This window comes from Pimephales promelas, chromosome 8 (assembly GCF_988280905.1).
Source record: "Pimephales promelas chromosome 8, fPimPro1.hap1.1, whole genome shotgun sequence".
In the NCBI taxonomy this organism is placed as follows: Eukaryota; Metazoa; Chordata; class Actinopteri; order Cypriniformes; family Leuciscidae; genus Pimephales; species Pimephales promelas.
Window position 1 is genome coordinate 34,596,247 of NC_142776.1, and position 71,062 is coordinate 34,667,308.

Consider the following 71,062-nt stretch of genomic DNA (forward strand, 5'->3'; position numbering starts at 1 on the left):
TTCAATGTTTTATTTATTTTAAGGACAATCAATTAAATAAATACAGGTATAGATAGACCTTGGCTGACCCTTTCAAACAAACAGCTCAGTGTTTTGAAAGCACCTCAGGAAGTCATTGAAAAAAAATTATATTGGGAGAAATTAGGGCCATTTTTATGTAAAGCCTGTCGAGATTGTTGCCTCCTTGAAGCTGAAAATAAAATGAGTATGAACTGGATGGAAACCAGGGGAATGAGCAAGTGAATGTTCATGTAAGCGATGAATCACATCGAGTCTGAACTACACCCACCACAGACTGATCCTCTTCAGCCAAGAGCTGCATAAAATACTTCATTTAACCTCAAATATATGTTTATAAGTCACAGGGTATATTTACACAGATTACATGTGTAGATTAGATGCTCAAAGATGGTACTTAAGACATTTGATGTGTGTGCCTGAATATTTATTGTGAAAATCTCATCTCGAACTCTCCTTTTTTGTTTTATTTATTCCTCAACAAGGTTTGAGTGGACAGCTCTCCATCAAAATGCTGTATTTGTTGTTTTTTTTCTTTTGATTGCTCCATTTGCACTTTGCCGAACTCTACAAACCTTGTTTCTCGCACAGATACTTGAACAGGGAGGGAGAGTTTGTCTGACACATACTGAGCGGAGTAAAATAAAAGCTCTCTGTTGGAAAGTATTATTCATTTTATACATTGTAAACATGCACAAACAGAGGAATCTTCTAGACATTACATACTGAGAACCATTGATTCCACTATTGATTGCCTACAAAATCCATAATGCTTTGTAAGTAGATGTTATCTTCCCAGAGTAGTTCACCCAATCTGAGATATCCCTCTTTTTTTCATCCAAGGAACGCAGAAGTTTGATTATAAATCAAGTTAACCTTGTAGTAAAATGAATGCTCTATTTTGTAAGAATTCTAAGGACACAAATCATTCCAAATGATTTACTGATTCATCACAGAATCATGTCCCACAATCTAAAATGACTTCTCGATGAATCTTTCTTGAGACTAAGTAGAAATATTTTGATTTTATGAACATTTTTTAATAACCTTCAATTGTGACTGAATTGTTTAGCAGCTCATTAACATGTCCGTCACAAACTGCTCAGAGACAAGGTTGAGGATCCAAATGCAGTATTTATTTAAACAGGGTAATCCAAAGGACAGGCAGGGTCAAACACAAGCAGACAGTCCATACAAACACACACAACAAGGCAGGGAACACAGGCAAAAGAGTATCCATGGAACAGGCAAGAAACCCAAACCAAGAGACATGAAACTAGGGACAATGCATGATAATGCAATGCATTGGACAATTGCAGTGTAACACTAAACAAGACTTTACAGATAATGAATGAGAAAACCAGGCTTAGGCCATTTACACATAGCTAGGTATTTAGAGAAACAAATATTTCCCACCCTCCGTTTTCAAAAAAGTTGTCATTTACATCAACCCAATATGCTGTTGAGCACCATCACATCTATGCCAAACTGGGCACTCACATAACCAGCGTTATCAGAAATCTCCACTTTGGCCGGAGTTTTTAGAAATAATCGTTTTCTTTTTTGTTTTTTGTGATAAAAATGGCGTTGCCGTGTAAACTGCAGGGAAATATCTGTGTCTTCCCTTCCTGTAAACAGGGCATTATATGGGGTGAACTAAACAAGATAATGAGACACAGGTGAATGTGATAATGGATGAAGAATCCGGGCAGTGAGTTATGGGCAATGCATTCTCATCCTAGGGCGTCATATACTGGCGCTTTTGACAATGCGTATACATCCAATGGCATCCTTTAGTGTGAATATAACACGCTTCGGTTATGGGTACTGTGGTGTAGTTAAAAAAAGTTACAAGAGACTGTTTAATGTAGAATACTTTTATTTTGAAGGTGTGGGTTTTATTTTGTAATTTAGACTTCTTGTGGGTGGGAATCGTTTCCTGTTCTAGGCTATTGTGGTTATGGACATGTTGAAGAAGCACATGTTGTATTAAAAATGATATCTATCCATCCATCCATCCATCTTTTGTTCGCTCATGGGGCATCGTCAGTGAGTATCTTTAATTTAATAACATAAGACCCAATTTAGGAACAATATATTATTTGTTTGTGCTGTATTTAGTTTTGTTTACTTACAGGTAACTGCATTTAGTTAAGCTAAATGCAGGTAAGTAAACAAAACGAAATACAGCACAAACAAATTAGTTATGAGGTTATTTCAGTTTTACATTTTTCTTCATTAAAACTACCTGCCAAGTACAACACATTGAACACATTACTTCTTCAAAGTGACGTCGTGGAACGTTGAGTACTCTTCTGCCCATGCGGGTCACTTGGGTCATTTCACATTCACCTTCAGGAGATCACAAAAGGTTGCATTTAATTGGAAATGTGAACAGTCTTGCAAAAAAATAATTTTTTTTCAAAAAATCGTAATTGAGCATTAAGCCCCTGCAGTGTGTGTACGCAGCCATAGTTTCATGATAGTTTTGAGGGTTAGAGAGAATTTTTCTTTATTTCAGAAACATTAAATAAAGGATTAAATTTAATTAAAACATTAAATTTAAAACATTAAATTTAATTTAAATTCTATTTAAATTAAAAGCCAAGCTACATATTCTAGCTCTCTCACTAAATTGATGTGTATAATGGGCTCTATGCATGGTGGTATTTCCGGTGAAGGTTTAAGGATGCTCGATAACTTCCGCCGATCGTAGAGTCCAATGCAATACCGAGAATTTATATTGAATTTTATACTCCATGTTATACTAAAGAAACGTTAGTCACAAAAAACAGAAAACAGACACCTCTCGTTGTGTTTATGCTTCTTTTAAAAATTATATTAAATAAACATAACTATATAAAATTACGTTTAAACGTATGTACGTTTCGTTTCAAAGACGGGAGGACAGTACATTTTGAAGACTCTGCCATAATCCCGTTTTCCTCCGCTTTAATCTCCACAACCGGAAATGGACGAGCATCCTTGCGTCAAATGCGGAACTGATGCGTGCATATAGCCTATTAAAGCACACACTGGATTGTGATGGGTTGATAAGACACAAGTTTCTAAATATGGAGTCCAAGCCGATACTCGTAATTGAGTGCGACACGGAAACGACTGCTCATCAGTTACGTCATTACTTCTCGCTCTGCCTGATGAGAGCTTAGCTCATCGTGCTGGAAAAGTCATTTATATCATTGACTTTCCCCCTGACGGCCGGCCAGATGAAGAGGTTTTCCTAGACTGTCCGTTAATGAGCAGACAGTAATTATCACAGCAACCTGAGTGAGTCAGATACGTCCATTCAGCTGAACTCATTCATTAGGCCTGAAGCTGATATACTGCACATTTAAGACCTGCGGTTCACACCAGCGCTGTTGCTCTTGTATGAAATTGCTTTATATTTATGTTAGTGCCCCTGTACACCCACCTGAGGGGATTTATGGTTTATTAACTTTAAAACCAGCTTTCAAATCTATAGTTTGTTTGAATACTGTTGAATCTACTTTTGGATGCAGTGTCGAATGTAGTTTAAACCAATCCGCAATGCTAGAACTTTCTTAAAACAAAATTATCAAAAGTGTCCAAATACACTCTCAGAAAAAAGGTACAAAAGCTGTCACTAGTGCTGTACCTTTTCAAAAGGTAAACTTTTGTCCATTTTAGGTGCTAATATGTACATTTCAGCTGCTAACATATACATTTTAGGTGCTAATATACATTTTAGGTGCTAATATGTACATTTTAGGTGCTAATATGTACATTTCAGGAGCTAATATGTCCATTTTAGGTCCTAATATACATTTTAGGTGCTAATATGTACATTTTAGTTGCTAATATGTACATTTTAAGTGTTAATATGTACATTTCAGGAGCTAATATGTCCATTTAAGGTCCTAATATGTACATTTTAGGTGCTAATATGTACCAATAAGGTACCAATATGCAGCCTTTGGGTACAAAAGTGTACCTTTTGAAAAGGTACAGCCCAAGTGTCAGCTTTTGTACCTTTTTTTCTGAGAGTGTAGGAAATACATTTTGGAAGCTACATTTTGAATAAAAAGGTGTGCTTGCGTCTCTGCTTTCTATAGCAGAAATGCCACTTATTTTGATATATAATGCAATGACATTCATATAACGTTCCCTTATTTCGTCTCAAATAAGCCTTTTATTATGACAGCTTTACGGACAAATATACAAAATGTCTGCTGTAAATGGCAGAGTTTAAAAAGCACTCATGGGTGTATCATTCTTTACATAGCGCACTTCTAACAGCTTATTGTTAATACTCATTTCCTCATAAAAAGAGATGATCCCTTAAACTGCATTTCATATTTAAGACACATCACATGCACAAAGTGCCTTTGTTGTAAAAAAGGCCTCAATCCCTGATGTTATTTACTGTTGTCTGGCATTATAGCGCCTAATCTTCTTCTCGAAGGCAGTATCCGGTCATTGTCGAGGTTTTTAGTCTCTTTTCAGCGTCACAAAGGGTTTTTTAAGTACTTAAAAGGGTAGTTAATCTTTTAAGTGTGTTCGACAAGTGCATTAGGTTCCCTTGGCCTGCGTTCTGCTCTTATTCACAGTCTGTTTTTTGGCACTCAGACCCACTGACCCAGAAAGCAAAGCCCTATTGTTTTTAAGCCCTCTTTATCTCACAATAGGGATGGTGTGGTAAAGGGAATAGGACTGCAGAGTCCTGATCTTTCATATTTTTTAAACACAAAATGGTTGCTTTTAATGGATGATAGTGTTAAGACAGATTTAAAAGTCATGCAAGTGCAATTGCAGTTCACTGGAAGATAGAATCAGCCATGGGATTCTGAGTTATATAAAATAAAGCATAGGAGTCATAGGATCATTTTCAGGCAGTATGGCCGTGTTCTGTTTACCGTATTTTGTGCAGTTACAGCAAAACGCATGTAAGCCGCATGCCCAACTTTCCATTTATTGTATTCTGTCAACACAAATGAACTCTGAGCTGCAAAACAGGCATAACAACATGAATTAAATGCCGTAGGTTCTGTCCCAGACACATATCATTACACCGTCGCGTGTTTGTTACTGTCAGGGCCGCGGTCGTAAATCTGGCAGCGTGTCAGTTAGAGGTGGCTGGAAAATTAGGATGTTATGGATGGGAAGCTCTCGTGCACTTACACACACACGCACTCACACACCCTTGAGATGGCAGATGAGTGATTTTCAAAGAGTAGTAAAGCTGTCTGTCTCTCCTCTGTATGTCCTTGTCCGTTTCGTTCCATACCACCGTCTGTCAAACAGAGCCCTCCCATGGAGACTGGCTCTCTCTCAAGAATCACACTGTATTTCACTGTCTCTTGCAATACTTTCTTTTTGAGTCTGAGAAGTATCGACATTGTTCTTGGGACAATTTTTTGTAATTTTACAGAAAAAGATACACATTTTTATGCCAGTATCAAATTCTCTGTAGTCTTTGTTCTACTTACCAGACCAGAAGACATCAATAAAATGTACATAGTGTATATAGCACAGTACAAAAAACCATACAGTTACTGGGAATACAAAACATCATTGTTCATTTTTAATGTAGTCTTTCGCCGTTTTTTTTTAGCAGTCTAATCAACGAATATAAACAAGAAAAGCATGGTTGATATTGCATCCTGGTTGACTTTTGACCTCGCACCCAACCACATGCTACTACTTATTTCCACTTCAAGATAAACTGGATTGATCAGTATGGAGCTCGAGAGACAGTGTTGTCTTTGATTGACTGCACATTTTCATACATTTGTTACTGGTGCCGTGTGCATTGATGCTACCTCTCTTTTGATGGATTACCCCTTTCATCCATAGACTTGATGTGAGTTTTGTAACAAATTAGAATTAGAGTGTTGGATTTGCCAATTACTGTATGACAGAAACAAAACAAATCACCTTACAGGAAATTACATTTTGAATATGCCTGGAGATTTCGGCTGATAAATACTGTATAAATAGAGGGAGCTTGAGATTTTTAAAGGAAAAGTCAAAGAAATAGTGCACCCAAGAAATTTAAAACTCACTACCATGTTGTTCCAAGCCCATTTTTTTAAAGAACACAAAGCAGGATCTGAAGGCTGCTGTTTCATCACTCTTTGCAGCTGTGATAATGAATAGGTAACATTTACACACTAAGGCCCCGTCCACACTACTACGCTTTCGTTTAAAAAAGGAGAATTAAAACGAATACGATCTCCGTCCACACCAGCGTTTTATCTGAAAATGACTGAAAACATGGATCACGTGACCATTCACCAACACTGGGCATGCCGGTGTAAACGGTGGCTGACGAATCAGGGAAGGACACGTCATGACTGATGACACCCAATCATAGGTGAGCCTCTCAGTCATTGTTTCTAAAGTCCTCCCTTTTGTCCCGTCTTCACTGAAACTGTTGTCCATTTTAGGTGCTAATATGTACATTTTAAGTGTTAATATGTAAATTTTAGGTGTTAATATGCACATTTTAGGTGCTAATAGGTGCATTTAGGTGCTAATATGTACATTTTAAGTGTTAATATGTACATTTCAGGAGCTAATACAGGTATGTCCATTTTAGGTGTTAAAATGTACAATTTAGGTGATAATAGTTGCATTTTAGGTGCTAATAATTACATTTTAGGTGTTGATATGAACATTTTAGGTGTTAATATGTTTTTAGGTGCTAATAAGTACATTTTAGGTGTTAATATGTATATTATAGGTAGGGTTGGGTATCGAGAATCGAGTATCGATTGGAACCGGGACTATCTTTTCTTTTTTCCCGGAATTGTTCAAAAGTTAAAATTTCGATTCCTAGTTTTGATATTCACAGTCCGCCGTCCGGAAGAAGAAACCGCTGAACAACACCAACGAAGAAGCGTCTACCGGAAGTGTTGGCATAACCGTGCGAGTCGAACATGAGTAGCTTACGTCGGAGGTCCAAAGTGTGGCTTCACTTTCCTAAAAGTAACGAAATCTCGCCAAAATGCAAAATTTGTGACAAAAGGAGTATTTGTGACAGAAGGAATATTTCCTTCAGAAAGACCGTTGGTTAGCAAGGTTAGCTAAACTTTTTTGACCCTGCCTCTTAAAAGAATCGGAATCGAGAATCTTTTGGAACCGGAACCTAAACAAGGAATCGGAATCAGAATCGTTCAAATTCGAACGATACCCAACCCTAATTATAGGTGTTAATATGCACATTTTAGGTGCTAATATGTACCACTAACGTACCAATATGCAGCCTTTGGATATAGAAAAGTGTACCTTTTGAAAAGATACAGCCCCAGTGACAGCTTTTGTACCTTTTTTTTTCTGAGAGTGTATACAACGCTTTTACCAAAGCGTGGATGGCACCCTTTAGCGTCAATATGAGACGCAGATATATATGGGGCCGAAGGTGCCTCCTAGTGGTCTAACCCTAACACTACCCCAGACCTAAACCTACCATAACCGAAGAGTCGTGTTATATTGACGCTAAAGGGTGCCATGTGCGTTGGATGTCTACGCTTTGCAAAAGTGTCGTATATGACGCCTTGGGATAAGAATGCGTTGGTTTCGCACAGAATCTCGTTGGTAGTATCAGGTAATCTGGGGACTTTTCGCTAATTATTTTTATACTCTGTTGGCGTACTGCTTTTTGCATAGGCCACTATAGGCCTATAGTTGGAAAGTATTTGATTTCTAACACCGCGTTTGTTTTGTTCCTGCATGAATTTGAGTGAAAGATTTACCAACTCACTCATTAAGTCACTTGTCACCACCTATGGTGCATCAACCTAACGTACAGCACTGACGAATAAAGGAGGAAAGCCATACAGTTTGGAAACAACATTATGGTGAGTAAATGATGACAGGATTTTCTTCATTTTTTGGGTGAGCTATTCCTTGAAAAGAGATTTGTGAATCTGTTTATGGAAATGACACTTTCACTGCATGAGCCGTTTGTGATTCAAATCTGATTTAGAGGTTTGCTGCACACGATTACAGAATGGCATTAAGTAGTTTTGTCATTTATTGCAAAGGTGTACCACAGTTCTGCATTTTAGAACCACAGGGTGAGAGTTACCTGTAGAAGTGACAGCAGATGACAAAATCTTATGAGTCATTTTGTTGCTCTTTTTGTTTCTTTTTCATCTTCTTTGGCTCTTTCACAATGGGCATATTTTCAGGACTGTGTTTCAATCACCGTTTTCTGCTCCTCTCAGCACTCCTCGGCAGGAGACAAACAGCACAACATAAAACCTTCTGCCTCCCGCTACTTCCCCTCTCATCTCATCCCTTTCTTCCTCTCATCCTGGCATTTTGTCATAAGCTGCAGTCAGAATCAAATCCTCCGATTGCCACATCTGCATCAGAAAGGAGGACAGAAGATTTTCTGTGTAACAGTACCATTTCGGAGACAACAGGTGACCAGCAGTCATGCTGACATTTTTCTTTGTCCCTTGCTTGACGTAAAAATGTTTACCATCCAGAAAAGTTTGAAAACTAAACTAGGTTTTTACTACAAAACGCACCAAACCGATGGTGGGGTGTTGTGATTGGTTGCCAAGGTGTTGCTAGGGTTTGTGTGGTTGCTATGGCTTTGCTATGGAGATGTTGCTGCATTTTGAATGCTTTTTTAAAAATGTGTTCTGTGTGTGGTTGCCAGGGTGTTGCTGTGCAGTTGTTCTACAGTTGCTGAGATGTTTCGAAAGGTTTTAGTTAGTTAGGTTGTTATCAATGGTTTTGCTTTGCAGGTGCTTGGGTGTTTGTTTGGAGTGATAACTTATCCAGCACCACATGAATGGATTTTGATCTGGGTAATTTATGTTCTGAAATGTAATATGTGAGTTTGAAGATTGTTTAAATCTCTAACACGAAGTTATGAGCAATAATAAAAACAGTGATGCTTGTCTAAGAAAGCAGTCAAGGTAATTTCTCTGGGCTTTTCACTGAGCAGTGTGATACTGAATATAGCATTCAAAGTGTATTTTTTAATATGAAAAAATGAGTCTGTCAGGACTTCATGCATTGGATGATTTTTATCCAGTCTCCTACTGATAATCTTGAACTTTAGCTCATAATAATATCGTGTTAATACAGCGAAAAGTCAATGAAGTAATTCTTTATGTGTTATTTGGGGTGAGAAATGTCATGCACTTCACCGCAAAGTTGTTCATTGAGCAAATCGTGAATTATTGAACATTCATTTTTCCAGCCAGCCATACAAAGAGGAAACTTGTCACACATGGTCATGTAATACGTTTCACTGAATTGTTTCTGCTTTTTTCATTGAACTGGAAGGGTGAGACAGTGAGTCTTTTGATAATGTGTCTCTGGGCATTCAGACAGTACCTGTAGAGATGTGGCTCCTTAGCTCACTGTAGACAATAACCTGATGCAATATGACCTTCAGGCTACTGAACTCAATCTGTGTGTAGCTGTGCTCCAAAACCTACTGAGCTTCCCTGCTGACTTCCTAGTGGTATGGGATTTTACTGTACATAATCTTAGTAGCATAAACATGTTACATTTTAATAGTCAGAAAGATGGTGTCAAATGGTCACATAAAACCAAATTACAAGCTTTTGGAACGAGAAACTAATATTACAAGTGCACCCAAAGGAAAACAAAAACGTATGTGATATGATAGATCATAATACACACTATATAGAGTGCAACAGTTGGGATCCGGAAGTAAAAACTAAGCAAACTGATTTTTAAAGGTAACTACTAAACCTTTAAAGACAGACCTACTATGAGCTATGAGGTTGTCAGTTCATGGTATTTGCTTCTGCTGAAGGCATCAGTCTGCATTATTTCAGCTTATTTGTAAAATAATCATGTTTAACAGTGGAATTCCTGCTGAAAAACAACACCACCTATGATGCTCTACAGAAGATTCCACCAATCAGAGAGGCGAAAAAAGCAACACCCTCCAAAATATCTCTTTAGCTCCACCCACTCCCATGAGCACTGTGAATGATGGAATCTATATATAGGCCTATACAGTATATATATTAGAGCCCGACCGATAAAGGATTTTGAAGGCCGATACGATACAAATATTTGTTGGTTTTAAAATCCGATATTCCGATATATTGGCCGATTTTATTTATTTTTTTATTTCAGAAACGAGCAACAAAATATTTTCAGATTTCCCTAACATTAGTTATTTGTAGTTAATTATGAGTTTTGACTAAAATAATATGATAATGCATAACTGGTTCTCTCTGCCTGACTCTGGCTGGATCATCAGGTTGCAGGATGTGTGGCGCGTTATACATGAATGTTGCCAACAGGGATGGTGTAGAGTGCCCTCTGCTGGACAAACTATACAACTCCAACACTCATGACATGGTTGAAGTGTGATTCGCCCGTTTTTATTTTATTTTTGAAATATTCATTTATCGGCCATTATAACTGCCGATACCGATATTTTAGAAAATGCCTAATATCGGCCGATAATATCGGCCTGCCGATATATCGGTCTGGCTCTAATATATATATATATATATATATATATATATGCATATCTTACCATAAACCTATTGTTTTATGTTTACATATTACCAACATTTGTCAATTTGTAGTTTAACATAACGTTTGTAAATGACTAGTTTAACCCTAACTAGCTGTTCGCAATGCTTCATGGGATTGTAGTTCTTTCCCTCACTAAAACCGTTGATTACACAGTCCTGTACCTTATGTCTTTTTGTCTGATTTTCAAAAAGTGTTTTGCTTCAAATCAAAGTTTGTAGTGTTATGATTTACCTTGTAGCTGATTGGCTTGGTTCATGACTAGGGTTGGGTATCGAGAATCGAGTATCGATTGGAACCGGGACTAACTTTTCATTTTTCCCGGAATCGTTCAAAAGTTAAAATTTCGATTCCTAGTTTCGATATTCACAGTCCGCCGTCCGGAAGAAGAAACCGCTGAACAACACCAACGAAGAAGCGTCTACCGGAAGTGTTGGCATAACCGCGCGAGTCGGACATGAGTAGCTTACGTCGGCGGTCCAAAGTGTGGCTTCACTTTTCTAAAAATAACGAAATCTCGGCAAAATGCAAAATTTGTGACAAAAGGAGTATTTGTGACAGAAGGAGTGTTTCCTTCAGAAAGACCGTTGGTTAGCAAGGTTAGCTAAACTTTTTTGACCCTGCCTCTTAAAAGAATCGGAATCGAGAATCGTTGGGAACCGGAATCGAAACAAGGAATCGGAATCGGAATCAGAATCGTTCAAATTCAAACGATACCCAACCCTATTCATGACTTAACTCTTTAACGAAGACTATTTTAAAATCCCTATGGGAAAAATGAATGAAAAATAAATAAATAAATAAATCCGGAACCAACGCCGCTGAAAAAGGGCTCTACTGCACACTATTTACAGTTACATTTTTGCTTTTTTTCAGTGAGGGCTTTTAGACAACTAAAAAGACAGCTTTAATATCATAAACAACTAGAGGAAAGCAAAAAGCCTGTGAAATGTGTTTGGCCTGATGCTACCTGACTCTTTCACTTTATCAGCAGCTATGGCCTGTCTAACCCCACTCGTCCTCCATTCCCGCCTTTATCAGTCACTTCTTCACAGGGGTGGTCAGACTCACCAGCAAACATTCGATCTAACTATACGCCACTGCTACTTCTGCTGTCTGACACTGATCCAGCGCTGGGGAGATTTGTGAGCGAATGGAGGAGCGACAGAGAAGGTGCTTGAAAATAGAAAAACAGCTGAAAAGGAATATCTAGAGATTACAGGAGAAGGACATCATAGGGCAAGGGAGGGAAAACAAATAGTATACTAGATTTGTGACATTATCTGAAGAAAAAAGGGTTGCTAGAGTATTGCTGCGTAGTTGATAAGAGGTTGGTTGCTAGGGCATTGATATGTGGTTGCTAATGTGTTTACTTTAGCAATCCTATGCTATGCTAGGGTGTTTTCCATCATATTTCGCTGTGATTTTATGGTCCCTGGTTTGCGCCCCTCATTTTTGAACAAATCATTAAAAGTAATAGTCGTATTAGCAAACCCATAAATAAAGCAGAAAGATATGTAGAGAGAAACAGGTCGAAAGAAGGGGTAATTACACTATCCTCTCACTATGGATGTCTGATAGAATTAAATTTAGCTGGGCAGCTGTCACCTGTTGGCTGATTTGCGGATGATGATATTGCAGACGTGGTTAGATGCTTGATTATTTTACAGCAATCTACATCTGAAAGAGCACCGCCTCTGTAAAAAACAATTCTTCTTCAACTCATTCTATGCAATTTATGCCTGTTGTTTCTCGAATCCGAATGCCATCCCCCTCAAAGCTGCATTTTCACGCCTGAACAGAGTAGCCTATGCTAACGAGAGGAATAACTCATCAAGTTGGAATGGTAGAAAAAAAAAGCATTTGAATGATGAAGTTGGATGATTCGGTTTGATTTGTGATGGTCATTGAATGTGGCGATTGACAGAGATTGTTGTGAAAAATCACAATGAGATCACAGTGAGAATGTCTCAACATTGACAGTAATGAGATTAAAGTGAGCGAAATGAGACTTTTCCTTTATTTTGTGACATAACCCATCAGAGTCCAAACCCACAAGATGTCTTATTTTTTTCCTCTCTTACACAACCAATCAAAAAAGACAGGAAATTAGCCTTCACCTAAAGCCACTTCGGTTTTGTAAACAACAGCACTATCTGTCCTGTGTTGCTCATGATGGAGTGCTCCTCAATACATGTGTGTAGCTTCGTGTATAGCTGTCTGTCAGCCAGTGAGTGTTACACATATGTGTGTGTGTTTGTGGGGGCCTCTGGATTGAAGCTCCTATCTCTGGTGTGCAGCTGTGAAGCAGGTCGTAGGGACACATCTCCAGCCTGTAAATATAGCACACACACATACACACAAGCACTGCCAAACCAGATTAACACCCAAATAAATCACCTTCAGAGATGCTCTGCTGAACATAAAGTAGAGGATCAGGCTAAAAAAAACACACTCTCTGTACCGTCCTCACCACAACTCTCTTCTTTATCTTCTCTTAGTTAGTGTATTTTGATAAGTTAAGTTTAGTTATGTGATGTTTTACTTGCGTTCGAAGTGTGTGGCCATGTGTCATGTTGCAGATTCTTTTGCAATGTTACAGTACAAACTACAGGGTCAATCACTCTAGAGAAACTAAAGTTTAAAGGCTTAGTTCACCCAAAAATGAAAAAGATGATTTAAGATATTTTAGATTTAGTCCGAGAGCTTTCTGTCCCTCCATTGAAAATGTATGTACGGTATACTGTCCTTGTCCAGAAAGGAAATAAACACTTTATCAAAGTAGTCATGTGACATCAGTGGGTTAGTTATAATGTTTTGAAGCATCGAAAATACATTTTGGTCCAAAAATAACTAAAAGGACAACTTTATTCAGCATTGTATTGTCTTCCGGTTAAATTTTCAGTATAATAATATTAATTAAATATAATACTACTAGTAATAAATAAAATAATATGAAAATTTATTTACTGTAGTTTGAACAGATGTATCCTTACGAACCTTAAAAAATAGGGGAATTTATTTAAAAAATCCCCTTTTTCATCAAACAAAATGTTTCCCTTGGAAATATTATTTTAATTGGTAATCAATTTCCATTCCCCCATGTGTCCTCAGTTTCACCTTTCATCCTGTTGGTTGTTTGTAATATACCTTTAAATGTGCTGTATGTCATTTTTTTTGGACTGTAAAGCATAACAATGTCATGATATATTTGTAGAGATTTAGGAAACAGGCTAACTTCAAAACCAAAAAGCAATGCTACAGCTATTATTATATTTTACAAATATATGCATTCCTGTTGCGTGTCCTCATCTGGCAACCCGCGTGAGTGTCGAGTTTGAGGACGATGAACAACTCCAATATTTTGAATATGGCCTGCAGTACCCATTTCAAACACTAGTAGTCCATATTACATACGGCATCTTTAACAACAATAGAAAAAGCCAAATCCTTAATGACATCTTCCTCCAGGAAGTGACATCATTTTGGAGTGAAGTAACCCCTCCCCCCCTTCTCATTCCCCCAGTGAGCAGTGAAAAACTTCAGCTCTTTGTTTAATCGAGTTACAATGAATACATTTTAAAGGCCACAAGAACATCCCAAAGTCTCGTAACAAAGTTTTATTCATTCCAAATAATGTGGGTGCTTTTGTGCAGTTAAGCAGCATGTTTGGCAAATATCACTTTTTGCCATGCTCTTGGTGTGCTTCATGTTTTCTCGCTCATTGTATTCCTTCACAAATCCGGCATGGATTTAAAGCCCATGTAAATGCAGCAGCTTGTGTATGCGAGTTAAGAAATGTTTCTGAGGAATTTCAAACACCAGTCACTGATGTAATTACATTTTCTGCTTTTGTAATAGTAAGACTTTGCATTTGAATTCAGTATTCTTGGCGGAAACCGGTGCTCTGGTTGCAATTTTCTAAAATGGCTGATTAGCATATATACTGTTATATAAAAACATCAACAGTGTCTTTGAAATAGGCCTTTTAAGTAGTGGGAACCAGAATATGAAATAACCTATTTAAACCTGTTCCATGTCAGAATAAAAGTGTTATATATATTTTTTTTGTCACCACGAAGTGTCGAGATGGTTTGCCTTGACAGGTTGCCCCTGATGGTAGATGTTAGAACTGCATTTTATGACCATAGCTGTAAAGTATATTTCAAGTATATCAAACTTCTCGAATTTAGTATAGTGTGCTCTTGCTGCTTATTTTTCACTGTAATGGAAACCTAGAACATTACAGTTTAATTCAGGGTCACATAATTTTCAGACTCAAACTTCATATGTCTAATTCAACTAATTACTGTGCCAGAATTACATTTCAGCCATGCACAACTGATCACTTGGCTCTCTTTGAGTAAAGAATTTTTAATTTTCAACTCATTTTTACGGCCGAGAGGTTGGTTAGTGAAAGCGCTGCGTCCAACTGATAAATTATGCTTTCCTAAATTAGATGTTTTAAAAATTGCTTATTTTATACCCGTGCACAGATGGTGTCAACCACAATGAGAACTGGAAAATGAAATGGCTGACAATGGACTTAAATATGCTACACAGAGACCCAGTTTTCAGAAGCTTTAATAGTCTGATTATACTGTACGCTTCATTACAAAATAATTTACACTCCTTTTATCTCATTTCCTCTATTTGAATATTTAAAAATGTAATAATTATTAGATATTATGTATAGAAAAGCCATAGATATTTGCTTATAAGAAGACAATATTGCTCACCATTATTGGATACACTCAGTTTGGTTATTAAAACCATGGTAATTATGTTTAAAAAGCAGTCGTTATTTTGCCATTCTGTTTGGTCCGACAGTAATTCAGCTTTTGTAAGATTCAAGGAATACTGTGGTATGAACATCAGACAACATTCATATAGGCTATGGTATTTAAGGTAGCATCTTCAGTACTGTAGCGGTACCATGGTACAGTGATGGTTCATACCGCGGTATGAACATCGGACAGCATATACATGCTGCAAGGTACAGCATTTAAAAGAACAACATGATGTTACTTTAGTTTATGAAAAAACAATGTTTTACATAATATTACCATGGTGCCAAAGTCAAAAAAACCAACAACATTGTATTTTCTGTACTTTTGCTAGTGTAAAACAAGTAACTATGAAGCATTGTACTTCCCCACTCTCAGCAGAATGAGTGCGCTTCTAAATGCAGTGTGTTATTTTCAGACAAATTGCTTTTCTAGAGGCTTCTGATCATTTGAAGGAAATAAGACGCTCAGCTCAGGTGAGGCTGCTGTGGGGAGAAAATAATCGAAATAAAGTGAGAAATTTAGCATGGATTGGATACCACAAATGCCTTTTTTGTTTGTAAAACAAATGCTGATATCACAGTATTAAAAAGGCATTGAGGTTTAACACGATTTGCGGTTTAAAAAATGAAATAACGCCCAAGCGAGCGCGGCTTTATTGCAGAGAGAGGAAATTGTGCTCCCTATTCCCCCCGCAGTTCATTTGCAGTCATTCTCCACAAAATCAATTTTCAATTTCCTCCATAGGAAAGCACCTTGATGCACGCGGCAACAGCCATGCTATTTACGCTTCATTAGCCTAGCCCTACATTAGTTTTCTTTTTCGTGAAGATTGTGTACTTTAAAGGCAATTTTGAAATTTTTCACAGCTACGTGGCATTACTTAAGCTAATGTCCACTGGGTGATGTTTCGCAAGGGTTCTGAATTTCACTTAGTGCCAAGGCAACTTCAGCTCATGTTTTAGCCTAGAGTGCAATTCAAGCATTTACCACTAAATGTGTTCTGTGTCATTAGTAGAGGTGTTTGTTTATTGGATGTGAGCATCATTGACTTTGACATGAATCAATTTACAGTAAGGTGTATTTGACTGTGTAACACAAGCATGCAAATAAACATGGTAAATAAGGAGCTATGTAGTGACTTAGGAGATGCTTTTATTGACGTGACTTGCAGCATAGTTATTAAAGGGAGCAACCTAATAAGAGAATCTGCTGAAAGCCTGTATTACCTTGAGAAAGCTATCCATTAGCATTCCCATTCATCTCAATAGCTCATATCAAATGCAGTTTTAAATGTCATGCGCCTGAAAACTAAATTACTTGATGCTTTTATAAGCAGTTTACATTTGCTATTTATTTATTTATGTGTAAAGTATGTATTTACTCCAAATGCACAGCTTTTGACGAAACGTACATTTTGGAAGCATAATGGTGTAGTTACCGCATTTAACAGCGGGGTCTAACTGGAGCATGCTAACCATGCACGCCTTGACCTCCTGCTTGGTCTGATTTTATTTCAAGAAAATAAATAAACTAATCGTCAATGGAAAAAAGTGTTTCTCTTGACATGCAGCATTTTTTTTTTTAGATTTAACACTGAATTGCAATTATGGAAAGAAGGTGACTTCCTCAGATCTTTTTGTCCTTTGACACTCTGTCAAGTCTGCTTTTGGTAATTGCTCTGAAATAGGAGGGAAAATGCACTGGAAGACATTTGGGTTTCATGGGGAAATTGAGAGACTTTCTTTCGCTTCTTGATGAAATGACAAGAACAGAAATGCACAGATAAGTCTTTATGGTTTATTCAAGTGGGAACATGTAATGGCTTAAAAAGAATACATTTCTCGAAAAGAATAGGTTAGGCTATTGTAGATATACTCTCACCTAAAGCATTATTAGCAACACCTGATCTAATCAACCAATCACATGGCAGTTGCTTCAATGCATTTAGGGGTGTGGTTCTGGTCAATACAATCTCCTGAACACCAAACTGAATGTCAGAATGGGAAAGAAAGGTGATTTAAGCAATTTTGAGCGTGGCATGGTTGGTGCCAGACGGGCCGGTCTGAGTATTTCACAATCTGGTTAGTTACTGGGATTTTCACACACAACCATTTTAGGGTTTACAAAGAATGGTGTGAAAAGGGAAAAACATCCAGTATGCGGCAGTCCTGTGGGCGAAAATGTCTTGTTGATGCTAGAGGTCAGAGGAGAATGGGCCGACTGATTCAAGCTGATGGAAGAGTAACTTTGACTGAAATAACCACTCGTTACAACCGAGGTATGCAGCAAAGCATTTGTGAAGCCACAACACACACAACCTTGAGGCGGATGGGCTACAACAGAAGAAGACCCCACCGGGTACCACTCATCTCCACTACAAATAGGAAAAATAGGGTACAATTGGCAAGAGCTCACCAAAGTTGGACAGTTGAAGACTGGAAAAATGTTGCCTGGTCTGATGAGGCTCGATTTCTGTTGAGACGTTCAGATGGTAGAGTCAGAATTTGGTGTAAACAGAATGAGGACATGGATCCATCATGCCTTGTTACCACTGTGCAGGCTGGTGGTGGTGGTGTAATAGTGTGAGGGATGTTTTCTTGGCAAAGTTTAGGCCCCTTAGTGCCAATTGGGGATTGTTTAAATGCCACAGCCTACCAGAGGATTGTTTCTGACCCTTTATGGCCACCATGTACCCATCCTCTGATGGCAACTTCCAGCAGGATAATGCACCATGTCACAAAGCTTGAATCATTTCAAATTGGTTTCTTGTACATGACAATGAGTTGACTGTACTAAAATGGCCCCCACAGTCACCAGATCTCAACCCAATAGAGCATCTTTGGGATGTGGTGGAACGGGAGCTTCGTGCCCTGGATGTGCATCCCACAAATCTCCATCAACTGCAAGATGCTATCCTATCAATATGGGCCAACATTTCTAAAGAATGCATTGAGCACCTTGTTGAATCAATGCCACGTAGAAATAAAGCAGATCTGAATGTGAAAGGGGGTCAAACACAGTATTAGTGAGTTTTAGGTGAGCGTATAATTTATTAGGCTATTGTTAGAACGTTGAGTGCTGCATTTTGAATTCAGGCTGATTTGAATCAAATTAATGAGATGATATGCTGATTAATTGCATATGAAAATATTTGAGAGAAATCAATTACATTCATTCAACAAGATTACATTATTGTCAATTTATTGTTGTTTATTTCCACATCTATTGTCAGTATAATTTTTTTCCTCAGAAGTTGCTGTTGTCCATGTGTTGTTGTGTATATATTTATTACATAATCTTGAAGTGAATTTTCGGGTCATTTTGTGACCTGAACTGACAGGAACCCCATCTAGAATTCATAAAAGCGGGCAGAAATAAATAGGCAAGTAAACAAATGCAGACAAATAAAACATGTAGAAAGAACAAGGTTTTCTGCTGTGAATGAATCTGTAAATAATAAGAGATGCATGCACCCCCCGCTGCATTCACTTTAAAACATGTCTGTCTGCTCGTATGCTCCTTCTTTTCATTGCGTCTGTCTCTTTGAGCAGAACCTCTAGGCCAAAGTTCCTTCCTCATTCATGTGCTGGTACCAGTTTGCTGTACGCAAACAGCTTATGGCAAAACAGAGAGAGAGAGAGAGAGAGAGACAGTACACAACAAAAGAGAAGTTCTTAATCCAGGGAAAGCCTGTTGTCTTGCTTTGGAGTGGAACAAAGTGAGACATTTTTTGGCACATTGGGGAGACGCCAGACATTCTCAGAGCCTGACTAATATAAGACAGGCTTATATTAGGGAAAGAGATGCTTTGAAGGATGTTCTATTATTCTTTTGACAAATTTTATCCCTCAAATCTTTCTTTAAAAAATTGTAGTTTCAATAATGCACTTGAAAGTAAAAATGTGTGCATAAGTTTAGAGAAGCAGAAATATGGAGATCTTTTTTGTCAGCCCTTGAATTACTTCCTTGCTTCTTCTTAACTGGTTTTGATTCAGAACTCGATCTTCTTTTCATGCTTTTTGCTTGTTTCCAGCAATAGTCTCTCTCTGGTCTCTTTGCACTTCTCATGAAAGAGCTGTCGGATTCATGACATTGAATTTGAAAGACTAGATGTAACTGTACACAGACAAGATCAGGATGCAATTCTATCAAACTAGTCAAATGCAAACTCTTCTCATTTTTCTGTTTAAAAGAGTGTGTTTCTGATGTGTCTTGGCTGGCCCTTTGTGTGTGTATAGTACCGTCCTTCAGATTTTTTTCTGGGTAAATTTGATTATAATGTCATAGAGAAGGAACTAGAAAAAGGCATTATGCTTTACAAATCCGTATAGAGATCATTCAAACACTACAGAAATACTTTTAAGGATTTAAAGGATATGACACGCGCATCTAAAAGTACATGCACACATACACACACGTGTGATTTTCTCTCACACTTTCTAAGTCCTCCCTCTTTATCTAAAGGGCATTGTATTCAGATTCACCCACCTGATATCTGAATAGCAAAGTCAGTTTAGTCTCAAAAGCCATTGAATGGCAAAACGCAATAATTCAGTTTGATAGATTTGTGCAATTAAACCCAGGTGTGCTCGACTAAAGATCCTAGCCTTTGTGAGCGTTTTGAAATGAAGAGGATCAGAGAGGCACAGGCTGATCTTGGACCTGTCAGCACTGCTATGTCATCAGCATTCCTCATTTATCTTTAATGGGCTCTCGCTGACACGGGTCCTGTCAGATCTGACTTCTCAGCTCAGTATTAGCTCAGCCACACTGTTTCAAAGAGAAGCAGGACCTGGCGTGTTTGATCAAGCCCGTCGGGCTCTCGGGACACAAGCGTTACAGAGCCGGACCTGAAACCAGATCAGAGGATGTGAGGGCAGTTGGACCTCCACAAGCCTGACCGAGCAGAAAAAGCTACAATCTTACAGTCGTGGGCATCCATTTAAATACTTGTTTTACCTTTCATTCCTACGGAGCCCCTCTAGTCCCACTTTGGTAAAAAAATTTAATTATAACTACTGTATCTTGTGGCCTCAAGATACTAACTCGTGGCCACAAGATAGTAACTCGTGGCCACAAGATACTAACTCGTGGCCACAAGATAGTAACTCGTGGCCACAAGATACTAACTCGTGGCCACAAGATAGTAACTCATGGCCTCAAGATAGTAACTCGTGGCCACAAGATAGTAACTCGTGGCCACAAGATAGTAACTTGTGGCCACAAGATACTAACTCGTGGCCTCAAGATAGTAACTTGTGGCCTCAAGATAGTAACTCGTGGCCTCAAGATAGTAACTCGTGGCCACAAGATAGTAACTCGTGGCCACAAGATACTAACTCGTGGCCACAAGATAGTAACTCATGGCCACAAGATACTAACTCGTGGCCACAAGATAGTAACTCGTGGCCACAAGATACTAACTCGTGGCCACAAGATACTAACTCGTGGCCTCAAGATACTAACTCGTGGCCTCAAGATAGTAACTCGTGGCCACAAGATAGTAACTCGTGGCCTCAGTTACTATCTTGAGGCCACGAGTTACTATCTTGTGGCCACGAGTTAGTATCTTGAGGCCACGAGTTAGTATCTTGAGGCCACGAGTTAGTATCTTGAGGCCACGAGTTACTATCTTGTGGCCACGAGTTACTATCTTGTGGCCACAAATTAGTATCTTGTGGCCACGAGTTACTATCTTGAGGCCACGAGTTACTATCTTGAGGCCACGAGTTACTATCTTGAGGCCACGAGTTACTATCTTGAGGCCACGAGTTACTATCTTGAGGCCACGAGTTAGTATCTTGAGGCCACGAGTTACTATCTTGTGGCCACGAGTTAGTATCTTGTGGCCACGAGTTACTATCTTGAGGCCTCGAGTTACTATCTTGAGGCCACGAGTTACTATCTTGAGGCCACGAGTTACTATCTTGAGGCCACGAGTTACTATCTTGTGGCCACGAGTTAGTATCTTGTGGCCACGAGTTACTATCTTGAGGCCTCGAGTTACTATCTTGAGGCCACGAGTTACTATCTTGAGGCCACGAGTTACTATCTTGAGGCCACGAGTTACTATCTTGTGGCCACGAGTTAGTATCTTGTGGCCACGAGTTACTATCTTGTGGCCACGAGTTAGTATCTTGAGGCCATGAGTTACTATCTTGTGGCCACGAGTTACTATCTTGAGGCCACAAGATAGTTATAATTAATTTTTTTTTACCAAAGTGGGACTAGAGGGGCTCCGTACATTCCTGTAGTTTTACAGTATGTAAATATTAATGTGCATTCTAGCAGTTTTTGACTATATATTTGGTAAAGACCTCATTTTAAGATACACCCTGAGATGCATCGGTGCAATGCCACCAGTTGAGAAACATTACACTATATGCTAAAATGAAATATTGATTTATATTATTTTGATATGAATGGCTGTCAATGGATGAAGATGCTTTTTGGCCAGTGTTATTGTTTTTACACATTTTTTAATCATACATTTTGTTTTTTAATAAAATATATAGTCAATATTTCAGCATAAGTAAATGTATTTACATTAGTTTTTCGTTTTTACCTCTTTTAACCACATCCACAAAGCACCCGCGCCCTCAGATCACTTGGACGTGGCTGTGGTTACAAGAGGTAAAAACTATATAAATACTGTTCGTTTTCTCACACAAACTGCTTGTTTCGTGTCTTAGGCCATCAATGTGTACTTACATTTACGAGTCATTAAATCTTGTTTAATTTGGACTTCTCTTTGAGGTGGTGACCATAGACCTGCATCATATGACCAACATAAAAGCATCCTAAAAATATCAAAATTGAAACTACTTTGGAAACAAAGACAACTACATCTTGGATGCCCTTGAGGTAAGATAAAATATACCAAAAATTATTTTCAAAGTGAACTATCCCTTTAAAAGAGTAGCTCACCCAACAATGAAAATTATCCCATCATTTAATCACCCTCAAGCCATCCTAGACGTATATGACTTTCTTTTATCAGCCAAACACAATCAGATTTATACTAAATAACCTGGAAAGAGACAGGATAGTATTTAATGTAACTTGTCATTTTATTATAATTTGTAATGTTTTTTTTAAAAAAAACTGTTATGATACGTATCATGCTTTTTAGAATTATTCCAGGACACTCACGGTGTCGCATAAAACTGTAATCACACACCCGTCTCGTTTTAGAGAACAAAAGCAAATGGTGAAACCAGTCACTCAAACAATGAAACATAAACCTCACAAATACTCCCTAATCTATTTCAATCCCTATAGGAGACGGGGAGTTGAATAGTTTCCATGTTTAAAAATGCATTGTACAGCGGTTCCCATCCCCTCAATAACTGTGCAATCTTGCAAATTGCATCCAAAATGTTTCTCTATGGATGGCGTTTCTTCTTCCAAATCCATTCAATCAGCGAAGCCTTTAGTTACTGTCTTTATAGAATACTAATGAAACCCAACTTGTTATCATATAAACAAGAAACACGATGGGGACGAATCACAGGTGTTTGTCTATACATCAACAATCCGCTCGCAGGTGCAGACGTTAAAAACATGTTCTTTTGCTGCAAAATCACATCCTCTTGCAGTTACTGCTCAGACAGTGGTCGGTGCTTCCGCAAGCTAATAAATATATTGTTATGAAACGAAAAGTTCAGGAACTTGGTAAAATAATCATTGGCGTGCTGCAGAAAAGTGAGTGATGCCTATCTCAAGAAAATACATAAACCCATCACGTCTGTTCTCCCAAGGATAAACTCGTCTTGTAGTGCCTAGGAGAATTGATGGTTTTCAAGCTGCCTTACCCGCATAAATCCTGTCTGACATTCATAATTTATTATTTAAAGCCTCACAATTACAATTACAGCCTGTATAATGCAGCTCTAAAGCCTGTGTTCTTTCCTCAGTGCTGTTGAAATGAGGTAGATGTTAACAGCCACCGATGTTTCAAAATCACACAGCTTCCCAAGCTACTCATACTTTAAAGAGCTTAAACTCAAACTATTTGAAAAAGTACTTAGATATACTACACGAAACATTGCTGGCTACATTGAAGCTGTACTTAAGGGAGAAGTATCCAATCGTGAATGACTTTCTTTCTTCCATGGAACAAAAGATTTTGATATTTTTAAGTCTTCTCCCTTAGCATTGTGTGAGGAATCACAATTCCTTTGTCATCTTATTCCTTGACTCAAGCCAATTCGATTGCACCCTATGACGTCATTTCCGTCAAGATAATTTGCCGCCATTTTTAATCATCCGAAAAAGCTACTTTTTTTAACTCCTCCTAGGCCGTAGCTCCAATTCCCCTCAAAATTGAACCAGATCATCTTCAGACCAAGCCGACAAAAAGTTGGAAATCATAAAAACACTGGAATACCATGCAAATTAATATTACGTAGCGCTTGCATATAAGGCTGTATCTCCACAAAGCTTTCGTATTCAGACCAAACTTGGTCCATGTCATAACAAGCATGACTTGAAGCTACTTGCTGCGTTTCGGCACAGCTCCACCTACTATTTTTGCTCATAACTTCTTAATAGTTTGTCGAAAACTCATAAAGTGTTCTCGTTAGATTCAGGGCATCATGCTGAGTCGACTGAAATCCAATTTTCCCAGATCGACCATTTTGTCTGTCGGCCATTTTGAATTATGTTCTAAAATGCTGTATTTTTTGAACGCATGAACGAATTGTTACAAAACTCGGTGTTGGTCATCAGTACTATGCCCTGAAGGAGCCTGAGAAGTTTCGAAACAGCGCCATCTAGTGGTACAATTAAATTTTCAAATGCCTGTAACTCTGGCTGTGGTTGACTTAATTTAACGTTATCTCGTTGGGTTCCTGAATCGTTGCCGAGTCCAATGATACCAGACTTATGGTTTTTGCAGCGCAGTAATTTAGCGGTTAAAAAACATTCACCGATATCTTCGAAACCAAATGCTAATACCCAAATGACAAAATATTGATAGTAAGGGCTAGTAAAATTCAATCAAAGTCACATGTCAGTCATTTTTTATGTTTTTTTTTCCATTTGAATGTCTATTACTCCAAAGCGAATTGAGATATTTTCACCAAATTTGGCATACGCATGCATGGGCTCATTCTGAGGACACATGAAAACAATTGTGCGATTTTGCCTCTTGGTGGTGCTATAATAGAACATAACATGCTATAGTTAACGAATGCATTGCTGTAACATTACGAAACTCGGTTTGTGCCATCAGCGCCATCCCCTAAAGATACTCAAAAGATTTCAAGACAGCGCCACCTTTTGGTCAAAGTTATAACAAAATTTTGAATAATACTCTTAACTTTTGAATAAATCTGCGGATTTTAATGCCACTGGTCTGAAGATTTTTTCATCGTCACCAAACTCTGACCACATCACATCGATTTTGTAGCTACGCCACCTATTGGTCGAAAGTGATAATCCATTTAATCACGTCTTTATTCAATGTATGTGATTTTTCCAGCCATTTTGCCTGAATTCATCTTTAAATGTCTTCAATTGCTCCTTGTTGGTCTGACACATATTGGCATGTCTTGTCGTCTTCTTTCCGCTTGGCCCCGGTATTGCTGCTTGCAGCTATATTTTTCTTCTTGTTTTTGTCTTCCACCCCTCTGGTTATACAGTTGATCTCTGCTGCTGCTCTGGTAGTTCCCTTCATATTTATAACTTTCACAATTTCACCCCTCCACACGTAAACCAATAACAAATTCAGCGGGAGAAGCCCATGATTCAATATCCTTTAATATTTTCTTATTACCCACACCGCTGGGGTGTCAGTGCTTCGAGAGGGGACGGCGCTCATTCCCTGACCTGGTTTGATGAAGTCACAGAGGACAGTAGGTGGGGGAACCACTGTTACTCAATGACACTGAGATGAAACCCGGCCCCCGAAAAGCATCATCGACCGGCAGATTTAAATGACATCAGAGCAGCGAGACACAGGGCAGAAAGCTCGACGGACGTGCTGGTCATTTTTCAAGGGCAGCGATGTGTGAAGAGGAGAAGAGGTGTGAGGAATTGCAGACTCTCTATCCTCAGGAGAACAAACCCTCACCTCAGATTTACTGTCAGCTATATAGTTCAGACTCATATAGTAGACTGCTCACCAAAGCACCAAACTGGTTGTGGAGAGTAAATAATGTACTTGTCAGTTTGAAAATAACATCTTAAAGTCACCATTAAATCAAAGTATTGCAGAATTTATCATAAATGATTTATCCGTGCACATCATTATTTTTTTACGATTCTTGTGCCCTCATAATCTTTAATCAAAATATCTTTACTTCTTGCAGCAACATCTTTTCTCTTCTCGGATGACGTGTTTACTGGGATGAGGGTGGGGTAACCTGTCACTCACATGAGATCCACCAATAGAAAATCTCAACCGTCCAATCAATTCCCCATGGACAAAATCAAATCCCACCTACATTTTTTTCTTGTTCGAGAAGCGTTTCACAACTAACACAACTTACGTTTCATGCCGACTTTAATGAAAAATCAGCTTTTCATACCAGCAGATAACAACCGTAGGCTGGTTAATCCACCATTAACAGTGTGGCATCGTACACTTTCATATTGGTTAAATCAGAGTTAAAACGGCACAAGTTTTCAATTTGGATCACCAAACGACAAAAAATAGTGAGAGAAGAGCCTCACAGTTCAGTGTTGTTATTTTTAACTAAAACCCCAAACTAAAACTATTAAGAATTGTTTTTGGTAATTTAAATAAAATAAATTAAAATAAAATTTTAGATTAAAAAAAAAACTAAACTTGTTTTGGCAACTAACTGAAATAAATGTTATTAAATAACAGTACAAAAAAAAAAAAAACAGAAAAAAAAATGAAAGCTAAATAGAAAAATAACCCAAAACATTTTACTAAAATTGAATGAAAACGGTATACAAAAACAATTAAAAATAACTAATTAAATAATAATAATAGCCATTGAATAATTTATTTAGTTATTATAATATTTTTTTAATCTGTGGCGAGGAATCAAATCAAAATCATAGTAACTGTCAGTGTAAGAAAAGCTCAGTGATTGTCACACACACAACTTTTTTCTCACTGGTAAATGGCATAAGGGTGCTTACAACTAAATCACAAGTGTTTGTTTTTGTGCAAGATCCCATGAAGATGAAATGCAAATATATAAAAGAAAACAGTGGAATAAGTCCCTTTGTCATAGAAAACAATGTGTGATGGATAATGTACAGTCATCTGGTCATTATCACAAAATAAACCCCAACAGCGTGATCTTGACTGCATCCCGCTCATCACATGGCTACTTTGCAAATAAGTAATCATATGCTCATTAATTATTAATGTTGAGTTAAAATGACTTCAATATTTGAAAGGAAAGAGACTGTGGAGTAATACGAGAGGCATTCTGTAGAGGAAACCAAATATACAATCTAATAAAATATGCATTCAATGAAATAATGCAAAATTGAGTTTCATCCTCTCTTTAGGTCGCTGTAAAACGATGAGTGTGTGAAGTGCTGTAATTGGATCTTCTTAGAGACCTTTCGGAGGACTCGTGCACCGTACAATTTGCAACAGTCAGCCCTTCAACGCAAACATTTCATCATCGCTTTTTGGAGCTCCACAAAACAAGCCACATGTTTACACAATTAAATTAGCACGTCCGTCTTCGAGAGGCAATTACTTTGGGAATGGTTACGTCTGGCAAAATTGTTGCCTAATCATAGAAGACGCATCACGACTCGCATCAGACGCTGACCTTCACAGTCGGCTTCAGCGATTTACAATTAATCACAAAAGATTGTGTTCAAAGAAAATTGCCATCTTGTGGCACATGCAATTATTGTGTTGCATAACCATTATCAGAGTGACCTTATACAACACGGCAAAATGCTGCTCTTGTGGGCTTTTATTGGAGGTGTGAAAAGCTTGCCAGAGCCAGCGTGAAATTGTATATGCTTATACAACGTCCCACTTACGCTACACACTGGACCAAAGCACGGAAAGCACGACCCTCTGGCAATTTCGCAAAATTACATTTGTGCTTTTTGTCGTCTAACCCCTGTGATTGGCCCTGTTAGAGGAATAGCAAATAATGATAGAAATGTACTGAGAAATGATACTATTAGAGGGCACGGGCCGTGCGGTTTAGAGTTATCTTGGCTGTCTGAGGAAGAGGGATTGGAGTTTGGCTTTGAATTGTCTGGTCGTGTGATTGGCCATCAGACCTGGTCCAGCTGTCTCTTTAGTTGTAATGTGTGTAATGCCGGTTCAAGCCGAGGTGGTTTTGCCCAAAGGCTTCAATATGATCATGATCATCATCATCTTTGCTCTGCAATGAGCTGGAAACAAGAACATTGGATTGCACAGCGACTGTACATTGTATTTTTCTAATCCTCTTATGCAGTATTATACAGTGTTGGTTAAGGCAAAGTTTGGAATCTGTAGGTTTTTTGAAATGTTTTTGAAGGAGGTCTCTTGCTTACCCAGGATGCATTTCTTGGTTAAAAATATGGTCAAAACAGCAATATTTTGAAATATCAGTCCAATTTAACTGTTTTCTATTTGATTATATTAAAAATGTAATGTATTCCTGTGATGCAAAGCTGAATTTTTAGCATCATTACTCCAGTCTTCAGAGTCACACGATCCTTCAGAAATCATTCTAATATGATGATTTGATGCTCAAGAAACATTTCTCATTATAATCAATGATGCAGAGTTGAATAGATCTGCTTTTTGTTTGTGTGTGGAAAATGTAAAAAAAAAATTCAGGATTCTTTTGCATCTGAACTCTTCATATATTGTCACAGTGCATTTGGATTGAATGTAAAGAGCAGGTCTGACATTTTGATAACATCTCTTGTGTTATCTTGTGTTCCATAGGGAAAAGTCATTGGGAAAATGTTTTGAGTGACAAAACAATCATTTTTATTGTCCAACTGAGCCGTGGTGCATGCTGGGAGTTGAAGCTCTATCCCCCGGTGTGTGGATATATGATGAAATGTTGAAACTATATCAAGTACATAAAACTCACATGGTCTGCCTCTACTCAAAGAGCTTTTACTTTCTTGTGTCTAAGATCACCAAACACAACACCAATTTCTTTGTCCAGCTCTGTACTGTGGTTTGTGAGTCATTTCCAACCCTTTCCCCTCACATTATCTCTCTCTCTCTCTACTTCGTCCCTTGTGGTCTCCATTCCCACCCAGCCCCAGTCTCTCCACTCTCAGGAATCAATGGCATCTGACTTCCTGAATTATTCCCCTCTCTCTGCTCTCCATTTCTAAATCCGCTGACCTCCACTTGTATCAGAATCTGGCAGCATGTGCAAGGCCCGCAGCCCTCAGTCCTCTCAGTCCTCCCTCTGAGCGTCTCCAAACAGCCCTGACCCTGTGCCAAGATCCTCCGCCAACACCAGAGCGGACAGACCGGGGCAGATCCCGTCTCTCTGACCGCTTTCCCAGCTTTCAAGGCCAGAGAGAGGGGAAAATCTCTGTACTTCAACCAAATTGGTCGCAATCTTGTGCCACTCGCGTAATGTTGCCATTATTTGCCAAATGGGTAACCTTTACAGATTAAATGTGGGATTCCCAGTGGATGAGCGATTCCTTGTTGCGAGCCCAGATTTGGAAACGAATTTGAAATGATTTGCATTAAGGGATTTGTAGAGGGAGGATTCGGAATTGTCTTCCAAAGGACTTGAACAGTTTGTCATTCACTAAGGCCAACTAATGAATTCTACTTTGTCATGGCCTTAACTGTGATTCCTAAAATGCATTTCCACATGGAACTCTTCCCACATACTTCTCCGGATATGAATGATGCCTAAATCGTATGCCGAGAAGCCACTATGATTTTGGTTACTGTACTGAATGACGGCTGATCTGATCATACTAACTTGATCATCACCGGGGCATTTATTCATTCACTCAGCCTGCAGGTTTGTGTTAATGTCACGGCCATCAGTTAATCGTGCTGGATAAGGTCGCAGCGACTGCCAACCGGCCCTGCACTTGTCGGAGAGCATCATGTCAAGTCATTAAAACACGTTATACAAAACATATTAATAAAATAATATACATATTTTAGAAAATAATTTGTTACATTATAAATGTCTTTCACTTTTAACCCCAAACTCTTGAACGGTAGGGTATGTATATATGACATGTAGACTCTAAAAATTGCTGGGTTGTTATAACCCAATTTTGGGTAAAATATGGACAAACCCAGCCATTGGGTTACATTTTTAAACCCATTGCTGGGTTTGTCCATATTTTACTCAGAATTGAGTTAAAACAACCCAGCATTTTTTAGTGTACAGAGATAAACATCATTACATTCACATTTTTATGAAATCTTAAAGGGATACTCCACTTTTTTTGGAAATAGGCTCATTTTACAACTCCCCCAGAGTTAAACTGTTGAGCTTCACCTTTTTCAAATGCATTCAGCCGATTTTCTGATATTTAGAAAAATATCAGTAACCAGTAGGGGTGTAACGGTACATGTATTCGTATTGAACCGTTTCGGTTCGAGGCTTCCGGTTCGGTACGCATACAAACCGAACGATTGCTTGGACCATTTTTCCTGCCGGCAAAATTCGTGCTGACGCGGCCAACACAACGTTGCGCAACATCAAATGGCAAGCGTAATGAAAGCAGAACGAAACTGCGCTGCTCGTTATGTGCTTCATGGATCGTTTATCAGTTCGAACCAGCAACATCTGTGCAGCGCGAGCCGATCTCGATCAAGCAACACTGTTACTACACAGCGCTAAGAGATCCGGTAAAGAAAACATTTGAATTCGCCACTGAGGTAATAACATCGCTGCGAGATCTAGTGAGAAGCAATCACATTTCCCTGTTATTAACCGTAAATCTCTATTAGATCAAACAGCGCTGTCATGGAAACCAGGAGAAACATTGTGCCGTGAATGAACTAGTAATACTTTCGATTCGTCCACAGACCAGCAACATTCACCATGGATTTAATATAGTAACACTAACTGGAACCAGTTTGTCTGGAATGGTGAAATGCTTTCAAGTACTTCACACATCTTTTTCCAGCACTTCAAAATTCAAATATTATAATAAATATATATTTAAATGTTATTTTTAACGTGATGACCAAAACATTATTTGTTCATCCTTCAAAGATGAGCCCCATTTATAAACCTGAAAGTTTCAAGATCTAGGAAAACTCACACTTATTTAAAAATATTTTTTCTTTAAACAAATAGGACATTTCTCTGGCATTTCTTTCTTTTTGCTGTATCGAAAATGTACCGAACCGTGACTTTAAAACCGAGGTACGTACCGAACCGTGATTTTTGTGTACCGTTACACCCCTAGTAACCAGACAGTTTCTGGTGTCATTGACTTCCATAGTTGGAAAAAAATATATACTATGTAAGTCAATGAGACCAGAAACTGTCTGGTTACTGATATTCTAATATCAGAAAATCAGCTCAATTGATTTGAAAATGGTAAAACTGTTTAACTCTGGGGGAGCCTATTTCCAAAGAAAGTGGAGTATCCCTTTAAGGGAAGCTGATCTTCCCAGTCAACACACATAGCATTGACATACTGTCATCTTGTTAAAGGTTCATTCAATTGTGATTATTTAGAATATTTTTCATCATCTGTTCGAGCCTGTAATCTATAATTAAAGTAAGACGGTTCAATCAAACACAAATCCACATGTGATTTTCCATGAGATCAAAGCATCGTTTTCTTGGTTTTCGCAGCTTCCCCGACGGATCACGCAGCAGGGCAGTCCGATCTTCTGACAACCTTGGGTGTGTTTTACTCGGAGTGAGACCGCTGGCAGAAGCTGTTCCTCACGTATACCACAGGTGTGAAAAAATAATGTTTATAAACAGTGTTAATAATTCATCAGTGCTGACCTGCCTCGCAATGGCCTTGCTGCGAGAGGGGAATTAATAATTTGTGGTTGTGAGAGAAAAAGCCCGCCGGCGGACAGAACTGACTGACAGATGCTACGAAGTGATCTCTGCGACATCCAGGCTGGAGTGCTGGACCACAAACCTTCTAGAGATGATGGAGCCACCACCATCACAGGTTAGCCCGTGGCCCAAACGCTGCATTTTTTAACCTCTTGAAGTGTCTCAAACCAACTCAGAATCCCTTGGAATCGTCTCTTTTTTCTGTAAACACAGTTTGTAAAGTCTAACAGGGAGATAGCTATGTGAGTTTGAGTCATCATTTCCTGTTTTACAAACGCTGCTGATTTAGGAACATTCTCCACTAAAGCACCCTAATTAAACCAGTGAACAAACAAGCTTTTAAGTCTTTCTTAAGGAATGTTCTAGAAACAGGTATTTCAAAATGTTGAGCATTAAGGAACAAACTGTCCTTTCTATACGTTTATAGCACCGCATCACTTGGTTGATTTATAAACTCATTTAAATCAGAAGTTGCCATATTAAATTGATGAGAAGAAAACATGATATAATAGAAGAAACAATTCTGGACCTAAACCTACCTATCCATAACCTAACCAAGACCTCTAGTCTTAGGGTACCGATTGAAAGGCAAGCCTCCCCGGAGTACCCCCCAAAAACTACAAACTAAAATAATAAAGAAACCAATAAATCAGTAAACCATAGTGAGACTCTCCTTTTACTCTTCCTACCCAGAGATCGCTTAGCACCACCATTATTATAATCTGCTGAAAAAAAAACCAAAATGAGTCAGAGTAATCCCGGACGAGCCCCCAATTTATCTTACGAACCTCTGTTTAAATTTGGTAGAAAGGGAAACATAACATTAAGGATACTTGAACGAAAAATACGATGCTCAATCATTTATTTAAATGATCAAACTAACTGTAACAAAAAGGAATTGCATATTATAAGAAAAAGATTTCTAAGATAACACAATATTAAAAGATAAACAATAATAGGACAACTCCAAATTACCAAAGCAACAAATTATTAACTAAACCACAATTAAAAAAAACAAAAACAAAGAAGACAAAACAAAACAAGTCACTATTCACTTAAAAATGTGGTTGAATACATTTTTATGGTACTTTTTTGTCCTTTTCATATAGCTTTCGGTAGCCACTGCCACAAATTTTTTTTTCCTAAATTTAAATCTGTTCCTAACACAGTTTTTTTAATACTCATTTGTTTTTGTTTTTTAAAGAAGAATCTTGTACCTCTTTGTTTGCTCCTTCTTGGGCTTTTTCAGCTCATGAAGGAGCATAATTGCTGTTTTGTGTGTGAAATAGCAAGAAGAGTTATAATGGTTAGTCCTCAAAATAGTGAACGCTTCAACTATAAACCCACAACAGGCTAACAACACAGTGATGAATGTTCAAGAATTACATCTCTCTAGTGTGGCCGGAAACAAATATGGAACAGTCAAAAGAAAAACATCCTCTACTTATTATTGTGGAAAATTACTTCGGTGTGAAAATTACCCATATACTATACAGTATCTTTTATTAGCCAGTGCTAATCATGCGAGTACAGTGCTTTGTGTACATGCAGGTAGTTAGTTTTAAGGATGACTTTAGGTAACGGTGAGCTTTTGGTTTGGTCTTGTGATGTCCAGTTCACGAATGGACTGTTCTTTTGAACCTGTTCATTTTAGTGACCTGTTTGAACGTAGTTCAGCAAATTGGGCTGAACTGTCTGAACTAATTCACAGCTCGAGTCAGTACAGATCTATATGGATATGATCAAAACTCACTTTTGGATGTTTCTGGCAGTTACTCCAACATGAAATGAGCCCATATCTCAGAGTATGTGATCTTATGATGCTGGTTTTTGCCAACTCATTCAGACAGGACCCTGATCTGAGAACAGGGTAACACTTTATTTTGATTGTCCCCTTTGGACATTCTGTTGACTGTATAAGTGACTTTGCAACTACATGTCATCTAACTCTCATTAGAGTATTAGTAGACTGTCTGCTTAATATTATTGTTAACTCTTTATTGTGAAGATCCTCCAACAGATCTTCTAGTAATTTTGCAAGTACAGGTCAACTTATTCTAAACCTAACCCTACCATTCTATTAATACTTTACTAATACTCTGAGAGTTAGTTGACATGAAGGTGCAACGTTACTTATGCACAACTTATACTATGCATGACAATTCAGAGAATCACATCTCTCGGATTTAGATAATTAAATTCATCCAATTCTCCCAAAATACATAAAAGTGGCCATTGAACAGGGAGAAAAATGTATTAAACTTTATATTTTCACTTTGTCAAATTATAATTGAAATGATTATGATTGCAGCTTTCATCAGTGTATGGAATTTGTATTTAACAAACTAGAAATGTCTTTTTTTATTGTACTTCATTTAAATGTCTGAAAGCTAAAATAAACATGATGTCCGATTTTGCCCCCTCCTGGCACCGGCCCTGGACTGAACATGTAATACGCATGCGCATGATGTCATTGTTTCCACAAATTTGTGTTTTATGAGTTTACACAAAGGTCGTTTACAAAAACTTGCTGGGGAAACCGATTAGCAAACTATTGCTAAATTTGAAGCTTTTCAGTAAGATTTAATTGAAAACAGCACAACGGCTTCTTTCTGTAGTTTTAACTTCTGTTTTCTATCAGATATCCTCTGCTTATAAGACATCAAAGGTTATTTCTGTACTTGGTAGTCTGGAGTGGATCTTCTCATATACGAGTCTGTGCTGCAGTCTGGGTCTGGACGACTTACAGAAGCACCTTCACCCTTTAGAGTTCTCATTGTCTTTGATGTCGGTCCAGTTCATGAGGGCAGAGGAGATGAACACAGTCTGCAGCGCACGGTCCATGCCATGGCCTTTTGTCTATCATAACTATCAAATATCATTTTATTTCTGTTTTTTTTTCTGTCTTCTTGACTTTCTCAGATTTTTAATTGTACATTTATATGCAATATGCAAATGTTTAAAACAGTATTGTTTTAACCCCCTCAGACCTGAATTATGTTTCAAGTTTCTGAAAAATATAAAAGTACATTTTCCCAGCTCATGAGGTTTCTATAAATGAAAACAAATGAAATTTTTTAAATATATATAATTGCTTTCATTGTCCATTCCAATGGACACCAGGTCAAAACAGGTGTACTTCCCAAAAATGTACCAACATGAAATAAATTAATAAACATAAAATTTGTTGGTCTATACTTTAAGCTTTTTCTCAAGGTCAAAAAAATTCCAGCAGTATACCATTTCAACTATAATTTTGAGGTTTTTGTTTTACAGATTGCACATTGTTTGTAACAAACTAAATATATTCGAATCAATCTGGAATCAACCCTTCCAGAGCTGAGATATTGAGATATTTATAATGGCATAAATGCCACGTGGGATCTCAATATCCCAGCTCTGGAAGGGTCTAGAGCCTCCATTTTTGCACTCAGGTTCAAGTCTCATGGCCCTCTATCAGACAGTGGTACCCCAGTCGTATTTTTTTTTTTCGGGGCGAGAAATTAAGTTTCTCCAATCTTCTCAAAACTCTGGATTCTGATAGAGGGCCATGAGAGTTAGACCTGAGTGCAAAAATGGAGTCTCTCTTCCTGAGCTGAGATATTGAGATCCCACGTGGCATTTATCCCATTATAAAAATAGTGGGTTCGTGGACGGTGGAATTTCAAGATGGCCCTTAGTGCCACAGACTCAGGGGGCCTCCCTGAGTGCAGTAAAATAGTTTTCATCTGAAAATTTTGAAAGCTAAGATTAGAAACCACGTGTCCACAAACCCAAAATTTGTCCAATAATCTCTATCAGAATCCAGAGTTTTGAGAAGATTGGAGAAACTTAATTTCTCGCCCTGAAAAAAAAAACGAAAGGGGTACCACTGTCGTTTTTTTTTTTTTGGTCGAAATTTTGAGTTTCTCTGATCTTCTTGAAACTCTGGATTCTGATAGAGGGTCATGAGACTTAGACCTGAGTGCAAAAAGGGAGGCTCTAGACCCTTCCAGAGCTGAGATATTGAGATATTTATAATGGCATAAATGCTACTTGGGATCTCAATATCTCGGTTCTGGAAGGGTCTAGAGCCTCCATATTTGCACTCAAGTCTAAGTCTCATGGCCCTCTATCAGAATCCAGAGTTTAGAGAAGATTGGAGAAACTTAATTTCTTGCCCCGAAAAAAAAAAAACGAAAGGGGTACGTACCACTGTCGTTTTTTTTTTTTTGGTCGAAATTTTGAGTTTCTCTGATCTTCTTGAAACTCTGGATTCTCATAAAGGGCCATGAGACTTAGACCTGATTGCAAAAATGGAGGCTCTAGACCCTTCCAGAGCTGAGATATTGAGATATTTATAATGGCATAAATGCTACTTCGGATCTCAATATCTCGGTTCTGGAAGGGTCTAGAGCCTCCATATTTGCACTCAAGTCTAAGTCTCATGGCCCTCTATCAGAATCCAGAGTTTTGAGAAGATTGGAGAAACTTAATTTCTCGCCCCGAAAAAAAAAACCCGAAAGGGGTACCACTGTCGTTTTTTTTTTGGTCGAAATTTTGAGTTTCTCTGATCTTCTTGAAACTCTGGATTCTGATAGAGGGCCATCAAACTTAGACCTGAGTGCAAAAATGGAGGCTCTAGACCCTTCCAGAACTGAGATATTGAGATATTTATAATGGCTAAATGCTACGTGGGATCTCAGTATCTCGGCTCTCGAAGGGTCTAGAGTCTCCATTTTTGCACTCAGGTCTAAGTTTGATGGCCCTTTATCAGAATCCAGAGTTTTGAGAAGATTGGAGAAACTTAATTTTTTCCCCCGAAAAAAAAAAAAAAAAAACGAAAGGGGTACCACTGTCATTTTTTTTTTTGGTCGAAATTTTGAGTTTCTCTGATTTTCTTGAAACTCTGGATTCTCATAGAGGGCCATGAGACTTAGACCTGAGTTAAAAAATGCAGGCTCTATAGACCCTTCCAGAGCTGAGATATTGAGATATTTATAATGGCATAAATGCTACTTGGGATCTCAATATCTCGGTTTTGGAAGGGTCTAGAGCCTCCATATTTGCACTCAAGTCTAAGTCTCATGGCCCTCTATCAGAATCCAGAGTTTTGAGAAAATTGGAGAAACGTAATTTTTCGCCCGAAAATGAAAAAAACGTAAGGGGTAACACTGTCGTTTTTTTTTTCGGATCGAAATTTAGAATTTTGATATCTCAGCTCTGGAAGGGTCTAGAGCCTCAATTTTTGCACTCAGGTCAAAGTCTCACAGCCCTCGATCATAATCCAGAGTTTTGAGAAGATTGGAGAAACGTAATTTTTCGCCCGAAAACGGAAAAAAACGAAAGGGGTAACAATGTCGTTTTTTTTTTCGGGTCGAAATTTTGAATTTCGATATCTCAGCTCTGGAAGGGTCTAGAGCTTCCATTTTTGCACTCAGGTCAAAGTCTCACAGCCCTCGATTATAATCCAGAGTTTTGAGAAAATTGGAGAAACGTAATTTTTCGCCCGAAAACGGAAAAAAACGAAAGAGGTAACACTGTCGTTTTTTTTTTCGGGACGAAATTTTGAATTTCAATATCTCAGGTCTGGAAGGGTCTAGAGCAGTGTTTCCCAACCCTGTTCCTGGCGGCACACCAACACTGCGTGTATTCTTTGTCTCCCTTATCAAACACACCTGATTCAACCCATCAGGTGGGTTAATGAGCTGATGGGTTGAATCGGGTGTGTTTGATTAGGGAGACAAAGAAAACACGCAGTGTTGGTGTGCCGCCAGGAACAGGGTTGGGAAACACTGGTCTAGAGCCTCCATTTTTGCACTCAGGTCAAAGTCTCACAGCCCTCGATCATAATCCAGAGTTTTGAGAAAATTGGAGTGAAGGGGTGGTCAAAATCCCTTGCCTCTTCAGCATATATATATATATATCATAATATCCTCTTGAATGATTATGTATTTCTTTTATAAAATCAATAATTAAGTATATTCATTGTTACTTAATCATTTATATTAAAATGTATTCTTTCTATTATATTTGCTTTCTGAGGAGCAAATGTTATCTGTTTTTCTCCCAAACGAGTGAATGTTTTACCATTATGTTTTGGTACACTTAACTGATAATAAGACGCTCAGACTCTCTTCAGCCTTGATGGGAGCTCTTATTTGCTAGTGTCCTATGTGAATGCAGTAACAGTGAAAATAATAGGGAAATAGGGATTTTGGTTTATGTTTGAGTGTTAAAACATAAAGGGGTCTTTGAAGCCAACAGTTTAAGGCACTATTTCTTTGTTGAAGTCTTACTCCAGTTAGACTAAAGTTCAGTGCTATAGTCTTCTTGGTTGCAGGTTAAGGAACCACTGCCATTATTGGAGATTGAATGAGTTGTTGTTCTGGACACACTGGCGCCAGCAACCCAAATCTGTGACCTGGAAGGTCATGACGTGCCTCATCGATGGAGATATGTTTCGTCTATCTGTATATGTGTGGAAAATTACTGTGTTTATCTATATCGTAGCCAATGAGAATCATTCAACGTGTAAGCAATGACGTAGCTTAGACCTTGGGAACAGTATAACTGCTGTGATTGTTGTAACTGTAAGGGGGCGGCCTACGAACTCCTGAGGGAGTCTTGAAGCTCACTTCTGCTGATGAAATGGCAAACTATGTTCAGTAAAACTTTCTTTAATTTTTATAATTCCGACTCCGGGTCTCCATTCTTCATATCTGGTTCTGGGTCCTTTAACTGTTAACCCCTAACAGGAGAAACTTAATTTTTCGCCCGAAAACGAAAAAAAAAACGAAAGGGGTAACACTGTTGTTTTTTTTTTTGGGTCGAAATTTTGAATTTCGATATCTCAGCTCTGGAAGGGTCTAGAGCCTCCATTTTTGCACTCAGGTCAAAGTCTCACAGCCCTCGATCATAATCCAGAGTTTTGAGAAAATTGGAGAAACTTAATTTTTCGCCCAAAAACGAAAGGGGTAACACTGTCGTTTTTTTTTTCGGGTCGAAATTTTGAATTTCGATATCTCAGCTCTGGAAGGGTCTAGAGCCTCAATTTTTGCACTCAGGTCAAAAACTTGCGGCCCTCTATCAGAATCCAGAGTTTTGAGAAGATTGGAGAAACGTAATTTTTCGCCCGAAAACGGAAAAAAAACGAAAGGGGTAACACTGTCGTTTTTTTTTTTCGGGTCGAAATTTTGAATTTCGATATCTCAGCTCTGGTAGGGTCTAGAGCCTCCATTTTTACACTCAGGTCAAAGTCTCACAGCCCTCGATCATAATCCAGAGTTTTGAGAAAATTGGAGAAACTTAATTTTTCGCCCGAAAACGAAAAAAAACGAAAGGGGTAACACTGTCGTTTTTTTTTCGGGTCGAAATTTTGAATTTCGATATCTCAGCTCTGGAAGGGTCTAGAGCCTCCATTTTTGCACTCAGGTCAAAGTCTCACAGCCCTCGATCATAATCCAGAGTTTTGAGAAGATTGGAGAACCTTAATTTTTCGCCCGAAAATGAAAAAAAATGAAAGGGGTAACACTGTCTTTTTTTTTTCGGGTCGAAGTTTTGAATTTTGATATCTCAGCTCTGGAAGGGTCTAGAGCCTCCATTTTTGCACTCAGGTCAAAATCTCACAGCCCTCAATCATAATCCAGAGTTTTGAGAAGATTGGAGAACCTTAATTTTTTGCCCGAAAATGAAAAAAAAACTAAAGGGTTAACACTGTCATTTTTTTTCGGGTCGAAATTTTGAATTTTGATATCTCAGTTCTGGAAGGGTCTAGAGCCTCCATTTTTGCACTCAGGTCAAAGTCTCAAAGCCCTCTGTAAGAATCCAGAGTTTTGAGAAGATTGGAGAAACTTAATTTTTCGCCTGAAAATGGAAAAAAACGAAAGGGGTAACACTGTCGTTTTTTTTTCGGGTCGAAATTTTGAATTTTGATATCTCAGTTCTGGAAGAGTCTAGAGCCTCCATTTTTGCACTCAGGTCAAAGTCTCAAAGCCCTCGATCATAATCCAGAGTTTTGAGAAGATTGGAGAAACTTAATTTTTCGCCCGAAAATGAAAAAAAAAACGAAAGGGGTAACACTGTCGGTTTTTTTTCGGGTCGAAATTTTGACTTTTGATATCTCAGCTCTGGAAGGGTCTAGAGCCTCCATTTTTGCACTCAGGTCAAAGTCTCACAGCCCTCGATCATAATCCAGAGTTTTGAGAAGATTGGAGAACCTTAATTTTTCGCCTGAAAATGAAAAAAAAAACGAAAGGGGTAACACTGTCGGTTTTTTTTCGGGTCGAAATTTTGACTTTTGATATCTCAGCTCTGGAAGGGTCTAGAGCCTCCATTTTTGCACTCAGGTCAAAGTCTCACAGCCCTCGATCATAATCCAGAGTTTTGAGAAGATTGGAGAACCTTAATTTTTCGCCCGAAAATGAAAAAAAATGAAAGGGGTAACACTGTCTTTTTTTTTTCGGGTCGAAGTTTTGAATTTTGATATCTCAGCTCTGGAAGGGTCTAGAGCCTCCATTTTTGCACTCAGGTCAAAATCTCACAGCCCTCAATCATAATCCAGAGTTTTGAGAAGATTGGAGAACCTTAATTTTTTGCCCGAAAATGAAAAAAAAACTAAAGGGTTAACACTGTCATTTTTTTTGGGTCGAAATTTTGAATTTTGATATCTCAGCTCTGGAAGGGTCTAGAGCCTCCATTTTTGCACTCAGGTCAAAGTCTCACAGCCCTCGATCATAATCCAGAGTTTTGAGAAGATTGGAGAACCTTAATTTTTCGCCCGAAAATGAAAAAAAATGAAAGGGGTAACACTGTCTTTTTTTTTTCGGGTCGAAGTTTTGAATTTTGATATCTCAGCTCTGGAAGGGTCTAGAGCCTCCATTTTTGCACTCAGGTCAAAATCTCACAGCCCTCAATCATAATCCAGAGTTTTGAGAAGATTGGAGAACCTTAATTTTTTGCCCGAAAATGAAAAAAAAACTAAAGGGTTAACACTGTCATTTTTTTTCGGGTCGAAATTTTGAATTTTGATATCTCAGCTCTGGAAGGGTCTAGAGCCTCCATTTTTGCACTCAGGTCAAAGTCTCACAGCCCTCGATCATAATCCAGAGTTTTGAGAAGATTGGAGAACCTTAATTTTTCGCCCGAAAATGAAAAAAAATGAAAGGGGTAACACTGTCTTTTTTTTTTCGGGTCGAAGTTTTGAATTTTGATATCTCAGCTCTGGAAGGGTCTAGAGCCTCCATTTTTGCACTCAGGTCAAAATCTCACAGCCCTCAATCAGAATCCAGAGTTTTGAGAAGATTGGAGAACCTTAATTTTTTGCCCGAAAATGAAAAAAAAACTAAAGGGTTAACACTGTCATTTTTTTTCGGGTCGAAATTTTGAATTTTGATATCTCAGCTCTGGAAGGGTCTAGAGCCTCCATTTTTGCACTCAGGTCAAAGTCTCACGGCCCTCTGTAAGAATCCAGAGTTTTGAGAAGATTGGAGAAACTTAATTTTTCGCCTGAAAATGGAAAAAAACGAAAGGGGTAACACTGTCGTTTTTTTTTCGGGTCGAAATTTTGAATTTTGATATCTCAGTTCTGGAAGAGTCTAGAGCCTCCATTTTTGCACTCAGGTCAAAGTCTCAAAGCCCTCGATCATAATCCAGAGTTTTGAGAAGATTGGAGAAACTTAATTTTTCGCCCGAAAATGAAAAAAAAACCGAAAGGGGTAACACTGTCATTTTTTTTTCGGGTCGAAATTTTGACTTTTGATATCTCAGCTCTGGAAGGGTCTAGAGCCTCCATTTTTGCACTCAGGTCAAAGTCTCACAGCCCTCGATCATAATCCAGAGTTTTGAGAAGATTGGAGAACCTTAATTTTTCGCCTGAAAATGAAAAAAAACGAAAGGGGTAACACTGTCGTTTTTTTTTTCGGGTCGAAATTTTGACTTTCGATATCTCAGCTCTGGAAGGGTCTAGAGCCTTCATTTTTGCACTCAGGTCAAAGTCACACAGCCCTCTATCAGAATCCAGAGTTTTGAGAAGATTGGAGAAACTTAATTTTTCGCCCGAAAATGAAAAAAAAACGAAAGGGGTAACACTGTCGTTTTTTTTTCGGGTCGAAATTTTGACTTTTGATATCTCAGCTCTGGAAGGGTCTAGAGCCTCCATTTTTGCACTCAGGTCAAAGTCTCACAGCCCTCGATCATAATCCAGAGTTTTGAGAAAATTGGAGAAACTTAATTTTTCGCCCGAAAACGAAAAAAAACGAAAGGGGTAACACTGTCGTTTTTTTTTTCGGGTCTAAATTTTGACTTTTGATATCTCAGCTCTGGAAGGGTCTAGAGCCTCCATTTTTGCACTCAGGTCAAAGTCACACAGCCCTCTATCAGAATCCAGAGTTTTGAGAAGATTGGAGAAACTTAATTTTTCGCCCGAAAATGAAAAAAAACGAAAGGGGTAACACTGTCGTTTTTTTTTCGGGTCGAAATTTTGACTTTTGATATCTCAGCTCTGGAAGGGTCTAGAGCCTCCATTTTTGCACTCAGGTCAAAGTCTCACAGCCCTCGATCATAATCCAGAGTTTTGAGAAAATTGGAGAAACTTAATTTTTCACCCGAAAACGAAAAAAAACGAAAGGGGTAACACTGTCGTTTTTTTTTTCGGGTCGAAATTTTGAATTTCGATATCTCAGCTCTGGAAGGGTCTAGAGCCTCCATTTTTGCACTCATGTCAAGGTCACACAGCCCTCTCTCAGAATCCAGAGTTTTGAGAAGATTGGAGAAACTTAATTTTTCGCCCGAAAATGAAAAAAAAACGTAAGGGGTAACACTGTCGGTTTTTTTTCGGGTCGAAATTTTGAATTTTGATATCTCAGCTCTGGAAGGGTCTAGAGCCTCCATTTTTGCACTCAGGTCAAAGTCACACAGCCCTCTATCAGAATCCAGAGTTTTGAGAAGATTGGAGAAACTTAATTTTTCGCCCGAAAATGAAAAAAAACGTAAGGGGTAACACTGTCGTTTTTTTTTCGGGTCGAAATTTTGAATTTTGATATCTCAGCTCTGGAAGGGTCTAGAGCCTCCATTTTTGCACTCAGGTCAAAGTCACACAGCCCTCTATCAGAATCCAGAGTTTTGAGAAGATTGGAGAAACTTAATTTTTCGCCCGAAAATGAAAAAAAACGAAAGGGGTAACACTGTCGTTTTTTTTTTTCGGGTCGAAATTTTGAATTTTGATATCTCAGCTCTGGAAGGGTCTAGAGCCTCCATTTTTGCACTCAGGTCAAAGTCACACAGCCCTCTATCAGAATCCAGAGTTTTGAGAAGATTGGAGAAACTTAATTTTTCGCCCGAAAATGAAAAAAACGAAAGGGGTAACACTGTCGTTTTTTTTGGGGGTCGAAATTTTGAATTTTGATATCTCAGCTCTGGAAGGGTCTAGAGCCTCCATTTTTGCACTCAGGTCAAAGTCTCACAGCCCTCGATCATAATCCAGAGTTTTGAGAAAATTGGAGAAACTTAATTTATCGCCCGAAAACGAAAAAAACGAAAGGGGTAACACTGTCGTTTTTTTTTTCGGGTCGAAATTTTGAATTTCGATATCTCAGCTCTGGAAGGGTCTAGAGCCTCCATTTTTGCACTCAGGTCAAAGTCACACAGCCCTCTCTCAAAATCCAGAGTTTTGAGAAGATTGGAGAAACTTAATTTTTCGCCCGAAAATGAAAAAAAAAAACGTAAGGGGTAACACTGTCGTTTTTTTTTTTCGGGTCGAAATTTTGAATTTTGATATCTCAGCTCTGGAAGGGTCTAGAGCCTCCATTTTTGCACTCAGGTCAAAGTCTCACAGCCCTCGATCATAATCCAGAGTTTTGAGAAAATTGGAGAAACTTAATTTTTCGCCCGAAAACGAAAAAAAACGAAAGGGGTAACACTGTCGTTTTTTTTTTCGGGTCGAAATTTTGAATTTCGATTTCTCAGCTCTGGAAGGGTCTAGAGCCTCCATTTTTGCACTCAGGTCAAAGTCACACAGCCCTCTATCAGAATCCAGAGTTTTGAGAAGATTGGAGAAACTTAATTTTTCGCCCGAAAATGAAAAAAAACGAAAGGGGTAACACGGTCGTTTTTTTTTTCGGGTCGAAATTTTGAATTTTGATATCTCAGCTCTGGAAGGGTCTAGAGCCTCCATTTTTGCACTCAGGTCAAAGTCTCACAGCCCTCGATCATAATCCAGAGTTTTGAGAAGATTGGAGAACCTTAATTTTTCGCCTGAAAATGAAAAAAAAAAACGAAAGGGGTAACACTGTCGGTTTTTTTTCGGGTCGAAATTTTGACTTTTGATATCTCAGCTCTGGAAGGGTCTAGAGCCTCCATTTTTGCACTCAGGTCAAAGTCTCACAGCCCTCGATCATAATCCAGAGTTTTGAGAAGATTGGAGAACCTTAATTTTTCGCCCGAAAATGAAAAAAAATGAAAGGGGTAACACTGTCTTTTTTTTTCGGGTCGAAGTTTTGAATTTTGATATCTCAGCTCTGGAAGGGTCTAGAGCCTCCATTTTTGCACTCAGGTCAAAATCTCACAGCCCTCAATCATAATCCAGAGTTTTGAGAAGATTGGAGAACCTTAATTTTTTGCCCGAAAATGAAAAAAAAACTAAAGGGTTAACACTGTCATTTTTTTTCGGGTCGAAATTTTGAATTTTGATATCTCAGCTCTGGAAGGGTCTAGAGCCTCCATTTTTGCACTCAGGTCAAAGTCTCACGGCCGTCTGTAAGAATCCAGAGTTTTGAGAAGATTGGAGAAACTTAATTTTTCGCCTGAAAATGGAAAAAAACGAAAGGGGTAACACTGTCGTTTTTTTTTCGGGTCGAAATTTTGAATTTTGATATCTCAGTTCTGGAAGAGTCTAGAGCCTCCATTTTTGCACTCAGGTCAAAGTCTCAAAGCCCTCGATCATAATCCAGAGTTTTGAGAAGATTGGAGAAACTTAATTTTTCGCCCGAAAATGAAAAAAAAAAACGAAAGGGGTAACACTGTCATTTTTTTTTCGGGTCGAAATTTTGACTTTTGATATCTCAGCTCTGGAAGGGTCTAGAGCCTCCATTTTTGCACTCAGGTCAAAGTCTCACAGCCCTCGATCATAATCCAGAGTTTTGAGAAGATTGGAGAACCTTAATTTTTCGCCTGAAAATGAAAAAAAACGAAAGGGGTAACACTGTCGTTTTTTTTTTTCGGGTCGAAATTTTGACTTTCGATATCTCAGCTCTGGAAGGGTCTAGAGCCTTCATTTTTGCACTCAGGTCAAAGTCACACAGCCCTCTATCAGAATCCAGAGTTTTGAGAAGATTGGAGAAACTTAATTTTTCGCCCGAAAATGAAAAAAAAACGAAAGGGGTAACACTGTCGTTTTTTTTTCGGGTCGAAATTTTGACTTTTGATATCTCAGCTCTGGAAGGGTCTAGAGCCTCCATTTTTGCACTCAGGTCAAAGTCTCACAGCCCTCGATCATAATCCAGAGTTTTGAGAAAATTGGAGAAACTTAATTTTTCGCCCGAAAACGAAAAAAAAACGAAAGGGGTAACACTGTCGTTTTTTTTTTTCGGGTCTAAATTTTGACTTTTGATATCTCAGCTCTGGAAGGGTCTAGAGCCTCCATTTTTGCACTCAGGTCAAAGTCACACAGCCCTCTATCAGAATCCAGAGTTTTGAGAAGATTGGAGAAACTTAATTTTTCGCCCGAAAATGAAAAAAAACGAAAGGGGTAACACTGTCGTTTTTTTTTCGGGTCGAAATTTTGACTTTTGATATCTCAGCTCTGGAAGGGTCTAGAGCCTCCATTTTTGCACTCAGGTCAAAGTCTCACAGCCCTCGATCATAATCCAGAGTTTTGAGAAAATTGGAGAAACTTAATTTTTCACCCAAAAACGAAAAAAAACGAAAGGGGTAACACTGTCGTTTTTTTTTTCGGGTCGAAATTTTGAATTTCGATATCTCAGCTCTGGAAGGGTCTAGAGCCTCCATTTTTGCACTCATGTCAAGGTCACACAGCCCTCTCTCAGAATCCAGAGTTTTGAGAAGATTGGAGAAACTTAATTTTTCGCCCGAAAATGAAAAAAAAACGTAAGGGGTAACACTGTCGGTTTTTTTTCGGGTCGAAATTTTGAATTTTGATATCTCAGCTCTGGAAGGGTCTAGAGCCTCCATTTTTGCACTCAGGTCAAAGTCACACAGCCCTCTATCAGAATCCAGAGTTTTGAGAAGATTGGAGAAACTTAATTTTTCGCCCGAAAATGAAAAAAAACGTAAGGGGTAACACTGTCGTTTTTTTTTCGGGTCGAAATTTTGAATTTTGATATCTCAGCTCTGGAAGGGTCTAGAGCCTCCATTTTTGCACTCAGGTCAAAGTCACACAGCCCTCTATCAGAATCCAGAGTTTTGAGAAGATTGGAGAAACTTAATTTTTCGCCCGAAAATGAAAAAAAACGAAAGGGGTAACACTGTCGTTTTTTTTTTTCGGGTCGAAATTTTGAATTTTGATATCTCAGCTCTGGAAGGGTCTAGAGCCTCCATTTTTGCACTCAGGTCAAAGTCACACAGCCCTCTATCAGAATCCAGAGTTTTGAGAAGATTGGAGAAACTTAATTTTTCGCCCGAAAATGAAAAAAACGAAAGGGGTAACACTGTCGTTTTTTTTGGGGGTCGAAATTTTGAATTTTGATATCTCAGCTCTGGAAGGGTCTAGAGCCTCCATTTTTGCACTCAGGTCAAAGTCTCACAGCCCTCTATCATAATCCAGAGTTTTGAGAAGATTGGAGAACCTTAATTTTTCGCCCGAAAATGAAAAAAAACGAAAGGGGTAACACTGTCGTTTTTTTTTTTCGGGTCAAAATTTTGAATTTCGATATCTCAGCTCTGGAAGGGTCTAGAGCCTCCATTTTTGCACTCAGGTCAAAGTCACACAGCCCTCTATCAGAATCCAGAGTTTTGAGAAGATTGGAGAAACTTAATTTTTCGCCCGAAAATGAAAAAAAACGAAAGGGGTAACACTGTCGTTTTTTTTTCGGGTCGAAATTTTGTCTTTTGATATCTCAGCTCTGGAAGGGTCTAGAGCCTCAATTTTTGCACTCAGGTCAAAGTCTCACAGCCCTCGATCATAATCCAGAGTTTTGAGAAAATTGGAGAAACTTAATTTATCGCCCGAAAACGAAAAAAACGAAAGGGGTAACACTGTCGTTTTTTTTTCGGGTCGAAATTTTGAATTTCGATATCTCAGCTCTGGAAGGGTCTAGAGCCTCCATTTTTGCACTCAGGTCAAAGTCACACAGCCCTCTCTCAGAATCCAGAGTTTTGAGAAGATTGGAGAAACTTAATTTTTCGCCCGAAAATGAAAAAAAAAACGTAAGGGGTAACACTGTCGGTTTTTTTTTTCGGGTCGAAATTTTGAATTTTGATATCTCAGCTCTGGAAGGGTCTAGAGCCTCCATTTTTGCACTCAGGTCAAAGTCTCACAGCCCTCGATCATAATCCAGAGTTTTGAGAAAATTGGAGAAACTTAATTTTTCGCCCGAAAACGAAAAAAAACGAAAGGGGTAACACTGTCGTTTTTTTTTTCGGGTCGAAATTTTGAATTTCGATTTCTCAGCTCTGGAAGGGTCTAGAGCCTCCATTTTTGCACTCAGGTCAAAGTCACACAGCCCTCTATCAGAATCCAGAGTTTTGAGAAGATTGGAGAAACTTAATTTTTCGCCCGAAAATGAAAAAAAAACGAAAGGGGTAACACTGTCGTTTTTTTTTTTCGGGTCGAAATTTTGAATTTTGATATCTCAGCTCTGGAAGGGTCTAGAGCCTCCATTTTTGCACTCAGGTCAAAGTCTCACAGCCCTCGATCATGATCTAGAGTTTTGAGAAGATTGGAGAACCTTAATTTTTCGCCCGAAAATGAAAAAAAAACGAAAGGGGTAACACTGTCGTTTTTTTTTTCGGGTCGAAATTTTGAATTTCGATATCTCAGCTCTGGAAGGGTCTAGAGCCTCAATTTTTGCACTCAGGTCAAAGTCACACAGCCCTCGATCATAATCCAGAGTTTTGAGAAGATTGGAGAAACTTAATTTTTCGCCCGAAAATGAAAAAAAACGAAAGGGGTAACACTGTCGTTTTTTTTGGGGGTCGAAATTTTGAATTTTGATATCTCAGCTCTGGAAGGGTCTAGAGCCTCCATTTTTGCACTCAGGTCAAAGTCACACAGCCCTCTATCAGAATCCAGAGTTTTGAGAAGATTGGAGAAACTTAATTTTTCGCCCGAAAATGAAAAAAAACGAAAGGGGTAACACTGTCGTTTTTTTTTCGGGTCGAAATTTTGACTTTTGATATCTCAGCTCTGGAAGGGTCTAGAGCCTCCATTTTTGCACTCAGGTCAAAGTCACACAGCCCTCTATCAGAATCCAGAGTTTTGAGAAGATTGGAGAAACTTAATTTTTCGCCCGAAAATGAAAAAAAAAACGAAAGGGGTAACACTGTCGTTTTTTTTTTCGGGTCGAAATTTTGACTTTTGATATCTCAGCTCTGGAAGGGTCTAGAGCCTCCATTTTTGCACTCAGGTCAAAGTCTCACAGCCCTCGATCATAATCCAGAGTTTTAAGAAAATTGGAGAAACTTAATTTTTCGCCCGAAAACGAAAAAAAACGAAAGGGGTAACACTGTCGCTTTTTTTTCGGGTCGAAATTTTGACTTTTGATATCTCAGCTCTGGAAGGGTCTAGAGCCTCCATTTTTGCACTCAGGTCAAAGTCTCACAGCCCTCGATCATAATCTAGAGTTTTGAGAAGATTGGAGAACCTTAATTTTTCGCCCGAAAATGAAAAAAAACGAAAGGGGTAACACTGTCGTTTTTTTTCGGGTCGAAATTTTGACTTTTGATATCTCAGCTCTGGAAGGGTCTAGAGCCTCCATTTTTGCACTCAGGTCAAAGTCTCACAGCCCTCGATCATAATCCAGAGTTTTGAGAAAATTGGAGAAACTTAATTTTTCGCCCGAAAATGAAAAAAAAACGAAAGGGGTAACACTGTCGTTTTTTTTTCGGGTCAAAATTTTGAATTTCAATATCTCAGCTCTGGAAGGGTCTAGAGCCTCCATTTTTGCACTCAGGTCAAAGTCACACAGCCCTCTATCAGAATCCAGAGTTTTGAGAAGATTGGAGAAACGTAATTTTCGCCCGAAAACTGAAAAAAACGAAAGGGGTAACACTGTTGTTTTTTTTCGGGTCGAAATTTTGAATTTCGATATCTCAGCTCTGGAAGGGTCTAGAGCCTCCATTTTTGCACTCAGGTCAAAGTCACACAGCCCTCTATCAGAATCCAGAGTTTTGAGAAGATTGGAGAAACTTAATTTTTCGCCCGAAAATGAAAAAAAACGAAAGGGGTAACACGGTCGTTTTTTTTTTTCGGGTCGAAATTTTGAATTTTGATATCTCAGCTCTGGAAGGGTCTAGAGCCTCCATTTTTGCACTCAGGTCAAAGTCTCACAGCCCTCGATCATAATCCAGAGTTTTGAGAAGATTGGAGAACCTTAATTTTTCGCCTGAAAATGAAAAAAAACGAAAGGGGTAACACTGTCGTTTTTTTTGGGGTCGAAATTTTGACTTTTGATATCTCAGCTCTGGAAGGGTCTAGAGCCTCCATTTTTGCACTCAGGTCAAAGTCACACAGCCCTCTATCAGAATCCAGAGTTTTGAGAAGATTGGAGAAACTTAATTTTTCGCCCGAAAATGAAAAAAAACGAAAGGGGTAACACTGTCGTTTTTTTTTCGGGTCGAAATTTTGACTTTTGATATCTCAGCTCTGGAAGGGTCTAGAGCCTCCATTTTTGCACTCAGGTCAAAGTCTCACAGCCCTCGATCATAATCCAGAGTTTTGAGAAAATTGGAGAAACTTAATTTTTCGCCCGAAAACGAAAAAAAACAAAAGGGGTAACACTGTCGTTTTTTTTTTCGGGTCGAAATTTTGAATTTCGATATCTCAGCTCTGGAAGGGTCTAGAGCCTCAATTTTTGCACTCAGGTCAAAGTCACACAGCCCTCTATCAGAATCCAGAGTTTTGAGAAGATTGGAGAAACTTAATTTTTCGCCCGAAAATGAAAAAAACCGTAAGGGGTGACACTGTCGGGTTTTTTTCGGGTCGAAATTTTGAATTTTGATATCTCAGCTCTGGAAGGGTCTAGAGCCTCCATTTTTGCACTCAGGTCAAAGTCTCACAGCCCTCGATCATAATCCAGAGTTTTGAGAAGATTGGAGAAACTTAATTTTTCGCCCGAAAATGAAAAAAAAACGAAAGGGGTAACACTGTCGTTTTTTTTGGGGGTCGAAATTTTGAATTTTGATATCTCAGCTCTGGAAGGGTCTAGAGCCTCCATTTTTGCACTCAGGTCAAAGTCACACAGCCCTCTATCAGAATCCAGAGTTTTGAGACGATTGGAGAAACTTAATTTTTCGCCCGAAAATGAAAAAAAACGAAAGGGGTAACACTGTCGTTTTTTTTTCGGGTCGAAATTTTGAATTTCGATATCTCAGCTCTGGAAGGGTCTAGAGCCTCGATTTTTGCACTCAGGTCAAAGTCACACAGCCCTCTATCAGAATCCAGAGTTTTGAGAAGATTGGAGAAACTTAATTTTTCGCCCGAAAATGAAAAAAACGAAAGGGGTAACACTGTCGTTTTTTTTTCCGGTCGAAATTTTGAATTTCGATATCTCAGCTCTGGAAGGGTCTAGAGCCTCCATTTTTGCTCTCAGGTCAAAGTCACACAGCCCTCTATCAGAATCCAGAGTTTTGAGAAGATTGGAGAAACTTAATTTTTCGCCCGAAAATGAAAAAAAAAAACGAAAGGGGTAACACTGTCGTTTTTTTTTCGGGTCGAAATTTTGAATTTCGATATCTCAGCTCTGGAAGGGTCTAGAGCCTCCATTTTTGCACTCAGGTCAAAGTCACACAGCCCTCTATCAGAATCCAGAGTTTTGAGAAGATTGGAGAAACTTAATTTTTCGCCCGAAAATGAAAAAAACGAAAGGGTTAACACTGTCGTTTTTTTTTCGGGTCGAAATTTTGACTTTTGATATTTCAGCTCTGGAAGGGTCTAGAGCCTCCATTTTTGCACTCAGGTCAAAGTCACACAGCCCTCTATCAGAATCCAGAGTTTTGAGAAGATTGGAGAAACTTAATTTTTCGCCCGAAAACTGAAAAAAACGAAAGGGGTAACACTGTCGTTTTTTTTCGGGTCGAAATTTTGAATTTCGATATCTCAGCTCTGGAAGGGTCTAGAGCCTCCATTTTTGCACTCAGGTCAAAGTCACACAGCCCTCTATCAGAATCCAGAGTTTTGAGAAGATTGGAGAAACTTAATTTTTCGCCCGAAAATGAAAAAAAAAAACGAAAGGGGTAACACTCTCGTTTTTTTTTTCGGGTCGAAATTTTGAATTTTGATATCTCAGCTCTGGAAGGGTCTAGAGCCTCCATTTTTGCACTCAGGTCAAAGTCTCACAGCCCTCGATCATAATCCAGAGTTTTGAGAAGATTGGAGAACCTTAATTTTTCGCCTGAAAATGAAAAAAAACGAAAGGGGTAACACTGTCGTTTTTTTTTCGGGTCGAAATTTTGACTTTCGATATCTCAGCTCTGGAAGGGTCTAGAGCCTTCATTTTTGCACTCAGGTCAAAGTCACACAGCCCTCTATCAGAATCCAGAGTTTTGAGAAGATTGGAGAAACTTAATTTTTCGCCCGAAAATGAAAAAAAAACGAAAGGGGTAACACTGTCGTTTTTTTTTCGGGTCGAAATTTTGAATTTTGATATCTCAGCTCTGGAAGGGTCTAGAGCCTCCATTTTTGCACTCAGGTCAAAGTCTCACAGCCCTCGATCATAATCCAGAGTTTTGAGAAAATTGGAGAAACTTAATTTTTCGCCCGAAAACGAAAAAAAAACGAAAGGGGTAACACTGTCGTTTTTTTTTTCGGGTCTAAATTTTGACTTTTGATATCTCAGCTCTGGAAGGGTCTAGAGCCTCCATTTTTGCACTCAGGTCAAAGTCACACAGCCCTCTATCAGAATCCAGAGTTTTGAGAAGATTGGAGAAACTTAATTTTTCGCCCGAAAATGAAAAAAAACGAAAGGGGTAACACTGTCGTTTTTTTTTCGGGTCGAAATTTTGACTTTTGATATCTCAGCTCTGGAAGGGTCTAGAGCCTCCATTTTAGCACTCAGGTCAAAGTCTCACAGCCCTCGATCATAATCCAGAGTTTTTAGAAAATTGGAGAAACTTAATTTTTCACCCGAAAACGAAAAAAAACGAAAGGGGTAACACTGTCGTTTTTTTTTTCGGGTCGAAATTTTGAATTTCGATATCTCAGCTCTGGAAGGGTCTAGAGCCTCCATTTTTGCACTCATGTCAAGGTCACACAGCCCTCTCTCAGAATCCAGAGTTTTGAGAAGATTGGAGAAACTTAATTTTTCGCCCGAAAATGAAAAAAAAACGTAAGGGGTAACACTGTCGTTTTTTTTTCGGGTCGAAATTTTGAATTTTGATATCTCAGCTCTGGAAGGGTCTAGAGCCTCCATTTTTGCACTCAGGTCAAAGTCACACAGCCCTCTATCAGAATCCAGAGTTTTGAGAAGATTGGAGAAACTTAATTTTTCGCCCAAAAATGAAAAAAACGAAAGGGGTAACACTGTCGTTTTTTTTGGGGTCGAAATTTTGAATTTTGATATCTCAGCTCTGGAAGGGTCTAGAGCCTCCATTTTTGCACTCAGGTCAAAGTCTCACAGCCCTCTATCATAATCCAGAGTTTTGAGAAGATTGGAGAACCTTAATTTTTCGCCCAAAAATGAAAAAAACGAAAGGGGTAACACTGTCGTTTTTTTTGGGGTCGAAATTTTGAATTTTGATATCTCAGCTCTGGAAGGGTCTAGAGCCTCCATTTTTGCACTCAGGTCAAAGTCTCACAGCCCTCTATCATAATCCAGAGTTTTGAGAAGATTGGAGAACCTTAATTTTTCGCCCGAAAATGAAAAAAACGAAAGGGGTAACACTGTCGTTTTTTTTTCGGGTCAAAATTTTGAATTTCGATATCTCAGCTCTGGAAGGGTCTAGAGCCTCCATTTTTGCACTCAGGTCAAAGTCACACAGCCCTCTATCAGAATCCAGAGTTTTGAGAAGATTGGAGAAACTTAATTTTTCGCCCGAAAATGAAAAAAAACGAAAGGGGTAACACTGTCGTTTTTTTTTCGGGTCGAAATTTTGACTTTTGATATCTCAGCTCTGGAAGGGTCTAGAGCCTCAATTTTTGCACTCAGGTCAAAGTCTCACAGCCCTCGATCATAATCCAGAGTTTTGAGAAAATTGGAGAAACTTAATTTTTCGCCCGAAAACGAAAAAAACGAAAGGGGTAACACTGTCGTTTTTTTTTTTCGGGTCGAAATTTTGAATTTCGATATCTCAGCTCTGGAAGGGTCTAGAGCCTCCATTTTTGCACTCAGGTCAAAGTCACACAGCCCTCTCTCAGAATCCAGAGTTTTGAGAAGATTGGAGAAACTTAATTTTTCGCCCGAAAATGAAAAAAAACGAAAGGGGTAACACTGTCGTTTTTTTTTCGGGTCGAAATTTTGAATTTCGATATCTCAGCTCTGGAAGGGTCTAGAGCCTCCATTTTTGCACTCAGGTCAATGTCACACAGCCCTCTATCAGAATCCAGAGTTTTGAGAAGATTGGAGAAACTTAATTTTTCGCCCGAAAATGAAAAAAACGAAAGGGGTAACACTGTCGTTTTTTTTTCGGGTCGAAATTTTGACTTTTGATATTTCAGCTCTGGAAGGGTCTAGAGCCTCCATTTTTGCACTCAGGTCAAAGTCACACAGCCCTCTATCAGAATCCAGAGTTTTGAGAAGATTGGAGAAACTTAATTTTTCGCCCGAAAATGAAAAAAAACGAAAGGGGTAACACTGTCGTTTTTTTTTCGGGTCGAAATTTTGAATTTCGATATCTCAGCTCTGGAAGGGTCTAGAGCCTCCATTTTTGCACTCAGGTCAAAGTCACACAGCCCTCGATCATAATCCAGAGTTTTGAGAAAATTGGAGAAACTTAATTTTTCGCCCGAAAACGAAAAAAAACGAAAGGGGTAACACTGTCGTTTTTTTTTTCGGGTCGAAATTTTGAATTTCGATATCTCAGCTCTGGAAGGGTCTAGAGCCTCAATTTTTGCACTCAGGTCAAAGTCACACAGCCCTCTATCAGAATCCAGAGTTTTGAGAAGATTGGAGAAACTTAAGTTTTCACCCGAAAATGAATAAAAACGAAAGGGGTAACACTGTCGTTTTTTTTTTCGGGTCGAAATTTTGAATTTTGATATCTCAGCTCTGGAAGGGTCTAGAGCCTCCATTTTTGCACTCAGGTCAAAGTCTCACAGCCCTCGATCATAATCCAGAGTTTTGAGAAGATTGGAGAACCTTAATTTTTCGCCTGAAAATGAAAAAAAACGAAAGGGGTAACACTGTCGTTTTTTTTTTTCGGGTCGAAATTTTGACTTTCGATATCTCAGCTCTGGAAGGGTCTAGAGCCTTCATTTTTGCACTCAGGTCAAAGTCACACAGCCCTCTATCAGAATCCAGAGTTTTGAGAAGATTGGAGAAACTTAATTTTTCGCCCGAAAATGAAAAAAAACGAAAGGGGTAACACTGTCGTTTTTTTTTCGGGTCGAAATTTTGAATTTCGATATCTCAGCTCTGGAAGGGTCTAGAGCCTCCATTTTTGCACTCAGGTCAAAGTCACACAGCCCTCTATCAGAATCCAGAGTTTTGAGAAGATTGGAGAAACTTAATTTTTCGCCCGAAAATGAAAAAAAACGAAAGGGGTAACACTGTCGTTTTTTTTTTTCGGGTCGAAATTTTGACTTTTGATATCTCAGCTCTTGAAGGGTCTAGAGCCTCCATTTTTGCACTCAGGTCAAAGTCTCACAGCCCTCGATCATAATCCAGAGTTTTGAGAAAATTGGAGAAACTTAATTTTTCGCCCGAAAACGAAAAAAAACGAAAGGGGTAACACTGTCGTTTTTTTTTTCGGGTCGAAATTTTGAATTTCGATATCTCAGCTCTGGAAGGGTCTAGAGCCTCAATTTTTGCACTCAGGTCAAAGTCACACAGCCCTCTATCAGAATCCAGAGTTTTGAGAAGATTGGAGAAACTTAAGTTTTCACCCGAAAATGAATAAAAACGAAAGGGGTAACACTGTCGTTTTTTTTTTCGGGTCGAAATTTTGAATTTTGATATCTCAGCTCTGGAAGGGTCTAGAGCCTCCATTTTTGCACTCAGGTCAAAGTCTCACAGCCCTCGATCATAATCCAGAGTTTTGAGAAGATTGGAGAACCTTAATTTTTCGCCTGAAAATGAAAAAAAACGAAAGGGGTAACACTGTCGTTTTTTTTTTCGGGTCGAAATTTTGACTTTCGATATCTCAGCTCTGGAAGGGTCTAGAGCCTTCATTTTTGCACTCAGGTCAAAGTCACACAGCCCTCTATCAGAATCCAGAGTTTTGAGAAGATTGGAGAAACTTAATTTTTCGCCCGAAAATGAAAAAAAACGAAAGGGGTAACACTGTCGTTTTTTTTTCGGGTCGAAATTTTGAATTTTGATTTCTCAGCTCTGGAAGGGTCTAGAGCCTCCATTTTTGCACTCAGGTCAAAGTCTCACAGCCCTCGATCATAATCCAGAGTTTTGAGAAAATTGGAGAAACTTAATTTTTCGCCCGAAAACGAAAAAAAAAACGAAAGGGGTAACACTGTCGTTTTTTTTTTCGGGTCTAAATTTTGACTTTTGATATCTCAGCTCTGGAAGGGTCTAGAGCCTCCATTTTTGCACTCAGGTCAAAGTCACACAGCCCTCTATCAGAATCCAGAGTTTTGAGAAGATTGGAGAAACTTAATTTTTCGCCCGAAAATGAAAAAAAAAACGAAAGGGGTAACACTGTCGTTTTTTTTTCGGGTCGAAATTTTGACTTTTGATATCTCAGCTCTGGAAGGGTCTAGAGCCTCCATTTTTGCACTCAGGTCAAAGTCTCACAGCCCTCGATCATAATCCAGAGTTTTTAGAAAATTGGAGAAACTTAATTTTTCACCCGAAAACGAAAAAAAACGAAAGGGGTAACACTGTCGTTTTTTTTTTCGGGTCGAAATTTTGAATTTTGATATCTCAGCTCTGGAAGGGTCTAGAGCCTCCATTTTTGCACTCATGTCAAGGTCACACAGCCCTCTCTCAGAATCCAGAGTTTTGAGAAGATTGGAGAAACTTAATTTTTCGCCCGAAAATGAAAAAAAAACGTAAGGGGTAACACTGTCGTTTTTTTTTCGGGTCGAAATTTTGAATTTTGATATCTCAGCTCTGGAAGGGTCTAGAGCCTCCATTTTTGCACTCAGGTCAAAGTCACACAGCCCTCTATCAGAATCCAGAGTTTTGAGAAGATTGGAGAAACTTAATTTTTCGCCCGAAAATGAAAAAAAACGTAAGGGGTAACACTGTCGTTTTTTTTTTTCGGGTCTAAATTTTGACTTTTGATATCTCAGCTCTGGAAGGGTCTAGAGCCTCCATTTTTGCACTCAGGTCAAAGTCACACAGCCCTCTATCAGAATCCAGAGTTTTGAGAAGATTGGAGAAACTTAATTTTTCGCCCGAAAATGAAAAAAAACGAAAGGGGTAACACTGTCGTTTTTTTTTCGGGTCGAAATTTTGACTTTTGATATCTCAGCTCTGGAAGGGTCTAGAGCCTCCATTTTAGCACTCAGGTCAAAGTCTCACAGCCCTCGATCATAATCCAGAGTTTTTAGAAAATTGGAGAAACTTAATTTTTCGCCCGAAAATGAAAAAAAACGAAAGGGGTAACACTGTCGTTTTTTTTTCGGGTCGAAATTTTGAATTTTGATTTCTCAGCTCTGGAAGGGTCTAGAGCCTCCATTTTTGCACTCAGGTCAAAGTCTCACAGCCCTCGATCATAATCCAGAGTTTTGAGAAAATTGGAGAAACTTAATTTTTCGCCCGAAAACGAAAAAAAAACGAAAGGGGTAACACTGTCGTTTTTTTTTTCGGGTCTAAATTTTGACTTTTGATATCTCAGCTCTGGAAGGGTCTAGAGCCTCCATTTTTGCACTCAGGTCAAAGTCACACAGCCCTCTATCAGAATCCAGAGTTTTGAGAAGATTGGAGAAACTTAATTTTTCGCCCGAAAATGAAAAAAAAAACGAAAGGGGTAACACTGTCGTTTTTTTTTCGGGTCGAAATTTTGACTTTTGATATCTCAGCTCTGGAAGGGTCTAGAGCCTCCATTTTTGCACTCAGGTCAAAGTCTCACAGCCCTCGATCATAATCCAGAGTTTTTAGAAAATTGGAGAAACTTAATTTTTCACCCGAAAACGAAAAAAAAACGAAAGGGGTAACACTGTCGTTTTTTTTTTCGGGTCGAAATTTTGAATTTTGATATCTCAGCTCTGGAAGGGTCTAGAGCCTCCATTTTTGCACTCATGTCAAGGTCACACAGCCCTCTCTCAGAATCCAGAGTTTTGAGAAGATTGGAGAAACTTAATTTTTCGCCCGAAAATGAAAAAAAAACGTAAGGGGTAACACTGTCGTTTTTTTTTCGGGTCGAAATTTTGAATTTTGATATCTCAGCTCTGGAAGGGTCTAGAGCCTCCATTTTTGCACTCAGGTCAAAGTCACACAGCCCTCTATCAGAATCCAGAGTTTTGAGAAGATTGGAGAAACTTAATTTTTCGCCCGAAAATGAAAAAAAACGTAAGGGGTAACACTGTCGTTTTTTTTTTCGGGTCTAAATTTTGACTTTTGATATCTCAGCTCTGGAAGGGTCTAGAGCCTCCATTTTTGCACTCAGGTCAAAGTCACACAGCCCTCTATCAGAATCCAGAGTTTTGAGAAGATTGGAGAAACTTAATTTTTCGCCCGAAAATGAAAAAAAACGAAAGGGGTAACACTGTCGTTTTTTTTTCGGGTCGAAATTTTGACTTTTGATATCTCAGCTCTGGAAGGGTCTAGAGCCTCCATTTTAGCACTCAGGTCAAAGTCTCACAGCCCTCGATCATAATCCAGAGTTTTTAGAAAATTGGAGAAACTTAATTTTTCACCCGAAAACGAAAAAAAACGAAAGGGGTAACACTGTCGTTTTTTTTTTCGGGTCGAAATTTTGAATTTCGATATCTCAGCTCTGGAAGGGTCTAGAGCCTCCATTTTTGCACTCATGTCAAGGTCACACAGCCCTCTCTCAGAATCCAGAGTTTTGAGAAGATTGGAGAAACTTAATTTTTCGCCCGAAAATGAAAAAAAAACGTAAGGGGTAACACTGTCGTTTTTTTTTCGGGTCGAAATTTTGAATTTTGATATCTCAGCTCTGGAAGGGTCTAGAGCCTCCATTTTTGCACTCAGGTCAAAGTCACACAGCCCTCTATCAGAATCCAGAGTTTTGAGAAGATTGGAGAAACTTAATTTTTCGCCCGAAAATGAAAAAAAAACGTAAGGGGTAACACTGTCGTTTTTTTTTCGGGTCGAAATTTTGAATTTTGATATCTCAGCTCTGGAAGGGTCTAGAGCCTCCATTTTTGCACTCAGGTCAAAGTCACACAGCCCTCTATCAGAATCCAGAGTTTTGAGAAGATTGGAGAAACTTAATTTTTCGCCCGAAAATGAAAAAAAACGAAAGGGGTAACACTGTCGTTTTTTTTTTTCGGGTCGAAATTTTGAATTTTGATATCTCAGCTCTGGAAGGGTCTAGAGCCTCCATTTTTGCACTCAGGTCAAAGTCACACAGCCCTCTATCAGAATCCAGAGTTTTGAGAAGATTGGAGAAACTTAATTTTTCGCCCAAAAATGAAAAAAACGAAAGGGGTAACACTGTCGTTTTTTTTGGGGTCGAAATTTTGAATTTTGATATCTCAGCTCTGGAAGGGTCTAGAGCCTCCATTTTTGCACTCAGGTCAAAGTCTCACAGCCCTCTATCATAATCCAGAGTTTTGAGAAGATTGGAGAACCTTAATTTTTCGCCCGAAAATGAAAAAAAACGAAAGGGGTAACACTGTCGTTTTTTTTTCGGGTCAAAATTTTGAATTTCGATATCTCAGCTCTGGAAGGGTCTAGAGCCTCCATTTTTGCACTCAGGTCAAAGTCACACAGCCCTCTATCAGAATCCAGAGTTTTGAGAAGATTGGAGAAACTTAATTTTTCGCCCGAAAATGAAAAAAAACGAAAGGGGTAACACTGTCGTTTTTTTTTCGGGTCGAAATTTTGACTTTTGATATCTCAGCTCTGGAAGGGTCTAGAGCCTCAATTTTTGCACTCAGGTCAAAGTCTCACAGCCCTCGATCATAATCCAGAGTTTTGAGAAAATTGGAGAAACTTAATTTTTCGCCCGAAAACGAAAAAAACGAAAGGGGTAACACTGTCGTTTTTTTTTTTCGGGTCGAAATTTTGAATTTCGATATCTCAGCTCTGGAAGGGTCTAGAGCCTCCATTTTTGCACTCAGGTCAAAGTCACACAGCCCTCTCTCAGAATCCAGAGTTTTGAGAAGATTGGAGAAACTTAATTTTTCGCCCGAAAATGAAAAAAAACGAAAGGGGTAACACTGTCGTTTTTTTTTCGGGTCGAAATTTTGAATTTCGATATCTCAGCTCTGGAAGGGTCTAGAGCCTCCATTTTTGCACTCAGGTCAATGTCACACAGCCCTCTATCAGAATCCAGAGTTTTGAGAAGATTGGAGAAACTTAATTTTTCGCCCGAAAATGAAAAAAACGAAAGGGGTAACACTGTCGTTTTTTTTTCGGGTCGAAATTTTGACTTTTGATATTTCAGCTCTGGAAGGGTCTAGAGCCTCCATTTTTGCACTCAGGTCAAAGTCACACAGCCCTCTATCAGAATCCAGAGTTTTGAGAAGATTGGAGAAACTTAATTTTTCGCCCGAAAATGAAAAAAAACGAAAGGGGTAACACTGTCGTTTTTTTTTCGGGTCGAAATTTTGAATTTCGATATCTCAGCTCTGGAAGGGTCTAGAGCCTCCATTTTTGCACTCAGGTCAAAGTCACACAGCCCTCGATCATAATCCAGAGTTTTGAGAAAATTGGAGAAACTTAATTTTTCGCCCGAAAACGAAAAAAAACGAAAGGGGTAACACTGTCGTTTTTTTTTTCGGGTCGAAATTTTGAATTTCGATATCTCAGCTCTGGAAGGGTCTAGAGCCTCAATTTTTGCACTCAGGTCAAAGTCACACAGCCCTCTATCAGAATCCAGAGTTTTGAGAAGATTGGAGAAACTTAAGTTTTCACCCGAAAATGAATAAAAACGAAAGGGGTAACACTGTCGTTTTTTTTTTCGGGTCGAAATTTTGAATTTTGATATCTCAGCTCTGGAAGGGTCTAGAGCCTCCATTTTTGCACTCAGGTCAAAGTCTCACAGCCCTCGATCATAATCCAGAGTTTTGAGAAGATTGGAGAACCTTAATTTTTCGCCTGAAAATGAAAAAAAACGAAAGGGGTAACACTGTCGTTTTTTTTTTTCGGGTCGAAATTTTGACTTTCGATATCTCAGCTCTGGAAGGGTCTAGAGCCTTCATTTTTGCACTCAGGTCAAAGTCACACAGCCCTCTATCAGAATCCAGAGTTTTGAGAAGATTGGAGAAACTTAATTTTTCGCCCGAAAATGAAAAAAAACGAAAGGGGTAACACTGTCGTTTTTTTTTCGGGTCGAAATTTTGAATTTCGATATCTCAGCTCTGGAAGGGTCTAGAGCCTCCATTTTTGCACTCAGGTCAAAGTCACACAGCCCTCTATCAGAATCCAGAGTTTTGAGAAGATTGGAGAAACTTAATTTTTCGCCCGAAAATGAAAAAAAACGAAAGGGGTAACACTGTCGTTTTTTTTTTTCGGGTCGAAATTTTGACTTTTGATATCTCAGCTCTTGAAGGGTCTAGAGCCTCCATTTTTGCACTCAGGTCAAAGTCTCACAGCCCTCGATCATAATCCAGAGTTTTGAGAAAATTGGAGAAACTTAATTTTTCGCCCGAAAACGAAAAAAAACGAAAGGGGTAACACTGTCGTTTTTTTTTTCGGGTCGAAATTTTGAATTTCGATATCTCAGCTCTGGAAGGGTCTAGAGCCTCAATTTTTGCACTCAGGTCAAAGTCACACAGCCCTCTATCAGAATCCAGAGTTTTGAGAAGATTGGAGAAACTTAAGTTTTCACCCGAAAATGAATAAAAACGAAAGGGGTAACACTGTCGTTTTTTTTTTCGGGTCGAAATTTTGAATTTTGATATCTCAGCTCTGGAAGGGTCTAGAGCCTCCATTTTTGCACTCAGGTCAAAGTCTCACAGCCCTCGATCATAATCCAGAGTTTTGAGAAGATTGGAGAACCTTAATTTTTCGCCTGAAAATGAAAAAAAACGAAAGGGGTAACACTGTCGTTTTTTTTTTCGGGTCGAAATTTTGACTTTCGATATCTCAGCTCTGGAAGGGTCTAGAGCCTTCATTTTTGCACTCAGGTCAAAGTCACACAGCCCTCTATCAGAATCCAGAGTTTTGAGAAGATTGGAGAAACTTAATTTTTCGCCCGAAAATGAAAAAAAACGAAAGGGGTAACACTGTCGTTTTTTTTTCGGGTCAAAATTTTGAATTTTGATTTCTCAGCTCTGGAAGGGTCTAGAGCCTCCATTTTTGCACTCAGGTCAAAGTCTCACAGCCCTCGATCATAATCCAGAGTTTTGAGAAAATTGGAGAAACTTAATTTTTCGCCCGAAAACGAAAAAAAAACGAAAGGGGTAACACTGTCGTTTTTTTTTTCGGGTCTAAATTTTGACTTTTGATATCTCAGCTCTGGAAGGGTCTAGAGCCTCCATTTTTGCACTCAGGTCAAAGTCACACAGCCCTCTATCAGAATCCAGAGTTCCCTTTCGTAGTCACTTCGAGTTACGTCAGAAGTGACGGAGATTGGGGGTTTCGCATAGAAAGCCAATCCTCTTCGAGTATTAAAACACGAGCCAATGGCATGCAATGCCTTGGGGCTGCGGAATTTTGCATAGCGTACTCCGCCCTACTCCGTGAGTATAAAAGGAGGAAGTGAACGCAACCGCAGTATGTTTTCGCTTCGGAGCCAAGAGAACCTCTTCACTCCTGAAAGCACTGTTCAAGACTCTTCGAGACGAGCGTCCTCTTCAGTGTTGGTGTGACGGCGGTACCCAGCGAGATTCTGCATCGCCTGCGATCTGAGCAGTGGTCTGCCAGACTTTGCGCTTCTCCCTGGTCGCTTCAGCGCTGAAAGAGTGAATTTCCTCCTCTCATTGAAAGAGCTGCACGCGCACGTCTTTTTAAAGACGGTTCGCCCGTGCTCTTCTGGGTGTGATTGATTTCTGTCGTCATCTGATGGTCACGATCGCTGCTTTGTATGCCTGGGCATTTCAGCATGCAGCAGCAGCGTTCGTGGATGACTCATTTTCCTTCTGTGGGAACATGACCATCTCTACACTGAGGTCGAGACTCAATGATCTCACTTGAGTGAGAGTCCCGGTCCCCCCCGCTCGATCGGTTTCCTCCATAGGGGGCCCGTCGACCCGGGGACCTGGTGATTTACGGTGATGGTGTGGGATAAAGCCCCGACGATTCCTCGGGCCACACCTCCCGCCTCAGTGCGAGAGCCAGCGAGCGTTAGTTCGATTCAGTCGGTTGCTTCTTCGGTGGCACCGGCTGCTTCGGGCAGCGCTCCAGATGATGATGCGATGTCGATCACAGCATCACTAGGCGGGCTTGACTCCTCGGGAAGTGAGGATGCGGCCGCGTTGCCTCCCTCGGGAGCGTCAGCGCCGCCGTGTCTGATCCCGCGATGATGGCCGTGCTATCTCGGGCGTCCGTGAGCATCGGGTGGGGGTGGAACTCCGCCCCTCCCCGATCTCTCGCGGCTGAATAATTGGTTTTTGGGTAACGCTGCCGCCTTACGGCCACGGCCAACCCCAATTTCCTTTTTTCCCCGAGTTGCATGCGGAACTGACACGCACTAAAAAATAAATAAATAAATAAAAAAAAAAAAAAAAAATAAAAATAAAAAAGCGTGCTTAGTTCCCCGCCCTTCCTCCCCTCGGCGATGCGGCTGTCTGTGGGTACGCTGGGGCTCCCCCGGTCAACCGGCGGTTGCTCTCAGATGCCCCTCCAAAGCCTATGGGTTCTCGTCGTCTATGGCGGCGCGATTCTGTAGAGCGGCGGGACAGGCAGCCTCCGCCCTGCATATGATGAGCACCTACAAAGCTAGCTGCTCAGGAATGTGCACGAGGAGGTGACGGACCAAGCGAGCTGCGAGCCTGTCGCCTACCTTGTCCTTAAACGGGTCACGGAGGCGGTCGCTCGCTCCCTTGGTCAGGTGATGCCCACCGCTGTGGTCCAGGAGCATCATAATGTTCGGCGGTGCGGTCCAGGACTTTGCCCAGCACTTCTCGACCGCCTAAGAGCAGACGAAGGCGGTTTCTCTGCCCCGACGGCCAGCTGCTGCCTCCAACCTGCCGTCGGCTCGGACGCCTCCGCCAGCTCGCCGCCGAGGACGCCCCCCTGCGGCTCCCTTCCCTCCCACGCGGCCCCAGCAGCAGCCTTCAGCCGGTTCGCGTCGCGGAGGAGGCCACAGGTAAGCGTCCCAAGGAAAGAGCCCCCCCCTCAGGCCGCGTGCCCCGCTAGACGCCAGGCGAAGCGATGTTCCTGAGGCGGGCCGCTCAGTGATAGTGTCAGGGTTTTTCTCAGGAGGCGGTGGCAGGGCCCCTCCTTCCCCGGTGGAGGGCCGGTGGAGAATCTTTTGTTCTAGCTAGCTCCCTGAGCTGGTTGAGGAAAAGCTGACACTGTCATTGAGCACACAGACTGGAATGAGCGCGCACGACGTCCAGTGCGTCGCCCCGTTCATTCCTCTCTGTCTCGGAGGGCGCGGAAGGGTGCGTGTGTCGTCCCCGGGCTACGCCAATCCCTTCCCCCTCTGTCGCCAGACCCCCGGCAGAACAGACCCCTGTGGAACGCTCTGCCTTCCCTGGTCTCTTCTGTCGGGGAGCGGGTTTCGACGGTGCATCCGGACGGGGTAACTCCTGCACGCATGCCGGTCGACCCGCCTCGCTGCCCCTCCGGGGGGACGTCTGTGGTTCGCATGACCCCGTTGGCTCACTTCCTGGAAGCCTGGCTAGCGCTTCCCGGGGTTCCCGCTGGGTCATCAGAACGATCGGATTCGGCTACGCGATTCAGTTCGCACGGTCTCTTCCCCGCTTCAGGGGAGTTCGCTCCACGATGGTTGGTGGCAATGCCCCAGTCTTGAGAGCGGAGATTGCGACCCTGCTGGCGAAGGGTGCAATCGAGACGGTCCCTCCAGCCGAGGTGAGGTCCGGGCTTTACAGCCCCTACTTCATTGTCCCCAAGAAAGACCGGTGGGTTACGACCGATCCTGGACCTGCGCATCTTGAACCGTTCTCTCCATCGACTACCGTTCAAAATGCTCACGGCCAAACGCATTTTCGAATGTGTTCGGTATCAGGATTGGTTTGCAGCGATCGACCTGAAGGACGCGTACTTCCATGTCTCCATTCTCCCTCGACACAGACCGTTTCTTCGGTTTGCCTTCGAGGGCCAGGCATACCAGTACGCCGTTCTCCCATTCGGGTTAGCTCTGTCCCCTCGCGTCTTCACGAAGATCGTCGAGGCAGCCCTTGTTCCCCTTCGCGAACACGGGGTTCGCATCCTGTACTATCTCGACGACTGGCTGTTACTAGCACACTCTCGAGCTCAGGTTTGCGAACACAGAGACCTGGTGCTACGGCACCTAGCCCGTCTGGGCCTTCGGGTCAACCGGGAAAAGAGCAAACTTTGCCCCGTGCAGAGGATCTCTTTTCTCGGCATGGAGATAGACTCGGTCGCCATGTCCGCGCAGCTCACGAACGAGCGCGCGCACTCACTGCTGGCTTGTCTTCGACAGTTCGAGGGCAAGAGTGCGGTTCCACTGAAACTATTTCAGAGGCTCCTGGGGCATATGGCATCCGCGGCCGCGGCAACGCCGCTCGGTTTGCTTCATATGAGACCGCTTCAGCTGTGGCTTCGCGATCGAGTCCCGAGGTGGGCATGGCATCGCGGCTCGCTCCGAGTTCCAGTGACTCCGACGTGCCGCCGATCCTTCTTCCCGTGGTCGAACCTCAGCTTTTACGGACAGGGTCCCTATTCAGCGAGTTTCCAGGCATCTCGTTGTCTCCACGGATGCGTCTACCACGGGTTGGGGTGCCATGTGCAATGGGCATGCAGCCGCCGGTTCCTGGACAGGAGCCCAGCGCCTCATGCACATCAATTGCCTCGAGCTGTTGGCAGTACGGCTCGCCCGGCACCGCTTCCGAGCGTGCTCTAGGGCCAGCATGTGCTTGTCCGCTCAGACAACACTACGGCAGTAGCGTACATCAACCACCAGGGGGGGTCTACGCTCGCGCCGGTTGTCGCAGCTCGCCCGCCACCTCTTGATATGGAGTCAGAAGCACCTGAGGTCCCTTCGTGCAGTTACATTCCTGGAGACCGGAACCGGGCAGCCGCGAGCTGTCCCGGGCCCGTCCCATCTCCGGCGAATGGCGACTCCATCCCCAGTCGGTCCAGCTGATTTGGGACCAGTTCGGGGAGGCACAGTTAGACCTGTTCGCCTCTCGGGACTCGTCCCACTGCGCCCAGTTTATTCTCTGACCCGCGGCTCTCTCGGCTCGGATGCGCTGGCGCACAGCTGGCCACGGGGCCCACGCAAGTGTGCGTTCCCCCAGTGAGCCTCCTTGCACGGGTGTTGTGCAAGATCAAGGAGGACGAGGAGCAGGTCTTGCTGGTAGCCCCCTACTGGCCCACCAAGACGTGGTTCTCCGAACTCTTGCTCCTCGCGACAGCACCTCCTTGGCCTATTCCTCTGAGACCGGACCTACTCTCTCAGAGACGGGGCACTCTGTGGCACCCTCGTCCCGATCTTGGAGGCTGCACGTGTGGCTCCAGGACGGGACGAGGCAGGTTTGAGTTCGCTGCCACCTGCGGTGGCGGCAACCATCACTTCCGCAAGAGCGTCGTCCACGTGACACCTTTATGCGTTGAAGTGGAACCTCTTCGTCAATTGGTGTTCTTCTCGCTGAGAAGACCCCCGGAGATGTTCGATCGGAGTCATGCTTCCTTCCTGCAAGAGGGGTTGGAGCGCAGGCTGTCGCCCTCCACCCTTTGGATTATGTCGCGGCCATTGCCGCGTCTCATGATGCAGTGAAAGGTAAGTCTATGGGAAGCATGACCTGGTCATCAGGTTCCTGAGGGGAGTGAGGGGGCTAAATCCGCCTCCCTCCCCTCCTGCCCTCTGGGGACCTCTCAGTAGACCTGGGTGCTCTGCAGAGGCCTCCCCTGGAGCCTTTGCAGTCGGTAGAGTTTTTGCCCTGTCCTATGTGACAGCACTCCTGATTGCATTGGTATCCATCGGAGAGTAAGGGACCTGCACGCACTCTCTGTTGACGAAGTGTGCCTGGAGTTCGGGCCGGCTTACTCTCACGTATTCCTGAGACCCCGGCCTGGATATATGCCCAAGGTTCCTACCACTCCCCTCCGGGACCTGGTGGTGAACCTGCAAGCGCTGCCCCTGGAGGAGGCAGACCCAGCCTTGGCACTGCTCTGTCCGGTACGTGCTCTCCGCACCTATGTCGACAGAACGCAGTGTTTCAGGACCTCAGACCAGCTCTTTGTCTGTCATGGGGGGAGCCAGAAGGGAAGGGCTCTCTCAAAGCAACGGCTGTCCCACTGGATAGTGGATGCCATTGCTTTGTCTTACCAGCAGCAAGGCCTTCCGTGCCCCCTTGGTGTGACGGCCCATTCCACTCGGAGTGTAGCCTCCTCTTGGGCTTTAGCGCACGGCGCCTCGCTAACAGACATCTGCAGAGCTGCAGGCTGGGCGACACCCAACACCTTCGCCAGATTCTATAATCTGCGAATTGAGCCGGTATCCTCTCACATACTCGTTTCGGCCAGTTCTGGATCCGCTCAGGTGTCTTCGCTTGCTCGCCACTCCACTCCCCGGACTGGATAAGTGCGATATTCCTCAGTTCTTCCATTGAAGTCTTGAGTCCTCCAGCACCGACGATGCGGGCACCACTGCGTTGCTCTGGATGCTAGCTAGGTGCCTCCATGCGCACGGTTCCCCATGGTAACCGTCTCATGTGTATTATCCACTGTAAGCCTCTCTGAGCATGTGTCTTCCCTTGGCAAGCCATCTGCCACCCCTGGAGTTTAAATCAGTAGCCACCTGCGGTTGGTACTCCAGTGTTCCATATGCGTTCCTATGTGGCCATATGTGTATTCTTAAGTCCTCCCTTCGGTAGGCAGCTGGTAGCATGTCCCCTTCGGGATATGTTTCCCAGTGTACCTTGGTAATCCTGTGTCAAAGTCGGATCCCCAAAAAAAAAAAAAAAAAAAAGAGGTAAGGCTCGGGGGTTCAGTCTTTCGCAGGGCACTGGAAGACAGCTTGAAGATGGCGTGATGGCACAGACCCCCAATCTCCGTCACTTCTGACGTAACTCGAAGTGACTACGAAAGGGAACGTCTCGGTTACGTATGTAACCCTCGTTCCCTGAGTAGGGAACGGAGACGTTACGTCTCCCTGCCACTTCTGCTGTATCGCTGGGTAGAGGCCGAGTTCAGTCTTGGCTCCTCAGCGAAGACATACTGCGGTTGCGTTCACTTCCTCCTTTTATACTCACGGAGTAGGGCGGAGTACGCTATGCAAAATTCCGCAGCCCCAAGGCATTGCATGCCATTGGCTCGTGTTTTAATACTCGAAGAGGATTGGCTTTCTATGCGAAACCCCCAATCTCCGTCACTTCTGACGTAACGTCTCCGTTCCCTACTCAGGGAACGAGGGTTACATACGTAACCGAGACGTTTTGAGAAGATTGGAGAAACTTAATTTTTCGCCCGAAAATGAAAAAAAAACGAAAGGGGTAACACTGTCGTTTTTTTTTCGGGTCGAAATTTTGACTTTTGATATCTCAGCTCTGGAAGGGTCTAGAGCCTCCATTTTTGCACTCAGGTCAAAGTCTCACAGCCCTCGATCATAATCCAGAGTTTTTAGAAAATTGGAGAAACTTAATTTTTCACCCGAAAACGAAAAAAAACGAAAGGGGTAACACTGTCGTTTTTTTTTTCGGGTCGAAATTTTGAATTTTGATATCTCAGCTCTGGAAGGGTCTAGAGCCTCCATTTTTGCACTCATGTCAAGGTCACACAGCCCTCTCTCAGAATCCAGAGTTTTGAGAAGATTGGAGAAACTTAATTTTTCGCCCGAAAATGAAAAAAAAACGTAAGGGGTAACACTGTCGTTTTTTTTTCGGGTCGAAATTTTGAATTTTGATATCTCAGCTCTGGAAGGGTCTAGAGCCTCCATTTTTGCACTCAGGTCAAAGTCACACAGCCCTCTATCAGAATCCAGAGTTTTGAGAAGATTGGAGAAACTTAATTTTTCGCCCGAAAATGAAAAAAAACGTAAGGGGTAACACTGTCGTTTTTTTTTTCGGGTCTAAATTTTGACTTTTGATATCTCAGCTCTGGAAGGGTCTAGAGCCTCCATTTTTGCACTCAGGTCAAAGTCACACAGCCCTCTATCAGAATCCAGAGTTTTGAGAAGATTGGAGAAACTTAATTTTTCGCCCGAAAATGAAAAAAAACGAAAGGGGTAACACTGTCGTTTTTTTTTCGGGTCGAAATTTTGACTTTTGATATCTCAGCTCTGGAAGGGTCTAGAGCCTCCATTTTAGCACTCAGGTCAAAGTCTCACAGCCCTCGATCATAATCCAGAGTTTTTAGAAAATTGGAGAAACTTAATTTTTCGCCCGAAAATGAAAAAAAACGAAAGGGGTAACACTGTCGTTTTTTTTTCGGGTCGAAATTTTGAATTTTGATTTCTCAGCTCTGGAAGGGTCTAGAGCCTCCATTTTTGCACTCAGGTCAAAGTCTCACAGCCCTCGATCATAATCCAGAGTTTTGAGAAAATTGGAGAAACTTAATTTTTCGCCCGAAAACGAAAAAAAACGAAAGGGGTAACACTGTCGTTTTTTTTTTCGGGTCTAAATTTTGACTTTTGATATCTCAGCTCTGGAAGGGTCTAGAGCCTCCATTTTTGCACTCAGGTCAAAGTCACACAGCCCTCTATCAGAATCCAGAGTTTTGAGAAGATTGGAGAAACTTAATTTTTCGCCCGAAAATGAAAAAAAAACGAAAGGGGTAACACTGTCGTTTTTTTTTCGGGTCGAAATTTTGACTTTTGATATCTCAGCTCTGGAAGGGTCTAGAGCCTCCATTTTTGCACTCAGGTCAAAGTCTCACAGCCCTCGATCATAATCCAGAGTTTTTAGAAAATTGGAGAAACTTAATTTTTCACCCGAAAACGAAAAAAAACGAAAGGGGTAACACTGTCGTTTTTTTTTTCGGGTCGAAATTTTGAATTTTGATATCTCAGCTCTGGAAGGGTCTAGAGCCTCCATTTTTGCACTCATGTCAAGGTCACACAGCCCTCTCTCAGAATCCAGAGTTTTGAGAAGATTGGAGAAACTTAATTTTTCGCCCGAAAATGAAAAAAAAACGTAAGGGGTAACACTGTCGTTTTTTTTTCGGGTCGAAATTTTGAATTTTGATATCTCAGCTCTGGAAGGGTCTAGAGCCTCCATTTTTGCACTCAGGTCAAAGTCACACAGCCCTCTATCAGAATCCAGAGTTTTGAGAAGATTGGAGAAACTTAATTTTTCGCCCGAAAATGAAAAAAAACGTAAGGGGTAACACTGTCGTTTTTTTTTCGGGTCTAAATTTTGACTTTTGATATCTCAGCTCTGGAAGGGTCTAGAGCCTCCATTTTTGCACTCAGGTCAAAGTCACACAGCCCTCTATCAGAATCCAGAGTTTTGAGAAGATTGGAGAAACTTAATTTTTCGCCCGAAAATGAAAAAAAACGAAAGGGGTAACACTTTCGTTTTTTTTTCGGGTCGAAATTTTGACTTTTGATATCTCAGCTCTGGAAGGGTCTAGAGCCTCCATTTTAGCACTCAGGTCAAAGTCTCACAGCCCTCGATCATAATCCAGAGTTTTTAGAAAATTGGAGAAACTGAATTTTTCACCCGAAAACGAAAAAAAACGAAAGGGGTAACACTGTCGTTTTTTTTTTCGGGTCGAAATTTTGAATTTCGATATCTCAGCTCTGGAAGGGTCTAGAGCCTCCATTTTTGCACTCATGTCAAGGTCACACAGCCCTCTCTCAGAATCCAGAGTTTTGAGAAGATTGGAGAAACTTAATTTTTCGCCCGAAAATGAAAAAAAAACGTAAGGGGTAACACTGTCGTTTTTTTTTCGGGTCGAAATTTTGAATTTTGATATCTCAGCTCTGGAAGGGTCTAGAGCCTCCATTTTTGCACTCAGGTCAAAGTCACACAGCCCTCTATCAGAATCCAGAGTTTTGAGAAGATTGGAGAAACTTAATTTTTCGCCCGAAAATGAAAAAAAAACGTAAGGGGTAACACTGTCGTTTTTTTTTCGGGTCGAAATTTTGAATTTTGATATCTCAGCTCTGGAAGGGTCTAGAGCCTCCATTTTTGCACTCAGGTCAAAGTCACACAGCCCTCTATCAGAATCCAGAGTTTTGAGAAGATTGGAGAAACTTAATTTTTCGCCCGAAAATGAAAAAAAACGAAAGGGGTAACACTGTCGTTTTTTTTTTTCGGGTCGAAATTTTGAATTTTGATATCTCAGCTCTGGAAGGGTCTAGAGCCTCCATTTTTGCACTCAGGTCAAAGTCACACAGCCCTCTATCAGAATCCAGAGTTTTGAGAAGATTGGAGAAACTTAATTTTTCGCCCAAAAATGAAAAAAACGAAAGGGGTAACACTGTCGTTTTTTTTGGGGTCGAAATTTTGAATTTTGATATCTCAGCTCTGGAAGGGTCTAGAGCCTCCATTTTTGCACTCAGGTCAAAGTCTCACAGCCCTCTATCATAATCCAGAGTTTTGAGAAGATTGGAGAACCTTAATTTTTCGCCCGAAAATGAAAAAAAACGAAAGGGGTAACACTGTCGTTTTTTTTTCGGGTCAAAATTTTGAATTTCGATATCTCAGCTCTGGAAGGGTCTAGAGCCTCCATTTTTGCACTCAGGTCAAAGTCACACAGCCCTCTATCAGAATCCAGAGTTTTGAGAAGATTGGAGAAACTTAATTTTTCGCCCGAAAATGAAAAAAAACGAAAGGGGTAACACTGTCGTTTTTTTTTCGGGTCGAAATTTTGACTTTTGATATCTCAGCTCTGGAAGGGTCTAGAGCCTCAATTTTTGCACTCAGGTCAAAGTCTCACAGCCCTCGATCATAATCCAGAGTTTTGAGAAAATTGGAGAAACTTAATTTTTCGCCCGAAAACGAAAAAAACGAAAGGGGTAACACTGTCGTTTTTTTTTTTCGGGTCGAAATTTTGAATTTCGATATCTCAGCTCTGGAAGGGTCTAGAGCCTCCATTTTTGCACTCAGGTCAAAGTCACACAGCCCTCTCTCAGAATCCAGAGTTTTGAGAAGATTGGAGAAACTTAATTTTTCGCCCGAAAATGAAAAAAAACGAAAGGGGTAACACTGTCGTTTTTTTTTCGGGTCGAAATTTTGAATTTCGATATCTCAGCTCTGGAAGGGTCTAGAGCCTCCATTTTTGCACTCAGGTCAATGTCACACAGCCCTCTATCAGAATCCAG

At 40.4% G+C, this 71,062-nt stretch overlaps 1 long non-coding RNA gene across 3 annotated transcripts; it reads left to right on the forward strand.

Annotated features, from left to right (window-relative positions):
- Window positions 1–1,980: 1,980 nt before the first annotated feature.
- Window positions 1,981–34,619, forward strand: LOC148978131 (uncharacterized). Of its 3 annotated transcripts, XR_016169619.1 has the most exons (4): window positions 7,735–7,859; window positions 8,229–8,429; window positions 31,088–31,421; window positions 33,995–34,619. It is a non-coding gene; the product is annotated as an uncharacterized LOC148978131 (long non-coding RNA). The 3 variants fall into 3 exon arrangements; XR_016169618.1 differs by lacking the exons at window positions 7,735–7,859; window positions 8,229–8,429 and adding an exon at window positions 1,981–2,067; XR_016169620.1 differs by lacking the exons at window positions 7,735–7,859; window positions 8,229–8,429 and adding an exon at window positions 22,089–22,196.
- The last annotated feature ends 36,443 nt before the right edge of the window (window positions 34,620–71,062 follow it).